This window comes from Pristiophorus japonicus, chromosome 4 (genome assembly GCF_044704955.1).
Source record: "Pristiophorus japonicus isolate sPriJap1 chromosome 4, sPriJap1.hap1, whole genome shotgun sequence".
In the NCBI taxonomy this organism is placed as follows: Eukaryota; Metazoa; Chordata; class Chondrichthyes; family Pristiophoridae; genus Pristiophorus; species Pristiophorus japonicus.
The window spans coordinates 295797960-295870048 of NC_091980.1; the positions used below are offsets into that span (position 1 = coordinate 295797960).

Consider the following 72089-nt stretch of genomic DNA (forward strand, 5'->3'; position numbering starts at 1 on the left):
GGCGCCGTCAAGGACCCGTTAACCTTAATCAGACACTCCGCGGCGGCGTACAAAAGTCGGATCCGGGCGACGAAATGCGTCCCGAACCCGAAAGCGCGCAGAGTTCCGAGCAGATAGTCGTGATCCACCCTGTCGAACGCCTTCTCTTGGTCGAGGGATAGGAAGGCGACCGACAGACCAGCCTCCTGGGAACAATGGATGAGGTCCCGGACCAGATGGATGTTATCGTGGATTGTCCGGCTCGGGACCGTGTATGACTGGTCGGGGTGGATCATGTGGTCCAGCACGGCACCAAGGCGAGCAGACATCGCCCTGGCGAAGATTTTGTAGTCCGTGCTGAGGAGGGAGACCGGGCGCCAGTTCTTAAGGAGGCGGAGATCGCCCTTCTTAGGCAGCAGGACGATGACTGCCCTGCGCCAAGAGAGGGGCATCTCCCCGGTCGCCAGACTTTCCCCCAGGACCCGCGCGTAGTCGCTCCCCAGGACGTCCCAGAACGCCCTGTGGAACTCCACGGTCAGCCCGTCCAGCCCCGGGGATTTTCCCCTCGAGAGCCGGGCGAGGGCACCGGTCAGCTCCGCCAGGCTTAGCGGAGCTTCCAGATTTTCGGCGCCCTCCGGGCTGACCTTCGGCAGGTCCTCCCACAAAACTCTATGCGCTTCCTCGCTGGACGGATCCGGAGAGAACAGAGCCCCGTAATATTCACGGGCCCTGTTGTTGACGCCCTCCGGATCCGAGACGAGAGAGCCGTCGTCGGCCAGCAGCGTCAAGAGCTGCTTACGGACACTCTGCCTTTTTTCCAGCGAGTAGAAGAAGGGGGAGCCGCGGTCCAGATCTCGCAGGAACCGGATCCGCGACCTCACGAACGCGCCTCGGGACCCGACGAGCTGCAGGTCCTTCAGCGCGGCCTTCTTCGCTTCGTACACCGTCCGCAGGGCCGGGTCCTGGACGACTTGACCGAGACGGGCTTCCAGGTCGAGCACCTCTTTTTCTAGGCGCCCGACTCTGGCCGCCCGCCTCTTGGTCGACCCCCTCGCGTACTCTTGACAGAAGACGCGGACGTGAGCCTTGCCCACGTCCCACCATAGCCTCAAGGAGGGGAAGCCCCCCTGCTTCCTTCTCCAGTCGGACCAGAATCGACGGAACGAGTCCTGGAACCGCACGTCCTCCAGCAGCCGGTTGTTAAAGTGCCAGTACGCGGACCCCGTCCTCGCGCGGAGCGAAGCGAGCTCCGCCCACACCAGGTGGTGGTCCGAACACGGCACCGGCCGCATGGAGGCCGCCGGGACGCAGGAAACGTACGCCCGAGACACGTAAAGGCGGTCGACTCTAGACCATCCAACTCCAGGCCTCACCCAAGTAAAGGCGCTGGAGTCGGGGTGGAGATTTCACCAGACGTCCACCAAGTCGAAGGACCCGACCAGGTCCCTCAACTTCTCCATCGCCGTCATGCACTGCGGGGCACCGGAGCGGTCCCTCGCCTCGAGGGTGCAGTTAAAATCCCCCCCGAGGACAATGCAGTCGCCGACGTCGACGGAGCCAAGAAGAGCGGACACCTCTTCAAAGAAGCGCGTTTGCTGCGGGCCGGGCTGAGGGGCGTACACGTTCACGAGATGGAGCGGCACGTCCCCCAGGCGAACCGTTACGTGCAGCAAGCGGCCTGGCACGGGCTCCTCGACCCCCAAGATCTCCGGCTGAAAATGCGGGCCCAGCAAGATGGCCACCCCACTAGAAATGGCGGTGAGGTGGCTCATGCGGACCTCTCCTTGCCATTCCAGGAGCCACGTGGCTTCGTCTCCCGGAACGGTGTGGGTTTCTTGCAGGAAGCACACCGCATATTTCCCCTCCCGCAGGAGCGAAAAATTGTCAAATCTACGGCGTGCCCCTCTGCCGCCGTTGATGTTGAGGCTGGCTATGGTTATCTTCATGGCAAAAGCATAGTGCAACCTCTACCTTAACCTATTGTGGGGGAGGGAGCGGAGTCTTTTGTTGAACTCCGCTCCCTCCGCAGCCCAGCGAGGAGTCCCTCGAGCTCGCGCAGCTCAAGGTGTTGCGCCTTTGTCAAGGGCCCGCCCGCGGCCAAGGTTTTGACGGCGGCGTGGACGGACGCCTTGATCAGCTCTGGCTCGGACCATTTTTCCAGGGCCAGTCGGGCTTGGTCGCGGCGACCCCGGCTCTGGGCCAAAAAGTCCCGGAGTTCCTTTGCAGGAATGAGGATGGTCTCGGCGGCGGCCGCGAGCAGATCCACCGCCTCACTGGCGGTGGTCTCTAGTTCCTCTCCCGCGTCCCCCACCGAGTCCCCGTCCTCCTCCGGGAGGTGGCCGCCAGCAGCCGGCCCATCGACCGCACAAGGCACGGCAAATGAACCAGCCGCTCCAACCGGCCCTGGCTCTGCCCCGATCCCACCCCCAGGATCGTCGGCAGAGGAGTCCCCACTGGGCTCTTTTAAAAATGGTGCTGGGTCGGGAAATGACAGCGGAAGGGGTTCCCCCTCCGCCCCAGGAACCGGGGAACAAGGAGAGACCCGGCCATAGGAAATCCCCAGGCTCTCCAAGTGCTCCAGCTCCACAGCAAGAGGCGAGGGTGGGTGTTCCTCCCCCTCCCCGCTGCCACCCCCCGGCCCAGCATCTACAGTGTCATTAAAACCAATAAATTGTTTTTCTGCCGGGTCGAGCGACTCCCGGGGGAAGTTGGATAATAGCTGGGCGGGCTCAGGTTCGGCCTTTTCGGCCTCGCCCGCCTCGGTCCCCGGGACGCTCGACCCGGCGGCTACGCATTCTTCCACTGGCCCCACGCCCCCCACGACAGGCAGATCTTCCACGCCCTCCCCAGGAGGCAGCGGCTGGGCAGCCTCGACTGCCTCACCCTCCCCGGGGAAAGACTCCTCGCGCCTCCAGCGCAATTTGGGGGCGCTGGTGGGGGACGCGGGACACGCGGCGGGCACCGCCTCCTCCGCGGAGGGATGTTGTTCCCCCTCCGCCTCATTGGGGCGGTGCCTCTTTTTGTTCCTGGGGGCGCGCGGAGTCAGGGAGACCTCCATGTCTGCCGAGGCCTCCCGCTCCGCCCCCCCCTTTTCCTTTTCTTGCCCGCGCCCGGGCCCCTCTGTGGTGTTGTTCAAGGGCTCGGGCACGGGCTCGGGGCACCCCGCGCTCGCCGGTGACGGGGTTGGGCTGAGCGCGGTGGTCAAATTATCTGGCGCACTGAGGGGACCCGCCTCTTGATGTTTTGCCTTCTTCCGCGCCTTCTTTCCGGTCGGACGCTCTCCCTCCCCCCCGCCGGAGGCCCTGAAAACAAAGGCCCCCGACGATGCCCGCGCACCTACGGCTCCCGGCACGCGGACGCAACTAGGGGGAGGGGTGGCGGCGGCGCCAGCCTTGGCCGCCTTCGGTGGTTTGGCGGCCTTGGAGGCGGGGCAGTTCTTGCGAACGTGCCCCACCTCCCTGCAGGCATGGCACCGCACGCCGTCCGACGTCCAGAAGACGCGGTAGGCAGTCCCCTCGTGCACCACATTAAAACTTCCCTCCGTCGTGTCCTCCCGCGCCAGCCGGACAAAGAGCTGGCGGCGGAAGGAGAACACATGGCGCAGGCTGTTCTCCCTGAGGCCGAGCGGTATGGGGCTGATCCCTGACCTTACCTCCCCCAGTTGTTGTAGGTGAGGGAGGAGGAGCTCAGCGGGAACAAAGGGCGGGACGTTCGACACGATGACCCTCTGCGCAGTGGCCTCGAGAGGATCCACCGGCAGGAATGTCCCGCCCACCGTGAGCCCCCTTTCGAGGGCCAGGGACACCGCTCGCTCCGACCCCAGGAAGAACACAGCCTTCCCAGACATCTTGGAGGCCGCGACAATGGCCGAGGGGCCGACTACCCCAGCCATCGCCCGCACGCACTCCTCAATGCTCATTATGGGGTGAGTGTAGCTCTTGACCCCGTGTTTCCTGGTTATAAGTCTGAAAGGTGGCAGGGCAGCGGGTGGCGCAGGAGGTGCCGTGGAAGCGGTTGCCACCTGCGCATACGTCTTCGCTGGCCCTGCCACCGGCGTGGATGGGGTCGCCATCACGGGGTCCCTTTAAGGGCTACACCCACCCCAAAGTCACAGGCCTTAATGGTCTTTAATGGCCTCGTATATTAACTGAGCAGAGGAGCCCTTAACGAGGCACCTCTCCCCTCGTTGGCAATTGGGGAGAGGCCTTGCTCCCTCTGCTCAGTTGTCTCAATTGTTTTTTTTTTTAAATTAGGAGGAAGGGCTCTCAGAGAGAGAGGGGAGAAACAGAGAGTAACGGAGAAAGAGAGGGGGGGTGGGAAGGGGGGGGGTTGAGAGGGCAGGTCTCCCCTCGCAGCTGTGGGTGGGTGCACTCCCCAGATGGCAAAACACACAAGCACAGTCTTTGGGTTGGTTTTCAGGTGGGGGGAGAAGACGTCTTCACCTGGGGCAGCTAGATCCACCAGGCACACACTCCTAACGATGTTAAATAGGGTGATTAAACAATCTTCAGCCTGGTAGCTCCAGCTATCCCAGGCTAGGCAATTGGGGGGGGGGGGGTTCAGTTTTGTGTGGGGCCTAGTTGTAGCAAGGCCGCCACACACACTTCCACACACACACACCCCCCGCGATGTTCCGGCCCTCAGTGGTCTTCTTTCCTCCCCCCACCGATACAACAAAGTCTCTTGGGAAATGCACCCACACCCACCTGTAGAAATAGTAGAGTCTCCCTCCTTCCACACTGGATGTTGTTGGTTTTTCCCCCCTCTCTCCAACTCTTTGCAGAATGGTAAAAAGATGTACAAAGTTTTCTTTCCTCCTCCTCTCCCTCTGGGTAAAAGTTGGTGGTGAAGCCCCTTCCTTCCTTCTCTTCCTGGCTGGTCTCAGGGCTCTCCAGGCAGGAGCTCAAGTTGATAGCAGCTGCTCTCACTGCTACCAGCTCCAACTGAGCAGGACACGCCTCCACTGCTCCACAATTGGTCCTTGTGCATGAAACTCTTTTGAGTTAACCTGCAAAACATAAAACATGTATCCGTGCCACCCGACCTGGATGACACACACAAGACATTTACAAGGCCCTTTTTTGTTTTTTTGGGGGGGTTTTTTTGTGGTTTTTTTTTTTTTTTTTTGGGCACTAAAATCAAATTTTTCCTTTTTCCAGTGCCCCCTATAAAAGGAGAGGGGGACACTAAAAGCACCGGCAATTAAAACAAATTAAACTTTAAAACGTAAAATCAAATTAAAATTTGTTTGCCGGGCGTGATGATGCACTCCAGTCCCTCCGGTGCCCACCTCTCGCGGAAGGCCGCGAGCGTACCGGTGGACACCGCGTGCTCCATCTCCAAGGACACCCTGGACCGGATGTAAGAGCGGAAGAGAGGCAGGCAGTCAGGTTGAACGACCCCCTCGACCGCCCGCTGCCTGGACCGGCTGATGGCACCCTTGGCCGTGCCCAGGAGCAGTCCTACGAGGAGGCCTTCGGATCTACCCGCTCCCCTCCGCACAGGGTGCCCAAAGATCAGGAGAGTGGGACTGAAGTGCAGCCAGAATTTCAGGAGCAGACCCTTCAAATAGTGGAACAGGGGCTGCAACCTTGTGCATTCAATAAAAACATGGAACACGGACTCCTCCAGACCGCAGAAATTGCAGGCGGCCTGGGAGTCCGTGAACCGGCTTAAAAATTTGTTGCACGGCACTGCTCCGTGCACCACCCTCCAGGCCAAGTCCCCGATGAATAGTGGGAGGACCCCTGCGTAGAGTGCCCTCCATCGGGGACCCCCGCCTCCTCCGGACGGCAAGATGGTACGCCATGGCGTGTCCGGACGGCCGGCGAGGATGGCAAAGTTGAGGGTGTGCAGGAGCAGCCCGTACAGGAAACCCCTCCGCGCGGAACTGAAAGGCACGGAGGGGATTTCCCCGAGGCGGCTCAAGTTGTGAGGCGCCGGCCCCCGAGGGAGGTTCCGGGGTTTGGCGCCGATGAGGAATTCCGTCCGGACGGGGTTCAGTTCGGACGGGATCTCCCCACGTGCTTGAGCCTCCTCGATGCACCTAACGGAGTCAGGGCCCAGAGCTGTTTTTAGCGACTCGATGGCATCGGCCGCGTGGCGGACGTTGGCAGAATTTAGGCGCCGCGCCAGCGTGTCTGGCGCCATCCAGCCCGCTCCTCCGCCATCGAGCAGGTCCCTGACCCTGGTCACCTCACCAGCCACAGCCCTCTCTTCCGACCGCCACATAAAACCTCGGCCGTGGAGGTACGGATTCCCGAGCAGCGGTTCCTGCAGGACGGCCACCACTCCAGCCGGCGGAGAGCTGCGCTTGGTGGAGACTTTGTTCCAGACCCTGATGAGTTCCCTGTAAAAGACAGGCAGCTCCCGGAGGGCGGTCCTGGCACCCCCCAAGTTCACAAACAGGAGCTGCGTGTCATAATTGAGGTCGAGCTGCTGGCGGAAGAAATACCTCGCCAGAGCACACCACCTAGGAGGGGGCTCGACGTAAAGGTATCTCTGCAGGGTCTGAAGACGGAAAGTCGCGAGCTGGGCGCTGACGCACACCAACGACTGACCGCCCTCCTCAAGCGGGAGACTCAGGACCGCGGCAGAGACCCAGTGCTTCCTGTTGTTCCAGAAGAAGTCCACCAGCTTCTTCTGTATCTTGGCGACAAACGCAGGGGGAGGGGTCAAAGTGACCAGCCGGTACCACAACATTGCGGCCACCAGCTGGTTTATGACTAGCGCTCGACCCCTGTAGGACAGCACTCGGAGCAGTCCTGTCCAGCGCCCTAGGCGAGCGGCGACCTTGGCCTCCAGCTCCTGCCAGTTCGCCGGCCAGGCTCCCTCGTCGGGGCTAAGGTAGACTCCCAGATAGAGGAGATGGGTCGTGCTCCAGGCAAAAGGCCTGAGCTCCTCCGGCAGGGAGTCCACCCGCCACTGACCCACCAGGAGTCCGGAACATTTCTCCCAGTTGATCCTGGCGGAGGACGCGGCCGAGTAAATCTCCTGGCACTCACGCATCCTCCGCAGGTCAGCGGGATCCTCTACCGCGAGGAGCACGTCATCGGCGTAAGCCGAGAGGACGACCTCCACGCCCGGCCCTTGCAGAGCCAGTCCCGTCAACCTCGTCCGCAAGAGGCGCAGGAAAGGCTCCACGCAAACAGCATATAACTGGCCGGACATGGGGCATCCCTGGCGCACCCCTCTCCTAAAGCGAAGGGGCGCCGTCAAGGACCCGTTAACCTTAATCAGACACTCCACGGCGGCGTACAAAAGTCGGATCCGGGCGACGAAATGCGTCCCGAACCCGAAAGCGCGCAGAGTTCCGAACAGATAGTCGTGATCCACCCTGTCGAACGCCTTCTCTTGGTCGAGGGATAGGAAGGCGACCGACAGACCAGCCTCCTGGGAACAGTGGATGAGGTCCCGGACCAGATGGATGTTATCGTGGATTGTCCGGCCCGGGACCGTGTAGGACTGGTCGGGGTGGATCATGTGGTCCAGCACGGCACCAAGGCGAGCAGACATCGCCCTGGCGAAGATTTTGTAGTCCGTGCTGAGGAGGGAGACCGGGCGCCAGTTCTTAAGGAGGCGGAGATCGCCCTTCTTAGGCAGCAGGACGATGACTGCCCTGCGCCAAGAGAGGGGCATCTCTCCGGTCGCCAGACTTTCCCCCAGGACCCGCGCGTAGTCGCTCCCCAGGACGTCCCAGAACGCCCTGTGGAACTCCACGGTCAGCCCGTCCAGCCCCGGGGATTTTCCCCTCGAGAGCCGGGCGAGGGCACCGGTCAGCTCCGCCAGGCTTAGCGGAGCTTCCAGATTTTCGGCGCCCTCCGGGCTGACCTTCGGCAGGTCCTCCCACAAAACTCTACGCGCTTCCTCGCTGGACGGATCCGGAGAGAACAGAGCCCCGTAATATTCACGGACCCTGTTGTTGACGCCCTCCGGATCCGAGACGAGAGAGCCGTCGTCGGCCAGCAGCGTCAAGAGCTGCTTACGGACACTCTGCCTTTTTTCCAGCGAGTAGAAGAAGGGGGAGCCGCGGTCCAGATCCCGCAGGAACCGGATCCGCGACCTCACGAACGCGCCTCGGGACCCGACGAGCTGCAGGTCCTTCAGCGCGGCCTTCTTCGCTTCGTACACCGTCCGCAGGGCCGGGTCCTGGACGACTTGACCGAGACGGGCTTCCAGGTCGAGCACCTCTTTTTCTAGGCGCCCGACTCTGGCCGCCCGCCTCTTGGTCGACCCCTCGCGTACTCTTGACAGAAGACGCGGACGTGAGCCTTGCCCACGTCCCACCATAGCCTCAAGGAGGGGAAGCCCCCCTGCTTCCTTCTCCAGTCGGACCAGAATCGACGGAACGAGTCCTGGAACCGCACGTCCTCCAGCAGCCGGTTGTTAAAGTGCCAGTACGCGGACCCCGTCCTCGCGCGGAGCGAAGCGAGCTCCGCCCACACCAGGTGGTGGTCCGAACACGGCACCGGCCGCATGGAGGCCGCCGGGACGCAGGAAACGTACGCCCGAGACACGTAAAGGCGGTCGACTCTAGACCATCCTACTCCAGGCCTCACCCAAGTAAAGGCGCTGGAGTCGGGGTGGAGATTTCGCCAGACGTCCACCAAGTCGAAGGACCCGACCAGGTCCCTCAACTTCTCCATCGCCGTCATGCACTGCGGGGCACCGGAGCGGTCCCTCGCCTCGAGGGTGCAGTTAAAATCCCCCCCGAGGACAAGGCAGTCGCCGACGTCGACGGAGCCAAGAAGAGCGGACACCTCTTCAAAGAAGCGCGTTTGCTGCGGGCCGGGCTGAGGGGCGTACACGTTCACGAGATGGAGCGGCACGTCCCCCAGGCGAACCGTTACGTGCAGCAAGCGGCCTGGCACGGGCTCCTCGACCCCCAAGATCTCCGGCTGAAAATGCGGGCCCAGCAAGATGGCCACCCCACTAGAAATGGCGGTGAGGTGGCTCATGCGGACCTCTCCTTGCCATTCCAGGAGCCACGTGGCTTCGTCTCCCGGAACGGTGTGGGTTTCTTGCAGGAAACACACCGCATATTTCCCCTCCCGCAGGAGCGAAAAATTGTCAAATCTACGGCGTGCCTCCCTGCCGCCGTTGATGTTGAGGCTGGCTATGGTTATCTTCATGGCAAAAGCATAGTGCAACCTCTACCTTTACCTATTGTGGGGGAGGGAGCGGAGTCTTTTGTTGAACTCCGCTCGCTCCGCAGCCCAGCGAGGAGTCCCTCGAGCTCGCGCAGCTCAAGGTGCTGCTCCTTTGTCAAGGGCCCGCCCGCGGCCAAAGTTTTAACGGCGGCGCGGACGGACCCCTTGATCAGCTCCGGCTCGGACCATTTTTCCAGGGCCAGTCGGGCTTGGTCGCGGCGACCCCGGCTCTGGGCCAAAAAGTCCCGGAGTTCCTTTGCAGGAATGAGGAGGGCCTCAGCGGCGGCCGCGAGCAGATCCACCGCCTCCCTGGCGGTGGTCTCTAGTTCTTCTCCCGCGTCCCCCACCGAGTCCCCGTCCTCCTCCGGGAGGTGGCCGCCAGCAGCCGGCCCATCGACCGCACAAGGTACAGCAAATGAACCGGCCGCTCCAACCGGCCCTGGCTCTGCCCCGATCCCACCCCCAGGATCGTCGGCAGAGGAGTCCCCACTGGGCTCTTTTAAAAATGGTGCTGGGCCTGGAAATGACAGCGGAAGGGGTTCCCCCTCCGCCCCAGGAACCGGAGAACAAGGAGAAACCCGGCCATAGGAGATCCCCAGTCTCCCCAAGTGCTCCAGCTCCAAAGTAAGAGGCGAGGGTGGGTGTTCCTCCCCCTCCCCGCTGACACCCCCCGGCCCAGCATCTACAGTGTCATTAAAATCACTAAATTGTGTTTCTGCCGGGTCGAGCGACTCCCGGGGGAAGTTGGGTATTGGCTGGGCGGGCTCAGGTTCGGCCTTTTCGGCCTCGCCCGCCTCAGTCCCCGGCGGCTACGCATTCCTCCGCGGTCCCCACGCCCCCCACGACAGGCAGATCTTCCATGCCATCCCCAGGAGGCAGCGGCTGGGCAGCCTCGACTGCCTCACCCTCCCCGGGGACAGACTCTTCGCGCCTGCAGCGCAATTTGGGAGCGCTGGTGGGGGACGCGGGACACGCGGCGGGCACCGACTCCTCCGCGGAGGGATGTTGTTCCCCCTCCGCCTCATCGGAGCCGCGCCTCCTTTTGTTCCTGGGGGCGCGCGGAGGCAGGGAGACCCCCATGTCTGCCGAGGCCTCCCGCTCCGCCCCCCCCTTTTCCTTTTCTTGCCCGCGCCTGGGCCCCTCTGTGGTGTTATTCAAGGGCCCGGGCACGGGCTCGGGGCACCCCGCGCTCGCCGGTGACTGGGTTGGGCTGAGCGCGGTGGTCAAATTGTCTGGCGCACCGACGGGACCCGCCTCTGGATGTTTTGTCTTCTTCCGCGCCTTCCTTCCGGTCGGACGCTCTCCCTCCCCCCCGCCGGAGGCCCTGAAAACAAAGGCCTCCGACGATGCCCGCGCACCCATGGCTCCCGGCACGCGGACGCAGCTAGGGGGAGGGGTGGCGGCGGCGCCAGCCTTGGCCGCCTTCGGTGGTTTGGCGGCCTTGGAGGCGGGGCAGTTCTTGCGAACGTGCCCCACCTCCTTGCAGGCATGGCACCGCACGCCGTCCGACGTCCAGAAGACGCGGTAGGCAGTCCCCTCGTGCACCACATTAAATGATCCCTCCGTCGTCTCCTCCCGCGCCAGCCGGACAAAGAGCTGGCGGCGGAAGGAGAACACGTGGCGCAGGCTGCTCTCCCTGAGGCCGAGCGGTATGGGGTTGATCCCTGACCTTACCTCCCCCAGTTGTTGTAGGTGAGGGAGGAGGAGCTCAGCGGAAACAAAGGGCGGGACGTTTGACACGATGACCCTCTGCGCGGTGGCCTCGAGAGGGTCCACCGGCAGGAACGTCCCGCCCACCGTGAGCCCCTTTTCAAGGGCCAGGGACACCGCCCGCTCCGACCCCAGGAAGAACACGGCCTTCCCAGACATCTTGGAGGCTGCGACAATGGCCGAGGGGCCGACTACCCCAGCCATCGCCCGCACGCACTCCTCGATGCTCATTGTGGGGTGAGTGTAGCTCTTGACCCCGTGTTTCCTGGTTATAAGTGTAAAAGGTGGCAGGGCAGCGGGTGGCGCAGGAGGTGCCGTGGATGTGGACACCGCCTGCGCATACGTCCTTGCTGGCCCTGCCACCGGCGTGGATGGGGTCGCCATCACGGGGTCCCTTTAAGGGCTACACCCACCCCAAAGTCACAGGCCTTAATGGTCTTAATTAGGCCTCGTATATAAACTGAGCAGAGGAGCCCTTAACGAGGCACCTCTCCCCTAGTTGGTAATTGGGGAGGGGCCTTGCTCCCTCTGCTCAGGTGTCTTAAATGGTTTTTTTTTTTTTTATTAATTTGGAAGAAAGAGGCCTGAGAGAGAGAGGGGAGAAACAGAGTAGCAGAGAAAGAGAGAGGGGGGTGGGAAGGCGGGGGGGGCTGCGAGGGCAGGTCTCCCCTCGCAGCTGTGGGTGGGTGCACTCCCCAGATGGCAAAAACACACAAAAAACACAGTCTTTGGATTTGTCTTCAGGTGGGGGGAGAAGACGTCTTCACCTGGGGTAGCTAGAGCCACCAGGCACCCACTCCTAACGATGTTAATGGGGTGATTAAACAATCTTCAGTCTGGTAGCTCCAGCTATCCCAGGCTAGGGAAATGTGGGGGGTGGGGGGGGTTCCAATTGTGGGGGGGGCCTAGTTGTAAGCAAGGCCCCCACACACACTTCCACACACACACACACCCCCCGCGATGTTCCGGCCCTCAGTGGTCTTCTTTCCTCCCCCCACCGAAACAACAAAATCTTTTTGGGAAATGCACCGACACCCACCTGTAGAAAGTGTAGAGTCTCCCTCCTTCCACACTGGATGTTGTTTATCTTTTCCCCCTCTCTCCAACTCCTTGCAGAATGGTAAGATGATGTTAAATGTTTTCTGTTCTCCTCCTCTCCCTCTGGATAAAAGTTGGTGTTGAAGCTCCTTCCTTCCTTCTCTTCCTGGCTGGTCTCAGGGCTCTCCAGGCAGGAGCTCAAGTTGATAGCAGCTGCTCTCACTGCTCACAGCTCCAACTGAGCAGGACACGCCTCCACTGCTCCACAATTGGTCCTTGTGCATGAATCACAAAAAGTTAGTTTGCAGGTGCAGCAGGTAATCAGGAAGGCGAATGGAATGTTGGCCTTCATTGCGAGAGGGATGGAGTACAAAAGCAGGGAGGTCCTGCTGCAACTGTACAGGGTATTGGTGAGGCCGCACCTAGAGTACTGCGTGCAGTTTTGGTCACCTTACTTAAGGAAGGATATACTGGCTTTGGAGGAGGTACAGAGACGATTCACTAGGCTGATTCCGGAGATTAGGAGGTTACTTTATGATGATAGATTGAGTAGACTGGGTCTTTACTTGTTGGAGTTCAGAAGGATGAGGGGTGATCTTATAGAAACATTTAAAATAATGAAAGGGATAGACAAGATAGAGGCGGCGAGGTTGTTTCCACTGGTCGGGGAGACTAGAACTAGGGGGCACAGCCTCAAAATACGGGGGAGCCAATTTAAAACCGAGTTGAGAAGGAATTTCTTCTCCCAGAGGGTTGTGAATCTGTGGAATTCTCTGCCCAAGGAAGCAGTTGAGGCTAGCTCATTGAATGTATTCAAGGCACAGATAGATAGATTTTTAACCAATAAGGGAATTAAGGGTTACGGGGAGAGGGCGGGTAAGTGGAGCTGAGTCCACGGCCAGATCAGCCATGATCTTATTGAATGGCGCAGCACGCTCGAGGGGCTAGATGGCCTATTCCTGTTCCTAATTCTTATGTTCTTATGTTAAGCGTTTTGATGATGTCAATCAGTGTGCAACGCTGCGCTATCGACCCCAGAGGAAAATTTGGCAATACCGCCCATTTTACCGTCCGCCTGGAAACCTGCCCGGAACAAACAGTCGGATCCAGGGGGCACATGGTGCCAACGGTGCCATCTTGAAAATGGAGCAGAAGTTCAGTGCATCAAAGGATTTGGAGAAGGAAGGCTGCATTTTACACAGTGAAGTTTTATGTGAGTTTATAGTTTGTTTTAAAGGATATTTAAGGACATTTTAAAAAATGGGGGCTATACTATGTCAGCCATTATTCCTGGCTGCTTTTTGTATGCAGCGCCGAGCTGGAAGAAGGCTTATTGATGAGCATTTTGAGCGTAATCGAAGAGCTCGCAGACATATGCCAGCTCATAAATGCAGACCTACAGCCTACCAACGGCAACAGGACTGCACTGCCCATCGAGGTGAAGGTGACCGCGGCACTTGCCTTCTATGCCTCCGGTTCCTTTCAGGCATCAACAGGGGACATATGCTCCATCTCGCAGTACACTGCACATTGCTGTATTCGCCAGTTGACTACTGCACTGTATGCACGCAGGATGGACTTCATAAACTTCCCAATGATCAAGGAGGCACAGAATGAGAGGACTATAAGTTTTGGATGAATTGCTAGCTTCCCCAAGGTTCAGGCTGCCATTGACTACGCACATCACCCTGCGAGCACCTTTACACAATCCAGAGGTTTACCAAAACTGAAAGGGATTCCACTCCCTGAACGTACAGATCATCTGTGAACATACTTAGCGCATCACAACAGTCAATGCCTAATATCCAGGGAGCATCCATGATGCTTTCATCTTGCGTGAGAGCAGTGTCTCACACATGTTCCAGCGTCAACCACGAGGCCAGAGCTGGATGCTCGGGGTCAAAGGTTACGGCCTCGCTACCTGGCTCATGATCCCCCTCCGGAACCCTCAGACAGAAGCCGAGCATCGGTACAATGAGAGCCATTAGGCCACACGCAACATCGTCGAAAAAACAATTGGAGCGCTCAAGCAGCGCTTCCGATGCCTAGACCATTCTGCAGGCTGCCTCCAATACTGCCCTCAGCAAGTCACTGAGTTCATTGTGGTGTGCTGCATGCTACACAACTTAGCCATCATGGTGGGACAGGAATTGCCACTGGGGACTGCAGGACCACCACAAGAGAGAGGAACGGATGGGGAGGAGGAGGAGGAGGACAAGGATGAGGATGAGGAGGAGGATGAGGAGCCTGGCGCGGAACCCATGCCACCACCACCACCACAGGGGAGGCCTCGTGGAGCTTTCACTGCTGCAAAAACCCTTACGCCAGCAGCTCATAATTCAACGCTTTGCTTGAAGAGTGAACAGCAGGTTTGATCGTTGCCTGGCCACTCTGTCCCACCATGTTGACTAATCCCCCTCTTATTCTGCAAATGAGACACTAGAGAGGAATAGTTAAGGTGAACAAAAGAATTTATTAAACATTGTAACTTGAATAACATGTATTAAATATTGTAACTTGAATAAAATGTATTAAACATTATTGTGAATTGCGAAACTTTAAAAACTTTTATAAAAAAGCAACAGCAACAAAATAACAACAACCCCTGCACCGAACGTCTTTACCTCCAGCCCCTCCTCCTCCCCCCCGCCTCACCCTAACCCCCCTCCCTTGCGTCATGACCCTACCCAAGCTGGCACCAAGAGTTCGTGCAGCAAGGCGGCCAGAGTGCTGCTGTATTGGGGGGAGAGACAATGGAGACGCCATGTGTGGATCCCCTGGAGAAGCTCGGGGTACAGAAGGCCCAGCTTCTGAGTGGTGAGCCTCATGCTCGGCCTCGCCAGTCACAGATGGTGTGGGTCTGAGTGTGACACTGGAGACTGCAGTGTCACTGATGGAGGCCATCAATTGCGCGTGGGCAGTGACAGCCTCACTGGTTTCGTGGCTCGCACGGACAATCCATCTAGTCCGCGGATAGTGCGACAAGGCTTGCGGGAATCCGGCCCAAGAGCTCCAGGAGCTGTCGGCTGAGCTGGACGCTCTCCCTGGACCATCCCAACATGCCCAGTTGTGCGTCCGCCTGTCTGTCAGCAGACCAGCTTTGCCAACTCACCCTCCGAAGAGACGGCATACGGGATTTAACCCCAGTGGTGCTCTGTTGCACGGGATGAGTCCCAGGAGCCTCGGATGGATTAAAGCCCGAGAATGCTTGTTCCTTGGACAGAGCAAAAAGAGGTGTCAAGTGCACCAGCTGCCCCCCCCTCCCCCCACCACCACCCGGAATAGGTAGGCTCCTCTCATGGAAGTTCCTTGTCCTCGGCCTTACCCTCGTCCCCCTCCTCCAGCCCCATATTATGGACCGAGGTGGAGGCTTCCATTGGAGAATGTGGTGCATGGTACTCCTCATCTGGAAATAGAAAACAACAGACAAGTGGTGAGCAGCAGGGGAGGGGGCAGGGTGACATGAGTAAGGTCACATAGCACAGGCTCATTTGAAGGACCGCTGCTACTCCATTATATGTAGCCCACAGACACTGCATCACATTGCCCCAACCCTAGTCCAAAGACACTACATCACATTGCCCCAACACTAGTCCAGAGACACTACATCACATTACCCCAACCCTAGTCCAGAGACACTGCATCACATTACCCCAACCCTAGCCCAGAGACACTACATCACATTACCCAACCCTAGTCCAGAGACACGGCATCACATTACCCCAACCCGAGTCCAGAGACACGGCATCACATTGCCCCAACCCTAGTCCATAGACACGGCATCACATGACCCCAACCCTAGCCCAGAGACACGACATCACATTGCCCCAACCCTAGTCCAGAGACACAACATCACATTACCCCAACCCTAGTCCAGATACACGGCATCACATGACCCCAACCCTAGTCCAGAGACACGACATCACATTACCCAACCCTAGACCAGAGACACGACATCACATTACCCCAACCCTAGTCCAGAGACACTGCATCACATTACCCCAACCCGAGTCCAGAGACACTACATCACATTACCCCAACCCTAGTCCAGAGACACAACATCACATTACCCCAACCCTAGTCCAGAGACACGACATCACATTACCCAACCCTAGCCCAGAGACACTACATCACATTACCCCAACCCTAGTCCAGAGACACTGCATCACATTACCCCAACCCTAGTCCAGAGACACTACATCACATGACCCCAACCCTAGTCCAAAGACACTACATCACATTGCCCCAACACTAGTCCAGAGACACTACATCACATTACCCCAACCCTAGTCCAGAGACACTGCATCACATTACCCCAACCCGAGCCCAGAGACACTACATCACATTACCCCAACCCTAGTCCAGAGACACTGCATCACATTACCCCAACCCTAGCCCAGAGACACGACATCACATTACCCCAACCCTAGTCCAGAGACACTGCATCACATTACCCCAACCCTAGTCCAGAGACACGACATCACATTACTCCAACCCTAGTCCAGAGACACGACATCACATTACCCCAACCCTAGGCCAGAGACACTACATCACATCGCCCCAACCCCAGTCCAAAGACACGACATTACATTACCCCAACCCTAGTCCAAAGACACGACATCACATTAACCCAACCCTAGTCCAGAGACACGACATCACATTGCCCCAACCCTAGTCCAGAGACACTACATCACATTACCACAACCCTAGTCCAGAGACACTACATCACATTACCCCAACCCTAGTCCAGAGACACTGCATCACATTGCACCAACCCTCGTCCAGAGACACGACATCACATTGCCCCAACCCTAGCCCAGAGACACGACATCACTATTACCACAACCCTAGTCCAGAGACACTGCATTACATTACCCCAACCCTAGTCCAGAGACACTACATCACATTACCCCAACCCTAGCCCAGAGACACTACATCACATTGCCCCAACCCTAGCCCAGAGACACGACATCACTATTACCACAACCCTAGTCCAGAGACACTGCATCACATTGCCCCAACCCTAGTCCAGAGACACTACATCACATTGCCCCAACCCTAGCCCAGAGACACGACATCACTATTACCACAACCCGAGTCCAGAGACACAGCATTACATTACCCCAACCCTAGCCCAGAGACACTACATCACATTACCCCAACCCTAGTCCAGAGACACTGCATTACATTACCCCAACCCTAGTCCAGAGACACGACATCACATTGCCCCAACCCTAGTCCAGAGACACTGCACCACATTACCCCAACCCTAGTCCAGAGACACTACATCACATTACCCCAACCCTAGCCAAGAGACACGACATCACATTGCCCCAACCCTAGCCCAGAGACACTACATCACATAACCCCAACCCTAGCCCAGAGACACTGCATCACATTACCCCAACCCTAGTCCAGAGACACGACATCACATTACCTCAACCCTAGTCCAGAGACACTACATCACATTACCCCAACCCTAGCCCAGAGACACTACATCACATTACCCCAACCCTAGTCCAGAGACACTACATCACATTACCCCAACCCTAGTCCAGAGACACTACATCACATTACCCCAACCCTAGTCCAGAGACACGACATCACATTAGCTCAACCCTAGTCCAGAGGCACGATATCACATTACCCCAACCCTAGTCCAGAGACACGACATCACATTACCCCATCCTAGTCCAGAGACACGACATCACATTACCCCAACCCTAGTCCAGAGACACGACATCACATTGCCCCAACCCTAGTCCAGAGACACTACATCACATTAGCTCAACTCTAGTCCAGAGACACGACATCACATTACCCCAACCCTAGTCCAGAGACACGGCATCACATGACCCCAACCCTAGTCCAGAGACACGACATCACATTACCCAACCCTAGTCCAGAGACACGGCATCACATTACCCCAACCCTAGTCCAGAGACACGGCATCACATTGCCCCAACCCGAGTCCAGAGACACGGCATCACATGACCCAACCTTAATCCAGAGACACGACATCACATTGCCCCAACCCTAGTCCAGAGACACAACATCACAATACCCCAACCCTAGTCCAGAGACACGGCATCACATGACCCCAACCCTAGTCCAGAGACACGACATCACATTACCCAACCCTAGACCAGAGACACGACATCACATTACCCCAACCCTCGTCCAGAGACACGGCATGACATTACCCCAACCCTAGTCCAGAGACACTGCATCACATTACCACAACCCTAGTCCAGAGACACTACATCACATTACCCAACCCTAATCCAGAGACACGACATCACATTACCCCAACCCTAGCCCAGAGACACGGCATCACATTACCCAACCCTAGTCCAGAGACACTACATCACATTACCCAACCCTAGTCCAGAGACACTACATCACATTACCCCAACCCTAGCCCAGAGACACGACATCACATTACCCCAACCCTAGTCCAGAGACACTGCATCACATTGCCCCAACCCTAGTCCAGAGACACTACATCACATTACCACAACCCTAGTCCAGAGACACTACATCACATTACCCCAACCCTAGCCCAGAGACACTACATCACATTACCCCAACCCTAGTCCAGAGACACTACATCACATTACCCCAACCCTAGTCCAGAGACACTGCATCACATTGCACCAACCCTCGTCCAGAGACACGGCATCACATTACCCAACCCTAGTCCAGAGACACTACATCACATTACCCAACCCTAGTCCAGAGACACGACATTACATTACCCCAACCCTAGTCCAAAGACACGACATCACATTACCCCAACCCAAGTCCAGAGACACGACATCACATTGCCCCAACCCTAGTCCAGATACACTACATCACATTACCACAACCCGAGTCCAGAGACACTACATCACATTACCCCAACCCTAGCCCAGAGACACTACATCACATTACCCCAACCCTAGTCCAGAGACACTACATCACATTACCCCAACCCTAGTCCAGAGACACTGCATCACATTGCACCAACCCTCGTCCAGAGACACGACATCACATTGCCCCAACCCTAGCCCAGAGACACGACATCACATTACCCCAACCCTAGTCCAGAGACACTACATCACATTACCCCAACCCTAGTCCAGAGACACTACATCACATTACCCCAACCCTAGTCCAGAGACACGACATCACATTAGCTCAACCCTAGTCCAGAGGCACGATATCACATTACCCCAACCCTAGTCCAGAGACACGACATCACATTACCCCATCCTAGTCCAGAGACACGACATCACATTACCCCAACCCTAGTCCAGAGACACGACATCACATTGCCCCAACCCTAGTCCAGAGACACTACATCACATTAGCTCAACTCTAGTCCAGAGACACGACATCACATTACCCCAACCCTAGTCCAGAGACACGGCATCACATGACCCCAACCCTAGTCCAGAGACACGACATCACATTACCCAACCCTAGTCCAGAGACACGGCATCACATTACCCCAACCCTAGTCCAGAGACACGGCATCACATTGCCCCAACCCGAGTCCAGAGACACGGCATCACATGACCCAACCTTAATCCAGAGACACGACATCACATTGCCCCAACCCTAGTCCAGAGACACAACATCACAATACCCCAACCCTAGTCCAGAGACACGGCATCACATGACCCCAACCCTAGTCCAGAGACACGACATCACATTACCCAACCCTAGACCAGAGACACGACATCACATTACCCCAACCCTCGTCCAGAGACACGGCATGACATTACCCCAACCCTAGTCCAGAGACACTGCATCACATTACCACAACCCTAGTCCAGAGACACTACATCACATTACCCAACCCTAATCCAGAGACACGACATCACATTACCCCAACCCTAGCCCAGAGACACGGCATCACATTACCCAACCCTAGTCCAGAGACACTACATCACATTACCCAACCCTAGTCCAGAGACACTACATCACATTACCCCAACCCTAGCCCAGAGACACGACATCACATTACCCCAACCCTAGTCCAGAGACACTGCATCACATTGCCCCAACCCTAGTCCAGAGACACTACATCACATTACCACAACCCTAGTCCAGAGACACTACATCACATTACCCCAACCCTAGCCCAGAGACACTACATCACATTACCCCAACCCTAGTCCAGAGACACTACATCACATTACCCCAACCCTAGTCCAGAGACACTGCATCACATTGCACCAACCCTCGTCCAGAGACACGGCATCACATTACCCAACCCTAGTCCAGAGACACTACATCACATTACCCAACCCTAGTCCAGAGACACGACATTACATTACCCCAACCCTAGTCCAAAGACACGACATCACATTACCCCAACCCAAGTCCAGAGACACGACATCACATTGCCCCAACCCTAGTCCAGATACACTACATCACATTACCACAACCCGAGTCCAGAGACACTACATCACATTACCCCAACCCTAGCCCAGAGACACTACATCACATTACCCCAACCCTAGTCCAGAGACACTACATCACATTACCCCAACCCTAGTCCAGAGACACTGCATCACATTGCACCAACCCTCGTCCAGAGACACGACATCACATTGCCCCAACCCTAGCCCAGAGACACGACATCACTGTTACCACAACCCTAGTCCAGAGACACTGCATTACATTACCCCAACCCTAGTCCAGAGACACGACATCACATTACCCCAACCCTAGCCCAGAGACACTACATCACATTGCCCCAACCCTAGCCCAGAGACACGACATCACTATTACCACAACCCTAGTCCAGAGACACTGCATCACATTGCCCCAACCCTAGTCCAGAGACACTACATCACATTGCCCCAACCCTAGCCCAAAGACACGACATCACTATTACCACAACCCTAGTCCAGAGACACAGCATTACATTACCCCAACCCTAGCCCAGAGACACTACATCACATTACCCCAACCCTAGTCCAGAGACACTGCATTACATTACCCCAACCCTAGTCCAGAGACACGACATCACATTGCCCCAACCCTAGTCCAGAGACACTACATCACATTACCCCAACCCTAGTCCAGAGACACGACATCACATTACCTCAACCCTAGTCCAGAGACACTACATCACATTACCCCAACCCTAGTCCAGAGACACTGCATCACATTACCCCAACCCTAGCCCAGAGACACTACATCACATTACCCCAACCCTAGTCCAGAGACACTACATCACATTACCCCAACCCTAGTCCAGAGACACTACATCACATTACCCCAACCCTAGTCCAGAGACACGACATCACATTACCCCAACCCTAGTCCAGAGACACTACATCACATTACCCCAACCCTAGTCCAGAGGCACGATATCACATTACCCCAACCCTAGTCCAGAGACACTACATCACATTACCCCAACCCTAGTCCAGAGACACTACATCACATTACCCCAACCCTAGTCCAGAGACACTGCATCACATTACCCCAACCCTAGCCCAGAGACACTACATCACATTACCCCAACCCTAGTCCAGAGACACTACATCACATTACCCCAACCCTAGTCCAGAGACACTACATCACATTACCCCAACCCTAGTCCAGAGACACGACATCACATTACCCCAACCCTAGTCCAGAGACACTACATCACATTACCCCAACCCTAGTCCAGAGGCACGATATCACATTACCCCAACCCTAGTCCAGAGACACTACATCACATTACCCCAACCCTAGTCCAGAGACACTACATCACATTACCCCAACCCTAGTCCAGAGGCACGATATCACATTACCCCAACCCTAGTCCAGAGACACGACATCACATTACCCCATCCTAGTCCAGAGAAACGACATCACATTACCCCAACCCGAGTCCAAAGACTCGACATCACATTGCCCCAACCCTAGTCCAGAGACACTACATCACATTAGCTCAACTCTAGTCCAGAGACACGACATCACATTACCCCAACCCTAGTCCAGAGACACGGCATCACATGACCCCAACCCTAGTCCAGAGACACGACATCACATTACCCAACCCTAGTCCAGAGACACGACATCACATTACCCCAACCCTAGTCCAGAGACACGACATCACATTGCCCCAACCCTAGTCCAGAGACACTACATCACATTAGCTCAACTCTAGTCCAGAGACACGACATCACATTACCCCAACCCTAGTCCAGAGACACGGCATCACATGACCCCAACCCTAGTCCAGAGACACGACATCACATTACCCAACCCTAGTCCAGAGACACGGCATCACATTACCCCAACCCTAGTCCAGAGACACGGCATCACATTGCCCCAACCCGAGTCCAGAGACACGGCATCACATGACCCAACCTTAATCCAGAGACACGACATCACATTGCCCCAACCCTAGTCCAGAGACACAACATCACATTACCCCAACCCTAGTCCAGAGACACGGCATCACATGACCCCAACCCTAGTCCAGAGACACGACATCACATTACCCAACCCTAGACCAGAGACACGACATCACATTACCCCAACCCTCATCCAGAGACACGGCATCACATTACCCCAACCCTAGTCCAGAGACACTGCATCACATAACCCCAACCCTAGTCCAGAGACACGGCATCACATGACCCCAACCCTAGTCCAGAGACACGACATCACATTACCCAACCCTAGTCCAGAGACACGGCATCACATTACCCCAACCCTAGTCCAGAGACACGGCATCACATTGCCCCAACCCCAGTCCATAGACACGGCATCACATGACCCCAACCCTAGTCCAGAGACACTGCATCACATTACCCCAACCCTAGCCCAGAGACACAACATCACATTACCCCAACCCTAGCCCAGAGACACGACATCACATTACCCAACCCTAGTCCAGAGACACTACATCACATTACCCAACCCTAGTCCAGAGACACTACATCACATTACCCCAACCCTAGCCCAGAGACACGACATCACATTACCCCAACCCTAGTCCAGAGACACTGCATCACATTACCCGAACCCTAGTCCAGAGACACTACATCACATTACCCCAACCCTAGTCCAGAGACACAACATCACATTACCCCAACCCTAGTCCAGAGACACTACATCACATTACCCAACCCTAGCCCAGAGACACTACAACACATTACCCAACCCTAGTCCAGAGACACTGCATCACATTACCCCAACCCTAGTCCAGAGACACTACATCACATGACCCCAACCCTAGTCCAAAGACACTACATCACATTGCCCCAACACTAGTCCAGAGACACTACATCACATTACCCCAACCCTAGTCCAGAGACACTGCATCACATTACCCCAACCCTAGCCCAGAGACACTACATCACATTACCCAACCCTAGTCCAGAGACACGGCATCACATTACCCCAACCCGAGTCCAGAGACACGGCATCACATTGCCCCAACCCTAGTCCATAGACACGGCATCACATGACCCCAACCCTAGTCCAGAGACACGACATCACATTGCCCCAACCCTAGTCCAGAGACACAACATCACATTACCCCAACCCTAGTCCAGATACACGGCATCACATGACCCCAACCCTAGTCCAGAGACACGACATCACATTACCCAACCCTAGACCAGAGACACGACATCACATTACCCCAACCCTAGTCCAGAGACACTGCATCACATTACCCCAACCCGAGTCCAGAGACACTACATCACATTACCCCAACCCTAGTCCAGAGACACAAAATCACATTACCCCAACCCTAGTCCAGAGACACTACATCACATTACCCAACCCTAGCCCAGAGACACTACATCACATTACCCCAACCCTAGTCCAGAGACACTGCATCACATTACCCCAACCCTAGCCCAGAGACACGACATCACATTACCCCAACCCTAGTCCAGAGACACTGCATCACATTACCCCAACCCTAGTCCAGAGACACGACATCACATTACTCCAACCCTAGTCCAGAGACACGACATCACATTACCCCAACCCTAGGCCAGAGACACTACATCACATCGCCCCAACCCCAGTCCAAAGACACGACATTACATTACCCCAACCCTAGTCCAAAGACACGACATCACATTACCCCAACCCTAGTCCAGAGACACGACATCACATTGCCCCAACCCTAGTCCAGAGACACTACATCACATTACCACAACCCTAGTCCAGAGACACTACATCACGTTACCCCAACCCTAGTCCAGAGACACTGCATCACATTGCACCAACCCTCGTCCAGAGACACGACATCACATTGCCCCAACCCTAGCCCAGAGACACGACATCACTATTACCACAACCCTAGTCCAGAGACACTGCATTACATTACCCCAACCCTAGTCCAGAGACACTACATCACATTACCCCAACCCTAGCCCAGAGACACGACATCACATTGCCCCAACCCTAGTCCAGAGACACGACATCACTATTACCACAACCCTAGTCCAGAGACACTGCATCACATTGCCCCAACCCTAGTCCAGAGACACTACATCACATTGCCCCAACCCTAGCCCAGAGACACGACATCACTATTACCACAACCCGAGTCCAGAGACACAGCATTACATTACCCCAACCCTAGCCCAGAGACACTACATCACATTACCCCAACCCTAGTCCAGAGACACTGCATTACATTACCCCAACCCTAGTCCAGAGACACGACATCACATTGCCCCAACCCTAGTCCAGAGACACTGCACCACATTACCCCAACCCTAGTCCAGAGACACTACATCACATTACCCCAACCCTAGCCCAGAGACACGACATCACATTGCCCCAACCCTAGCCCAGAGACACTACATCACATAACCCCAACCCGAGCCCAGAGACACTACATCACATTACCCCAACCCTAGTCCAGAGACACGACATCACATTACCTCAACCCTAGTCCAGAGACACTACATCACATTACCCCAACCCTAGTCCAGAGACACTGCATCACATTACCCCAACCCTAGCCCAGAGACACTACATCACATTACCCCAACCCTAGTCCAGAGACACTACATCACATTACCCCAACCCTAGTCCAGAGACACTACATCACATTACCCCAACCCTAGTCCAGAGACACGACATCACATTAGCTCAACCCTAGTCCAGAGGCACGATATCACATTACCCCAACCCTAGTCCAGAGACACGACATCACATTACCCCATCCTAGTCCAGAGACACGACATCACATTACCCCAACCCTAGTCCAGAGACACGACATCACATTGCCCCAACCCTAGTCCAGAGACACTACATCACATTAGCTCAACTCTAGTCCAGAGACACGACATCACATTACCCCAACCCTAGTCCAGAGACACGGCATCACATGACCCCAACCCTAGTCCAGAGACACGACATCACATTACCCAACCCTAGTCCAGAGACACGGCATCACATTACCCCAACCCTAGTCCAGAGACACGGCATCACATTGCCCCAACCCGAGTCCAGAGACACGGCATCACATGACCCAACCTTAATCCAGAGACACGACATCACATTGCCCCAACCCTAGTCCAGAGACACAACATCACATTACCCCAACCCTAGTCCAGAGACACGGCATCACATGACCCCAACCCTAGTCCAGAGACACGACATCACATTACCCAACCCTAGACCAGAGACACGACATCACATTACCCCAACCCTCGTCCAGAGACACGGCATGACATTACCCCAACCCTAGTCCAGAGACACTGCATCACATTACCACAACCCTAGTCCAGAGACACTACATCACATTACCCAACCCTAATCCAGAGACACGACATCACATTACCCCAACCCTAGCCCAGAGACACGGCATCACATTACCCAACCCGAGTCCAGAGACACTACATCACATTACCCAACCCTAGTCCAGAGACACTACATCACATTACCCCAACCCTAGCCCAGAGACACGACATCACATTACCCCAACCCTAGTCCAGAGACACTGCATCACATTGCCCCAACCCTAGTCCAGAGACACTACATCACATTACCACAACCCTAGTCCAGAGACACTACATCACATTACCCCAACCCTAGCCCAGAGACACTACATCACATTACCCCAACCCTAGTCCAGAGACACTACATCACATTACCCCAACCCTAGTCCAGAGACACTGCATCACATTGCACCAACCCTCGTCCAGAGACACGGCATCACATTACCCAACCCTAGTCCAGAGACACTACATCACATTACCCAACCCTAGTCCAGAGACACGACATTACATTACCCCAACCCTAGTCCAAAGACACGACATCACATTACCCCAACCCTAGTCCAGAGACACGACATCACATTGCCCCAACCCTAGTCCAGATACACTACATCACATTACCACAACCCTAGTCCAGAGACACTACATCACATTACCCCAACCCTAGCCCAGAGACACTACATCACATTACCCCAACCCTAGTCCAGAGACACTACATCACATTACCCCAACCCTAGTCCAGAGACACTGCATCACATTGCATCAACCCTCGTCCAGAGACACGACATCACATTGCCCCAACCCGAGCCCAGAGACACGACATCACTGTTACCACAACCCTAGTCCAGAGACACTGCATTACATTACCCCAACCCTAGTCCAGAGACACTACATCACATTACCCCAACCCTAGCCCAGAGACACTACATCACATTGCCCCAACCCTAGCCCAGAGACACGACATCACTATTACCACAACCCTAGTCCAGAGACACTGCATCACATTGCCCCAACCCTAGTCCAGAGACACTACATCACATTGCCCCAACCCTAGCCCAGAGACACGACATCACTATTACCACAACCCTAGTCCAGAGACACAGCATTACATTACCCCAACCCTAGCCCAGAGACACTACATCACATTACCCCAACCCTAGTCCAGAGACACTGCATTACATTACCCCAACCCTAGTCCAGAGACACGACATCACATTGCCCCAACCCTAGTCCAGAGACACTGCACCACATTACCCCAACCCTAGTCCAGAGACACTACATCACATTACCCCAACCCTAGCCCAGAGACACGACATCACATTGCCCCAACCCTAGCCCAGAGACACTACATCACATAACCCCAACCCTAGCCCAGAGACACGCCATCACATTACCCCAACCCTAGTCCAGAGACACGACATCACATTACCTCAACCCTAGTCCAGAGACACTACATCACATTACCCCAACCCTAGTCCAGAGACACTGCATCACATTACCCCAACCCTAGCCCAGAGACACTACATCACATTACCCCAACCCTAGTCCAGAGACACTACATCACATTACCCCAACCCTAGTCCAGAGACACTACATCACATTACCCCAACCCTAGTCCAGAGACACGACATCACATTAGCTCAACCCTAGTCCAGAGGCACGATATCACATTACCCCAACCCTAGTCCAGAGACACGACATCACATTACCCCATCCTAGTCCAGAGAAACGACATCACATTACCCCAACCCTAGTCCAAAGACACGACATCACATTGCCCCAACCCTAGTCCAGAGACACTACATCACATTAGCTCAACTCTAGTCCAGAGACACGACATCACATTACCCCAACCCTAGTCCAGAGACACGGCATCACATGACCCCAACCCTAGTCCAGAGACACGACATCACATTACCCAACCCTAGTCCAGAGACACGACATCACATTACCCCAACCCTAGTCCAGAGACACGACATCACATTGCCCCAACCCTAGTCCAGAGACACTACATCACATTAGCTCAACTCTAGTCCAGAGACACGACATCACATTACCCCAACCCTAGTCCAGAGACACGGCATCACATGACCCCAACCCTAGTCCAGAGACACGACATCACATTACCCAACCCTAGTCCAGAGACACGGCATCACATTACCCCAACCCTAGTCCAGAGACACGGCATCACATTGCCCCAACCCGAGTCCAGAGACACGGCATCACATGACCCAACCTTAATCCAGAGACACGACATCACATTGCCCCAACCCTAGTCCAGAGACACAACATCACATTACCCCAACCCTAGTCCAGAGACACGGCATCACATGACCCCAACCCTAGTCCAGAGACACGACATCACATTACCCAACCCTAGACCAGAGACACGACATCACATTACCCCAACCCTCATCCAGAGACACGGCATCACATTACCCCAACCCTAGTCCAGAGACACTGCATCACATAACCCCAACCCTAGTCCAGAGACACGGCATCACATGACCACAACCCTAGTCCAGAGACACGACATCACATTACCCAACCCTAGTCCAGAGACACGGCATCACATTACCCCAACCCTAGTCCAGAGACACGGCATCACATTGCCCCAACCCCAGTCCATAGACACGGCATCACATGACCCCAACCCTAGTCCAGAGACACTGCATCACATTACCCCAACCCTAGCCCAGAGACACAACATCACATTACCCCAACCCTAGCCCAGAGACACGACATCACATTACCCAACCCTAATCCAGAGACACTACATCACATTACCCAACCCTAGTCCAGAGACACTACATCACATTACCCCAACCCTAGTCCAGAGACACGACATCACATTACCCCAACCCTAGTCCAGAGACACTGCATCACATTACCCGAACCCGAGTCCAGAGACACTACATCACATTACCCCAACCCTAGTCCAGAGACACAACATCACATTACCCCAACCCTAGTCCAGAGACACTACATCACATTACCCAACCCTAGCCCAGAGACACTACAACACATTACCCAACCCTAGTCCAGAGACACTGCATCACATTACCCCAACCCTAGTCCAGAGACACTACATCACATGACCCCAAACCTAGTCCAAAGACACTACATCACATTGCCCCAACACTAGTCCAGAGACACTACATCACATTACCCCAACCCTAGTCCAGAGACACTGCATCACATTACCCCAACCCTAGCCCAGAGACACTACATCACATTACCCAACCCTAGTCCAGAGACACGGCATCACATTACCCCAACCCGAGTCCAGAGACACGGCATCACATTGCCCCAACCCTAGTCCATAGACACGGCATCACATGACCCCAACCCTAGTCCAGAGACACGACATCACATTGCCCCAACCCTAGTCCAGAGACACAACATCACATTACCCCAACCCTAGTCCAGATACACGGCATCACATGACCCCAACCCTAGTCCAGAGACACGACATCACATTACCCAACCCTAGACCAGAGACACGACATCACATTACCCCAACCCTAGTCCAGAGACACTGCATCACATTACCCCAACCCGAGTCCAGAGACACTACATCACATTACCCCAACCCTAGTCCAGAGACACAACATCACATTACCCCAACCCTAGTCCAGAGACACTACATCACATTACCCAACCCTAGCCCAGAGACACTACATCACATTACCCCAACCCTAGTCCAGAGACACTGCATCACATTACCCCAACCCTAGTCCAGAGACACTACATCACATGACCCCAACCCTAGTCCAAAGACACTACATCACATTGCCCCAACACTAGTCCAGAGACACTACATCACATTACCCCAACCCTAGTCCAGAGACACTGCATCACATTACCCCAACCCGAGCCCAGAGACACTACATCACATTACCCCAACCCTAGTCCAGAGACACTGCATCACATTACCCCAACCCTAGCCCAGAGACACGACATCACATTACCCCAACCCTAGTCTAGAGACACTGCATCACATTACCCCAACCCTAGTCCAGAGACACGACATCACATTACTCCAACCCTAGTCCAGAGACACGACATCACATTACCCCAACCCTAGGCCAGAGACACTACATCACATCGCCCCAACCCCAGTCCAAAGACACGACATTACATTACCCCAACCCTAGTCCAAAGACACGACATCACATTACCCCAACCCTAGTCCAGAGACACGACATCACATTGCCCCAACCCTAGTCCAGAGACACTACATCACATTACCACAACCCTAGTCCAGAGACACTACATCACATTACCCCAACCCTAGTCCAGAGACACTGCATCACATTGCACCAACCCTCGTCCAGAGACACGACATCACATTGCCCCAACCCTAGCCCAGAGACACGACATCACTATTACCACAACCCTAGTCCAGAGACACTGCATTACATTACCCCAACCCTAGTCCAGAGACACTACATCACATTACCCCATCACTAGCCCAGAGACACTACATCACATTGCCCCAACCCTAGCCCAGAGACACGACATCACTATTACCACAACCCTAGTCCAGAGACACTGCATCACATTGCCCCAACCCTAGCCCAGAGACACTACATCACATTGCCCCAACCCTAGCCCAGAGACACGACATCACTATTACCACAACCCTAGTCCAGAGACACTACATCACATTACCCCATCACTAGCCCAGAGACACTACATCACATTGCCCCAACCCTAGCCCAGAGACACTACATCACATTACCCCAACCCTAGTCCAGAGACACTGCATTACATTACCCCAACCCTAGTCCAGAGACACGACATCACATTGCCCCAACCCTAGTCCAGAGACACTGCACGACATTACCCCAACCCTAGTCCAGAGACACTACATCACATTACCCCAACCCTAGCCCAGAGACACGACATCACATTGCCCCAACCCTAGCCCAGAGACACTACATCACATAACCCCAACCCTAGCCCAGAGACACTACATCACATTACCCCAACCCTAGTCCAGAGACACGACATCACATTACCTCAACCCTAGTCCAGAGACACTACATCACATTACCCCAACCCTAGTCCAGAGACACTGCATCACATTACCCCAACCCTAGCCCAGAGACACTACATCACATTACCCCAACCCTAGTCCAGAGACACTACATCACATTACCCCAACCCTAGTCCAGAGACACTACATCACATTACCCCAACCCTAGTCCAGAGACACGACATCACATTAGCTCAACCCTAGTCCAGAGGCACGATATCACATTACCCCAACCCTAGTCCAGAGACACGACATCACATTACCCCATCCTAGTCCAGAGACACGACATCACATTACCCCAACCCTAGTCCAGAGACACGACATCACATTGCCCCAACCCTAGTCCAGAGACACTACATCACATTAGCTCAACTCTAGTCCAGAGACACGACATCACATTACCCCAACCCTAGTCCAGAGACATGGCATCACATGACCCCAACCCTAGTCCAGAGACACGACATCACATTACCCAACCCTAGTCCAGAGACACGGCATCACATTACCCCAACCCTAGTCCAGAGACACGGCATCACATTGCCCCAACCCGAGTCCAGAGACACGGCATCACATGACCCAACCTTAATCCAGAGACACGACATCACATTGCCCCAACCCTAGTCCAGAGACACAACATCACATTACCCCAACCCTAGTCCAGAGACACGGCATCACATGACCCCAACCCTAGTCCAGAGACACGACATCACATTACCCAACCCTAGACCAGAGACACGACATCACATTACCCCAACCCTCGTCCAGAGACACGGCATGACATTACCCCAACCCTAGTCCAGAGACACTGCATCACATTACCACAACCCTAGTCCAGAGACACTACATCACATTACCCAACCCTAATCCAGAGACACGACATCACATTACCCCAACCCTAGCCCAGAGACACGGCATCACATTACCCAACCCTAGTCCAGAGACACTACATCACATTACCCAACCCTAGTCCAGAGACACTACATCACATTACCCCAACCCTAGCCCAGAGACACGACATCACATTACCCCAACCCTAGTCCAGAGACACTGCATCACATTGCCCCAACCCTCGTCCAGAGACACGGCATCACATTACCCAACCCTAGTCCAGAGACACTACATCACATTACCACAACCCTAGTCCAGAGACACTACATCACATTACCCCAACCCTAGCCCAGAGACACTACATCACATTACCCCAACCCTAGTCCAGAGACACTACATCACATTACCCCAACCCTAGTCCAGAGACACTGCATCACATTGCACCAACCCTCGTCCAGAGACACGGCATCACATTACCCAACCCTAGTCCAGAGACACTACATCACATTACCCCAACCCTAGTCCAGATACACTACATCACATTACCACAACCCTAGTCCAGAGACACTACATCACATTACCCCAACCCTAGTCCAGAGACACGACATCACATTGCCCCAACCCTAGTCCAGATACACTACATCACATTACCACAACCCTAGTCCAGAGACACTACATCACATTACCCCAACCCTAGCCCAGCGACACTACATCACATTACCCCAACCCTAGTCCAGAGACACTACATCACATTACCCCAACCCTAGTCCAGAGACACTGCATCACATTGCACCAACCCTCGTCCAGAGACACGACATCACATTGCCCCAACCCGAGCCCAGAGACACGACATCACTGTTACCACAACCCTAGTCCAGAGACACTGCATTACATTACCCCAACCCTAGTCCAGAGACACTACATCACATTACCCCAACCCTAGCCCAGAGACACTACATCACATTGCCCCAACCCTAGCCCAGAGACACGACATCACTATTACCACAACCCTAGTCCAGAGACACTGCATCACATTGCCCCAACCCGAGTCCAGAGACACGACATCACATTGCCCCAACCCTAGCCCAGAGACACGACATCACTATTACCACAACCCTAGTCCAGAGACACAGCATTACATTACCCCAACCCTAGCCCAGAGACACTACATCACATTACCCCAACCCTAGTCCAGAGACACTGCATTACATTACCCCAACCCTAGTCCAGAGACACGACATCACATTGCCCCAACCCTAGTCCAGAGACACTGCACCACATTACCCCAACCCTAGTCCAGAGACACTACATCACATTACCCCAACCCTAGCCCAGAGACACGACATCACATTGCCCCAACCCTAGCCCAGAGACACTACATCACATAACCCCAACCCTAGCCCAGAGACACTACATCACATTACCCCAACCCTAGTCCAGAGACACGACATCACATTACCTCAACCCTAGTCCAGAGACACTACATCACATTACCCCAACCCTAGTCCAGAGACACTGCATCACATTACCCCAACCCTAGCCCAGAGACACTACATCACATTACCCCAACCCTAGTCCAGAGACACTACATCACATTACCCCAACCCTAGTCCAGAGACACTACATCACATTACCCCAACCCTAGTCCAGAGACACGACATCACATTAGCTCAACCCTAGTCCAGAGGCACGATATCACATTACCCCAACCCTAGTCCAGAGACACGACATCACATTACCCCATCCTAGTCCAGAGAAACGACATCACATTACCCCAACCCTAGTCCAAAGACACGACATCACATTGCCCCAACCCTAGTCCAGAGACACTACATCACATTACCCCAACCCTAGTCCAGAGACACGGCATCACATGACCCCAACCCTAGTCCAGAGACACGACATCACATTACCCAACCCGAGTCCAGAGACACGACATCACATTACCCCAACCCTAGTCCAGAGACACGACATCACATGACCCCAACCCTAGTCCAGAGACACTGCATCACATTACCCCAACCCTAGTCCAGAGACACGACATCACATTGCCCCAACCCTAGTCCAGAGACACGACATCACATTAGCTCAACTCTAGTCCAGAGACACGACATCACATTACCCCAACCCTAGTCCAGAGACACGGCATCACATGACCCCAACCCTAGTCCAGAGACACGACATCACATTACCCAACCCTAGTCCAGAGACATGGCATCACATTACCCCAACCCTAGTCCAGAGACACGGCATCACATTGCCCCAACCCAAGTCCAGAGACACGGCATCACATGACCCAACCCTAGTCCAGAGACACTACATCACATTGCCCCAACCCTAGCCCAGAGACACGACTTCACATTACCCCAACCCTAGTCCAGAGACACTGCATCACATTGCCCCAACCCTAGTCCAGAGACACTACATCACATTACCACAACCCTAGTCCAGAGACACTACATCACATTACCCCAACCCTAGCCCAGAGACACTACATCACATTACCCCAACCCTAGTCCAGAGACACTACATCACATTACCCCAACCCTAGTCCAGAGACACTGCATCACATTGCACCAACCCTCGTCCAGAGACACGGCATCACATTACCCAACCCTAGTCCAGAGACACTACATCACATTACCCAACCCTAGTCCAGAGACACGACATTACATTACCCCAACCCTAGTCCAAAGACACGACATCACATTACCCCAACCCTAGTCCAGAGACACGACATCACATTGCCCCAACCCTAGTCCAGATACACTACATCACATTACCACAACCCTAGTCCAGAGACACTACATCACATTACCCCAACCCTAGCCCAGAGACACTACATCACATTACCCCAACCCTAGTCCAGAGACACTACATCACATTACCCCAACCCTAGTCCAGAGACACTGCATCACTTTGCACCAACCCTCGTCCAGAGACACGACATCACATTGCCCCAACCCTAGCCCAGAGACACGACCTCACTGTTACCACAACCCTAGTCCAGAGACACTGCATTACATTACCCCAACCCTAGTCCAGAGACACTACATCACATTACCCCAACCCTAGCCCAGAGACACTACATCACATTGCCCCAACCCTAGCCCAGAGACACGACATCACTATTACCACAACCCTAGCCCAGAGACACGGCATCACATTGCCCCAACCCTAGCCCAGAGACACTACATCACATTACCCCAACCCTAGCCCAGAGACACGACATCACATTGCCCCAACCCTAGCCCAGAGACACTACATCACATAACCCCAACCCTAGCCCAGAGACACTACATCACATTACCCCAACCCTAGTCCAGAGACACGACATCACATTACCTCAACCCTAGTCCAGAGACACTACATCACATTACCCCAACCCTAGTCCAGAGACACTGCATCACATTACCCCAACCCTAGCCCAGAGACACTACATCACATTACCCCAACCCTAGTCCAGAGACACTACATCACATTACCCCAACCCTAGTCCAGAGACACTACATCACATTACCCCAACCCTAGTCCAGAGACACGACATCACATTAGCTCAACCCTAGTCCAGAGGCACGATATCACATTACCCCAACCCTAGTCCAGAGACACGACATCACATTACCCCATCCTAGTCCAGAGACACGACATCACATTACCCCAACCCTAGTCCAAAGACACGACATCACATTGCCCCAACCCTAGTCCAGAGACACTACATCACATTAGCTCAACTCTAGTCCAGAGACACGACATCACATTACCCCAACCCTAGTCCAGAGACACGACATCACATTAGCTCAACTCTAGTCCAGAGACACGACATCACATTACCCCAACCCTAGTCCAGAGACACGGCATCACATGACCCCAACCCTAGTCCAGAGACACGACATCACATTACCCAACCCTAGTCCAGAGACACGGCATCACATTACCCCAACCCTAGTCCAGAGACACGGCATCACATTGCCCCAACCCGAGTCCAGAGACACGGCATCACATGACCCAACCCTAATCCAGAGACACGACATCACATTGCCCCAACCCTAGTCCAGAGACACAACATCACATTACCCCAACCCTAGTCCAGAGACACGGCATCACATGACCCCAACCCTAGTCCAGAGACACGACATCACATTACCCAACCCTAGACCAGAGACACGACATCACATTACCCCAACCCTCGTGCAGAGACACGGCATCACATTACCCCAACCCTAGTCCATAGACACTGCATCACATTACCACAACCCTAGTCCAGAGACACTACCTCACATTACCCAACCCTAATCCAGAGACACTACATCACATTACCCCAACCCTAGTCCAGAGACACTACATCACATTACCCCAACCCTAGTCCAGAGACACTGCATCACTTTGCACCAACCCTCGTCCAGAGACACGACATCACATTGCCCCAACCCTAGCCCAGAGACACGACATCACTGTTAGCACAACCCTAGTCCAGAGACACTGCATTACATTACCCCAACCCTAGTCCAGAGACACTACATCACATTACCCCAACCCTAGCCCAGAGACACTACATCACATTGCCCCAACCCTAGCCCAGAGACACGACATCACTATTACCACAACCCTAGTCCAGAGACACTGCATCACATTGCCCCAACCCTAGTCCAGAGACACGACATCACATTGCCCCAACCCTAGCCCAGAGACACTAAATCACATTACCCCAACCCTAGCCCAGAGACACGACATCACATTGCCCCAACCCTAGCCCAGAGACACTACATCACATAACCCCAACCCTAGCCCAGAGACACTACATCACATTACCCCAACCCTAGTCCAGAGACACGACATCACATTAGCTCAACCCTAGTCCAGAGGCACGATATCACATTACCCCAACCCTAGTCCAGAGACACGACATCACATTACCCCATCCTAGTCCAGAGACACGACATCACATTACCCCAACCCTAGTCCAAAGACACGACATCACATTGCCCCAACCCTAGTCCAGAGACACTACATCACATTAGCTCAACTCTAGTCCAGAGACACGACATCACATTACCCCAACCCTAGTCCAGAGACACGGCATCACATGACCCCAACCCTAGTCCAGAGACACGACATCACATTACCCAACCCTAGTCCAGAGACACGGCATCACATTACCCCAACCCTAGTCCAGAGACACGGCATCACATTGCCCCAACCCGAGTCCAGAGACACGGCATCACATGACCCAACCCTAATCCAGAGACACGACATCACATTGCCCCAACCCTAGTCCAGAGACACAACATCACATTACCCCAACCCTAGTCCAGAGACACGGCATCACATGACCCCAACCCTAGTCCAGAGACACGACATCACATTACCCAACCCTAGACCAGAGACACGACATCACATTACCCCAACCCTCGTCCAGAGACACGGCATCACATTACCCCAACCCTAGTCCATAGACACTGCATCACATTACCACAACCCTAGTCCAGAGACACTACCTCACATTACCCAACCCTAATCCAGAGACACGACATCACATTACCCCAACCCTAGCCCAGAGACACGGCATCACATTACCCAACCCTAGTCCAGAGACACTACATGACATTACCCAACCCAAATCCAGAGACACTACATCACATTACCACAACCCTAGTCCAGAGACACGACATCACATTACCCCAACCCTAGCCCAGAGACACGGCATCACATTACCCAACCCTAATCCAGAGACACGACATCACATTACCCCAACCCTAGCCCAGAGACACGACATCACATTACCCCAACCCTAGTCCAGAGACACTGCATCACATTACCCAAACCCTAGTCCAGAGACACTACATCACATTACCCCAATCCTAGTCCAGAGACACAACATCACATTAACCCAACCCTAGTCCAGAGACACTATATCACATTACCCAACCCTAGCCCAGAGACACTACATCACATGACCCCAACCCTAGTCCAGAGACACTGCATCACATTACCCCAACCCTAGTCCAGAGACACTACATCACATTACCCCAACCCGAGTCCAGAGACACTGTATCACATTACCCCAACCCTAGTCCAAAGACACTACATCACATTGCCCCAACCCTAGTCCAGAGACAATACATCACATTACCCCAACCCTAGTCCAGAGACACTGCATCACATTACCCCAACCCTAGCCCAGAGACACTACATCACATTACCCCAACCCTAGTCCAGAGACACTGCATCACATTACCCCAACCCGAGCCCAGAGACACTGCATCACATTACCCCAACCCGAGCCCAGAGACACGACATCACATTACCCCAACCCTAGTCCAGAGACACTGTATCACATTACTCCAACTCTAGTCCAGAGACACGACATCACATTACCCCAACCTTAGTTCAGAGACACTGCATCACATTGCACCAACCCTAGTCCAAAGACACGACATCACATTACCCCAACCCTAGTCCAGAGACACGACATCAAATTGCCCCAACCCTAGTCCAGAGACACTACATCACATTACCCCAACCCTAGCCCAGAGACACTACATCACATTACCCCAACCCTCGTCCAGAGACACGACATCACATTACCCCAACCCTGGTCGAGAGACACTGCATCATATTGCCCCAACCCTAGTCCAGAGACACTACATCACATTGCCCCAACCCTAGCCCAGAGACACGACATCACTATTTCCACAACCCTAGTCCAGAGACACTGCATCACATTGCCCCAACCCTAGTCCAGAGACACTGCATCACATTACCCCAACCCTACTCCAGAGACACTACATCACATTACTCCAACCCTAGTCCAGAGACACGACATCACATTACCCCAACCTTAGTTCAGAGACACTACATCACATTGCACCAACCCTAGTCCAAAGACACGACATCACATTACCCCAACCCTAGTCGAGAGACACTGCATCACATTACCCCAACCCTAGCCCAGAGACACTACATCACATTGCCCCAACCCTAGCCCAGAGACACGACATCACTATTACCACAACCCTAGTCCAGAGACACTGCATCACATTGCCCCAACCCTAGTCCAGAGACACTACAACACATTGCCCCAACCCTAGCCCAGAGACACGACATCACTATTACCACAACCCTAGTCCAGAGACACTGCATTACATTACCCAAACCCGAGCCAGAGACACTACATCACATTACCCCAACCCTAGTCCAGAGACACTGCATTACATTACCCCAACCCTAGTCCAGAGACACGACATCACATTGCCCCAACCCTAGTCCACAGACACTGCACCACATTACCCCAACCCTAGTCCAGAGACACGACATCACATTACCCCAACCCAAGCCCAGAGACACGACATCACATTGCCCCAACCCTAGTCCAGAGAAACTACATCACATTACCCCAACCCTAGCCCAGAGACACGACATCACATTACCCCAACCCTAGTCCAGAGACACTACATCACATTACCTCAACCCTAGTCCAGAGACACTACATCACATTACCCCAACCCTAGTCCAGAGACACTACATCACATTACCCCAACCCTAGCCCAGAGACACTACATCACATTACCCCAACCCTAGTCCAGAGACACTACATCACATTACCCCAACCCTAGTCCAGAGACACTACATCACATTACCCCAACCCTAGCCCAGAGACACTACATCACATTACCCCAACCCTAGCCCAGAGACACGACATCACATTACCCCAACCCTAGTCCAGAGACACGACATCACTATTACCCCAACCCTAGTCCAGAGACACTACATCACATTACCCCAACCCTAGTGCAGAGACAGTACATCACATTACCCCAACCCTAGTCCAGAGACACTGCATCACATTACCCCAACCCTAGTCCAGAGACACTGCATCACATTGCCCTAACCCTAGTCCAGAGACACTGCATCACATTATCCCAACCCTAGTCCAGAGACACTACATCACATTACCCCAACCCTAGCCCAGAGACACTGCATCTCATTACCCCAACCCTAGCCCAGAGACACGACATCACATTACCCCAACCCTAGTCCAGAGACACTGCATCACATGACCCCAACCCTAGTCCAGAGACACTACATCACATTACTCCAACCCTAGTCCAGAGACACGACATCACTATTACCCCAACCCTAGTCCAGAGACACTGCATCACATTACCCCAACCCTAGTCCAGAGACACTACATCACATTACCCCAACCCTGGTCCAGAGACACTACATCACATTGCCCCAACCCTAGCCCAGAGACACGACATCACATTACCCCAACCCTAGTCCAGAGACACTGCATCACATGACCCCAACCCTAGTCCAGAGACACTACATCACATTGCCCCAACCCTAGCCCAGAGACACGACATCACTATTACCCCAACCCTAGTCCAGAGACACGACATCACATTGCCCCAACCCTAGTCCAGATACACTACATCACATTACCACAACCCTAGTCCAGAGACACTACATCACATTACCCCAACCCTGGTCCAGAGACACTACATCACATTACCCCAACCCTAGCCCAGAGACACTACATCACATTACCCCAACCCTAGTCCAGAGACACTACATCACATTACCCCAACCCTAGTCCAGAGACACTACATCACATTACCCCAACCCTAGCCCAGAGACACTACATCACATTACCCCAACCCTAGCCCAGAGACACGACATCACATTACCCCAACCCTAGTCCAGAGACACGACATCACTATTACCCCAACCCTAGTCCAGAGACACTACATCACATTACCCCAACCCTAGCCCAGAGACACTACATCACTATTACCCCAACCCTAGTCCAGAGACACTGCATCATATTGCCCTAACCCTAGTCCAGAGACCTGCATCACATTACCACAACCCTAGTCCAGAGACACTGCATCACATTACCCCAACCCTAGTGCAGAGACACTACATCACATTACCCCAACCCTAGTCCAGAGACACTGCATCACATTACCCCAACCCTAGTCCAGAGACACTGCATCACATTGCCCTAACCCTAGTCCAGAGACACTGCATCACATTATCCCAACCCTAGTCCAGAGACACTACATCACATTACCCCAACCCTAGCCCAGAGACACTGCATCTCATTACCCCAACCCTAGCCCAGAGACACTGCATCACATTACCCCAACCCTAGCCCAGAGACACGACATCACATTACCCCAACCCTAGTCCAGAGACACTGCATCACATGACCCCAACCCTAGTCCAGAGACACTACATCACATTACTCCAACCCTAGTCCAGAGACACGACATCACTATTACCCCAACCCTAGTCCAGAGACACTGCATCACATTACCCCAACCCTAGTCCAGAGACACTACATCACATTACCCCAACCCTGGTCCAGAGACACTACATCACATTGCCCCAACCCTAGCCCAGAGACACGACATCACATTACCCCAACCCTAGTCCAGAGACACTGCATCACATGACCCCAACCCTAGTCCAGAGACACTATATCACATTGCCCCAACCCTAGCCCAGAGACACGACATCACTATTACCCCAATCCTAGTCCAGAGACACTGCATCACTTGCCCCAACCCTACTCCACAGACACTACATCATGTTGCCCCAACCCAGCCCAGGGATTTTGCAGGACTTACCCTCAATATCGAACGTGGACTCAGCGCCTCCACGAACAATTGACCTCCCTGAGGCACCGATCTGGCCACCCGCTCCTCCCTGTCTGTCAGAGGCATGGTCCTGGGTGGATCGCCGCCTGTCCGCTGCTGCTCCCGGTGATTGTGGGACATCTTTCCCTGCAAAGGTGACAATGGGAATGGTTACCAGAGGGACCATCTGCTCTTGTGGCACATGCAGATAGCCATCAAAGCACGTACCATACTGTGTGCATTTAATTCAGTCCTCTGTTTAATGGCCCTGGAAGTTGCACGTGGTTCATGAGGAAGACATCGAAGTTCAGAAAGATGTTTAAGATCTCAGAAAGCAATCTTAATAATGTAAAACGTTCATTGCAAATAAGGTGCAACACTAAGCCTACCTGTACCAACACGTGTCAGATTTATAATTTAAGTAATGAAGGAGTGCATCAATAAAAATATAACTTACTCTGACGACCCTGCAATGGTCATTGAACCTCTTGCGGCATTGGGTGTGGGTCCTTCGGATATCGTCGATATAAGACACCTCCTCAGTGATGCTGGTCCAAATATGCTGACAAACCGCTGGGAGGGCTTTACTTGCACCCCTCCTATTTAAATCCCCCCAACTTGTTTCCACAGCGGTGACAGGGGCCTCGTTGGCCTCATTACTAAACTTCCTCGCTCTCTGCCTGCTCCCATCTCCTTTCATCGTGACTGACTGCAATCTAAAATTGCTTGATTCAGCCCTGGCTGTACTGCGCACGTGCGGGTGCACCCTGACAGTTGACCAGAAGCGCGGGAAGAAGAAAAAAATGGGGGGGGAAAATTCTCCCCCCAAAAAGGTCTGATTTTTTTTTTGATTACAAATTTCGGCTCCAGTGAACAAATTCTGTTGTGCAACGCCAGATTTATCGCTATCGCTTTTCACTGTTTGGCGAATTTTGCGAGGTCCGGCAGTGACGGTACCCCAGCGCTTAAAAAAAAAAATTCTGCCGTGGTTATCACCCAAAAAACGAGCAAAATCGCGAAAAGCCGAATTTCCAGCCCACTCTCTGTGTGTGTCAAAGATTTGGTCGAACACAAAATTCAACCATATTTAGCTTGTCAGATTCGAATTGTCTTACGCAGAGCCAGCAACCTCTGGGTAAACACAGCAGCCACAGATAGCAAGGGAAATGAATGAGCAGATAATCTGCAAAGATGCTGTGTACCCTTCTCTCTGGAAAAGTGGAGGCTGAGGGGTGACCTAATAGGGGTCTTTAAAATGGTGAAAGGGTTCGATAGGGTAGATGTAGAGTGGACGGGTGGAATTGTCATGCTGTCGCGTGTGCGGCATCGGAGGCGAGTCGGGAGTAAAAGTCAGAATAAAACGGCACGGCGGGAACCCCCCACCCTCCCGCCTCCTCGCACCTTTAACCCCGGCGTGTTTGCCAATGTGGCACGGAGCTGATCGGCGGAGGCGGGCGACCTAAGTTAGATCATTATTATTGTCGTCAGACCCTTAGCCGTGTTTTTAACCAAACATGTAGAATTTCACTGCGTGACCACGGGAACCACGCAGCACGGGAACCACGTCTGTCAAGCTGAGGAGAAGCTCAGTGGCTATTGAGCGAGGTCACTACTGCAGAGCATGGAAAGCACAATAAACACTACCGCCTGACACCTGCTTACAACTATTTGAGTAGAAACTTTAAATCAAGTGCCTGGAACAGCTCCACAATTATTTTTGTGAACCTGTAAATCAAGTGCCCCCTTGTTAACGGGGGCGGGGGCACTAAAACCAGCAAATTAAACAAATGAACTTTTAAACTTTAACGATCAATTTAAAATTTGGTTGCCGGGGGTGATGATGTACTCCAGTCCCTCCGGCACCCACCTCTCGTGGAAGGTCGCGAGCGTACCGGTGGACACCGCGTGCTCCATCTCCAGGGACACCCTGGCTCGGATGTAACCGCGGGAGAGAGGCAGGCAGTCGGGCTGAACGACCCCCTCGACCGCCCGCTGCCTGGACCGACTGATGGCCACCTTGGCCATGCCAACACCTGCTTACATTGCTAAGAGAAAGGCTGTTGTAAGGGCAATTTGCACACAGATTTAGGTGTCGACAGTTTTCAAGTCTTTTCTGCAAATTAAGAAGCCACTCTCACTACCTATCACACTATTGACGGATTGCTTCTCTGATCTCTACTGGACTTGCCTTTTATTCCATCAGCTGGGCGCTATTTATACTATCTTACCTCAGTCCTCAGAATCGGATCGCGATGAGCCCCAAACACTAGCAGATGTAGGCACACCAGCTGCAACAGCAGTAACAAGAGCAACCTTCTCCTTAATGACCGGATGTTCAACGGGACAGGACGCAGGGCTGCACCACACCGGAGGCGATACCCCCAACACAGGGTATACAGGCAGAGGATGAGCTTCCTCAACATGACTGAGCAGCAGTGCCGAAGGAGGTTCAGTCTATCGCGCCAGGTCATCGCAAACATTTGCACATTGCTGGAGCAAGACCTGCAGCCCAGAGGTGCGGGTGGAAACACCTCACCAGTGACTGTCAAAGTCACCAGCGCCCTCAGATAGGGAGGGGTGAAGCAATGGAGGGATTTGAAAATAACTATGAGAATTTTGAAATCGAGGCCTTGCTTAACCGGAAACCAATGTAGGTCAGCGAGCACAGGGGTGATGGGTGAGTGGGACTTGGTGCGAGTTAGGAGACTGAAACATCCTTACTACACAGTATAAATGCACACGAGGCCCATGCTTGAGAGAAGGTCAGTCTGTGACCTGTTCTTTATTTCATCGCACTCAAGTGATGAAGGCGGGTGGAGCTTCCCCTTTTATACCTGAAGGTCCAGGTTAGGAGTGTCTCCCAAAAGTTCACCACCTAGTGGTCATTGTACTCACAGTGCACAACTTGTCAGTTTATACATGGGTTACAATGCTGGTTGAATACATGACATCACCTACCCCCCAAAGTCTTATTGGGATCACAGGTTAAGTCTCTCTGGTGGTTTACGCTCCCTTGTAGAGCGCCTGAGTTGGGGCTCCCGTTGTTGGGCGCTGGCCTGAGTGTCTGCTGTTTGCAGTGCCTCAGACCTGTCCAGACTGCCCACAGTGACTGGGTTTGATCCACGTGTTTGCGGCAGATTTGTCCATTGGTAAGTTTAACTACCAGAATCCTATTCCCCTCTTTTGCAATCACGGTGCCTGCGAGCCATTTGGGCCCTGCAGCGTAGTTGAGGACAAAGACAGGGTCATTTACATCAATGCATCGCGCCCTCGCATTCCCGTCATGGTAGTCACATTGTGACTGGCGCCTGCTTTCGATAATTTCTTTCATGGTGGTGTGTATAAGGGATAACCTGGTTTTGAGCGTCCTTTTCATTAGCAGCTCTGCGGGTGGAACCCCTGTGAGCGTGTGTGGTCGGGAGCTGTAGGCCAACAGGAAGCATGATAAGCGGCTTTGTAGGGAACCCCCTTGGATTCTGAGCATTCCCTGTTTGATTATCTGCACTGTTTGTTCTGCCTAGCCATTTGAGGCCGGCTTGAATGGTGCCGTTCTGACATGGTTAATTCCATTGCCTGCCATGAAGTCCTGGAATTCAGTGCTTGTGAAGCACGGGCCATTGTCGCTGACCAAGATATCCAGTAGACCGTGGGCGGCGAACATTGCCCGTAGACTTTCTATCGTGGTAGAGGATGTGCTTGAATTTAAAATATCACACTCGATCCATTTGGAGTAGGCGTGTACTACAACCAAAAACATTTTTCCCATGAAAGGACCTGCGTAGTCTACATGGATGTGTGACCAAGGCTTGGCGGGCCAGGACCAGGGGCTAAGGGGGGGCTTCCCTGGGCGCATTGCCTAGCTGGGCACACGTGTTGCACCTGCAAACGTGTGACCTGGCAATTGCCTTCATCATGACAATGCCCGGGTGCTCATTGTGGAGTTCTCTGATGAACATCTCTCTGCCCATCTGGGGCATGACTACGCGGTTTCCCCACAGTAGGCAATCGGCCTGAATCTGGAATTCATCTCTGCGCCTGTGAAATGGTTTAAATTCCTCAGGGCATGCCCTGTACGTGGCTGCCCAGTCCCCATTCAGGGCACATTTCTTGACTAAAGACAATAGCGGGTCTCTATTTGTCCAGACTTTAATCTGACGGGCTGTCACGGGTGAGCCTTCGCTTCCAAAAGCTTCAACAGCCATGACCATCTCAGCACCATGCTCGGTAGCCCCCTCAGTGGTGGCTAGTGGGAGCCTGCTGAATGCATCGGCGCAGTTTTCGGTGCCCGGTCTGTGCCGAATAGTGTAGCCATAGGCGGCTAACGTGAGTGCCCACCTCTGTATGCGGGCCGATGCGTTTGCATTTATGGCCTCGTTGTCGGCCAAAAGGGACATTAGGGGTTTGTGATCTGTCTCCAGCTCAAATTTCCTGCCAAACAGGTACTGGTACATTTTCTTTACTGCATATAAACATGCAAGCGCCTCCTTTTCTACCATCCCGTAGCCCCTTTCTGCCTGGGACAGACTTCTGGAGGCATAAGCTACCGGCTGTAATTGACCCTTGGCATTGACATGCTGCAACACACACCCGACACCATAGGACGATGCATCGCATGTTAACACAAGTTTCTTACACGGGTCATATAGCGTTAACAGATTGTTGGAACATAACAAATTGCATGCTCTATTAAAAGCCCTTTCCTGGCTGTCACCCCATTCCGTAGCTGTGCGTCAATCGGCGATAATTTTGGCCTCCTGGCCTTGGACGCCCACAACTTTTAGAACTGTTTGATACTCATCAGGGACTGGCTGGCCCCTGTGTCTAGCTCCATTGATACTGGGCTGCCATTGAGGAGCACTTTCATCATTATCGATGGCGTCCTGGTGTATGAACTGTATACGTGCTCCACATGAACTCGCTGAACTTCAGTTTCCAGCGATTTCCCCCAACGTTCATTTCTGCAATTTCTGCAGGTATTTTGCTCATCTCTGCAAACTCCGGCTGAGTGTGTGCCTCCACACCTCCAACATGAGCTGTTGTTGGAAACAAAAGGTCCCTTGCCAGTCGATCGTCTCTGACTGCCTCTGTGACTGTCCTTGAGTGCGCCATTAACAGGTGTTGATGGCCCCATTACTGGCCGCATTGTCCCTTGCAATGGCGTGAATCGCTGTTCAGCTAGCCATTGTCTCTGTCGAACTCCCCCTCTGGGCTCGACTACATGTTGGGGCATGCCTGACTGCCCTTGTCTGCCCGGAGAACTGTGTGCTGCTTTAACAATGTTGATTCTCTGTCCCAACCATTCCTTAACACAGTACCTCTCGTCTGTTCTGCTAATGGCCATGCTCACGTGGTTTAAATCCCAGTTTCTCGTCGCTATTGATACGTCCTTACTATACAGTATAAATGCACATGAGGCCTATGCTTGATAGAAGGTCAGTCTGTGACCTGTTCTTTATTTCATCGCACTCAAGTGATGAAGGTGGGTGGAGCTTCCCCTTTTATACCTGAAGGTCCAGGTTAGGAGTGTCTCCACAAGTTCACCACCTAGTGGTCATTGGTCTCACAGTGTACAACTTGTTAGTTTATACATGGGTTACAATGCTTGTTGAATATGTGACATCCACGGGCAGCTGAATTTTGGATCACCTCTAATTTACCTAGGGTAGAATGTGGGAGGCCAGCCAGGAGTGCGTTGGAATAGTCAAGTCTGGAGGTAACAAAGGCATGGATGCAAGGTGCAAGGTATGTTGTTGTGAGTAATGATGTGCCAGAGTAGGGTTGGGAAGACAAAGTTCTGCATTTTCTGCTTTTATTTCAGATTTCCAGTATCCGCAGGATTTGACATTTTACTTTATTAATCAGTAGGGCTTTCTGACCCTTTAAGATTGTCGTGAAGTCTCCAGGAATTAAAGATTGATGTCCTGCACACTGCTGTGAGCAAACCCGGGAGAATAATCATCGGGGCCTTTAAACCAAGCATTAATCTAGTAACGCTCTTCGAATCGTTTCCAGAGCCTCTATATGCAACCGTATGAGACGACAAAAACAGCGATTTTAACCCTACTCGCTCAGCAGAAACCTGGCAGGCAGTTAGAATCACCCGGGCTCTCACCTGTCTGAAAGCCGCCACGATCGCAACATCTGCAATTTTAACCAGCTTTCCTGATCAGGCAGTAAACACAGGCGCCCGGAGCCGACGGGGTCCTTCTTTACATAGGCATGTTGCAGCCTGATGACATCATTGAGACCCAACTCAGACTTTAGCGGGGAATCCACCTGGAGTTAAAATCAGGGCCATTTACCCTATCAAAAAAAATAGAAAATGCTGGAAACATTCAGCAGATCAGGCAGGTGCATAGCATAGGTGCAGACAAGGCTACAGAGTGGCACACCACAACACATAGTGATACATAACACTCTAACCACATACAGTAATGTGCAATGATACATGGCAACAGGTGATAACATATTGCAATGTACACAAATAAACAAAAACACACAGTAACATAACATACACCACACAGTATAACACAGACGTATAACAAGGAAAACAGGAGATGGTTGTTGGATGTCAATCATCGCAGCCACAAGTCATCACTTCGAGAGTTCCTCAGAGAAGCAGCCTCCAGCAAGCCATCTTCAGCTACTTCATCAATGACCTTCCTTCCCTCATAAGGTCATAAGAGCATAAGAAATAGGAGCAGGAGTAGGCCATTTGGTCCCTCAAGCCTATTCCGCCATTCAATAAGAATATGGCTGATCTGATCATGGACTCAGCTCCACTTCCCTGCCTGCTCCCCATATCCCTTCACTCCCTTATCGCTCAAAAATCTGCCTGTATCCACCTAAATATATTTAATGACCCAGCCTCCACAGCTCTCTGGGGCAGAGAATTCCATAGATTTACAACCCTCTGAGAGAAGAAATTCCCCGTCATCTTAGTTTTAAATGGGCGGCCCCTTATTCTATGACCCCTAGTTTTAGTTTCGCCTATGAGTGGAAATATCCTCTCTGCATCCACCTTGTCGAGCCCCGTCATTATAAGTTTCAATAAGATTACCTCTCATTCTTCTGAACTCCAATGTTTGTAGACGCAACCTACTCGACCTATCCTCATAAGTCAACCCTCTCATCTCCGTAATCAGCCTCGTGAACCTTCTCTGAACAGCCTCCAATGCAAGTATATCCTTCCTTAAATATGGAGACCAAAGAAGTGGGGAAATACACTGATGATTCCACAGTATTCAGCTCCATTCGCAACTCCTCAGATAATGAAGCTCCCCAAGCCAACCTACAGCAGGATCTGAGTAACATCGATGCTTGGGCTGACAAGTGACAGGTAACATCATGCCACGTAAGTACTAGGCAATGAATACGTTGAACAAGAACAGGCACAATCTTCGCCCCACCACCTAACCCTCCCCCCTCCCCCCACATCTTCAATGACATCACCATCATTGAGTTCCCCACTATCAATACCCTAGGGGGTCACCACTGCCCAGAAGCTTAGCTGGAACAGGTGTAACATTGCCTGACTTCGCACCGACCTCAGCTCATCCGCTGCTGAAACCCTTATGCATGTCTTTGTTGCCTCTAGACTTGACTACTCCAACGTTCTCCTGGCCAGCCCTCCATTTTCCACCCTCCATAAACTTGAGGTCATCCAAAACTCTGCTGCCTGTATTCTAACTCGCACCAAGTCCCGTTCACTCTTCAGCCCTGTGCTCGCTGACCTACATTGACTCCCAGTACAGCAATGCCTCGATTTTAAAATTATCATCCTTGTTTTCAAATCCCTCCATGGCCTCGCCCTTCCCTATCTCTGTAACCTCCTCTAGCCCTACAACCCCGTCAAGATATCTGCGCTCTTCTAATTCTGGCCACTTGCCCATCCCTGATTTTAATAGTTCCACCATTGGTGGCTGTGTCTTCAGCTACCTAGGTCCTAAGCTCTGAAATTCCCTCCCTAAACATCTCTGTCTCTCTACCTCTCCTTCAAGATGCTCCTTAAAACCTACCTCTTTGACCAAGCTTTTGGTCACCTGTCCGAATATCTCTTTCTGTGGCTCGGTGTCAAATGTTGTTTGATAACGCTCCTGTGAAGCGCCTTGGGATGTTTTACTATGTTAAAGGCGCTATATAAATGCAAGTTGTTGATGCTTCAAACACTCTAGCTAAAAAGGCAGGGCAGAGGTTGTATGCTCTGTAATGTGTGACTCACTTCCTGAACCCTCAAAACCTTTTCACCGTCTGCATTATAACATTACAACAGTGAGCACACTCCAAAGGTGCTTCTGACGAAGGGTGGTCGACCTGAAGCATTAACTCTGTTTTTCTCTCCACAGATGCTGCCTGAGATATCCAGCATTTTCTGTTTTTATTTCAGATTCCAGCATCCACAGTATTTTGCTTTTTTCCAGAAGTACTTCATTGGCTGTAAAGCGCTTTGAGACATCCGGTGGTCATGAAGGGCTCTATATAAATGCAAGTCTTTCTTTTTTCCTTATCTACAAGGCTCAAGTCAGAAGCGTAGTAGGAATACTGAACACTCGTCTGGATGGGTGCAACACTCAAGAAATGTTATACCATTCAGGAAAGAAAGACTTGCATTTATGTACGCCTTTCATGACCACCAGACGTCTCAAAGCACTTTACAGCCAATGAAATACTTTTGGAGTGTAGTCACTGTTGTAATATGGGAAATGTGCAGCCAATTTGCGCACAGCAAGCTCCCACAAACAGCAGTGTGATAGTGACCAGATAATCTGTTTTTGTTATGTCAATTGAGGGCTAAATATTGGCCAGGACACCGGGGATAACTCCCTTGCTCTTCTTTGAAATAGTGCCAGGGGATCTTTTACGATCACTTGAGGTCAGACAGGACCTCGGTTTAATGTCTCACCCGAAAGACAGCACCTCCGACAGTGCAGCACTCCCTCAGCACTGCACTGGAGTGTCAGTCTAGATTTATGTGCTCAAGTCCCCAGAATGGGAGTTGAACCCACAACCTTCAGACTCAGAGATGAGAGAGAGAGTGCTACCCCACTGAGCCACAGCTGACACTGGAAGGAGTAGCTTGCTCGATCGGTTGTAGTACTTACAATAAGCAACTCACCCAGGTTACTTTAGCAACCCATGCTTCCCCTAGGAAGACCAAAAGCAGCAAGATCATAAAAACGGCATCTTCCCCAAATTTCCCTCCAAGTCACACACCAATTTGCCTGGCTTGAACATATTCACCGTCCTTTCATCATTGCTGGGTCAAAGCCCTGGAATGCCCTACCAATCACTATCTTGGGAGCACCATCACCACACAGACTGCAGTGGTTGAAGGAAAAGACCCACCACCAGCTTCTCAGGTCACCGAGGGGTGGGCAATAAATGCCAACCTTACGAGCAGCGCCCATATCCTAACTGCAATTTTTTTTTTAAGTTATGATATGAAATGGCCTGTTTATGAGGCAAGACTGTATGATGAATATTAATAATGCACAAGTTGTTCTTTGTTTAATGTAGAGTAGCAGTTAATTGAATGGGATTCCAGGATCACCAGCCATGCTGATGCAAAAGCGATTTAAAATATTCTTAGACAAATGAGCTGGATAATTGCAGGCGCATGTGAAGTTTAATTGGCTGCTAGTAATGTGAATGTTGATTAGAACTGAAGGCTCAACGCCCTGTGTTGCTGGGGCCGCCCTGAATCCAGATAAGGCCGTGGAGTCTCTCCTGAGCCAGTCGCTGGCAAACCAATTAACCGTGTCAGTCAGACTGCAATGTGACCCAAAACTTGGGTTTTACACGTTCGTTTGCCCCCGGCGTGTTACAGATATGCTCACAGGGTACGTGCAGGTGGAATAAAATTGACTTTCAAATTGGCTTTTCATTTCAGCCGTCTGGAGATGTGAATATTCATACAACTAATTATCGGCAAGTTGACTCATACCTAAGCCTTGCTTCCCCTCCTCCAATACAAAGTGTGGTACCCAATATAACTTCTCTCCGCCTCGCACCTTCCCCCACGTTCCTTCCCCCCACCCCAAGCCCACCCCTCCCATTGCCCCTAGCAACCTCCATCCAAGAGAGAGAGAGAAATTACTGAGGCATTTCATTCCCACCAACAGGACGCCCATTAAGAATCAAACAAATGATTAGTATTACCCTGCACATCCGTTTGATATTTTTCTCTGAAATCCAGCATTAATTATACAGTGATAATATTGTAGGGATCGGCGTGCAGGATTTATTGATTCAAAAGGAGAGGATCTTCATTCACCATATCATTAACACAAGTGATCCCAACACTATGTTAATTGGCAGGTCTGGGCCGTCCACCTATACGAGTCCTGGCAGTTCGACATATGGCTTGCGTGAGACGCGAGCTTCAGGAAACGCAATGTTAGCAGAGGTCTCACACAATGTAAATGCAGCTGGTGATGCAGACTGGATCTCCACTGACGTTAATTCAGCTCCGCCACACTGTCGGCTCAGTAACTCCAATGGATACGCGGAATGCTGGAAATGTACAACTATTTTAAAAGTAACTTTAAATCAAGTGCCCCCTTTTTTTTTTTGAGGGCACCAAAAACCACAATTTAACAATTGGAAATTAAAGGGAACCTTTTTCAAGTCAGATCAAATTAAAATCGCTGGAAATGTACAGCTAGTCCATCAGCATGAGGAAGGACAGGATAGCATTCTGGTTACACGCTCTTCATTAGAATTCAAAGCTAGAAGATAAGTAAGACCCTTTAGGTGGGCAGGTTGGGTGGTGGGGGGCACGTGGTGAGAACATGGGTAAAAGTCAATTCAGCAACTGCTGCAAGACATGTCTTCAGTCGGATTGGCAACTCTGATTGGATACATTCCGGGAGATTTCATGACATGGCCTCCAACTGCCCCGCCCCCACGCTTCTGCCATTGGCCGTCCAACAGGTCCATCCCCACAGGGCTCCGCCCTCCCATTCTTCATCACCTGATTGGACAACGCTGACTGTCAGTCACACGGCCTTTGTTTCCCGTCTCCAGTACTTTTAGAAACATAGAAAATAGGTGCAGGAGTAGGCCATTCAGCCCTTCGAGCCTGCACCGCCATTCAATGAGTTCATGGCTGAACATGCAACTTCAGTGCCCCATTCCTGCTTTCTCGCCATACCCCTTGATCTCCCTAATAGTAAGGACTACATCTAACTCCTTTTTGAATATATTTAGTGGATTGGCCTCAACAACTTTCTGTGGTAGAGAATTCCACAAGTTCACCACTCTCTGGGTGAAGAAGTTTCTCCTAATAAGTGGAAGTGTTCAAAGAAAATGAAAACAGGACACCATGTTTTGAATGTAATGCCCCTACGGGTTTTTTCTCTCAGGGGTTGATCACAGCAGTGTCCTGAGATTAATCTGCAATTCCCGCAGACTCCTGGCCAATCTGGGAGAGTGAGCAGCCCTCGTCCCCAGCAATACCATCAGCACTCGCTGCTTAAACAATGGGCTAAAACATGGAATAAAGGCCAAATGAATGTTAATGTGTGTCCCAACACACTGTAACGGATTCATTTATGAAATGACTTCTAATTGTGAAACATCCTCTTCATAAACATTCTTCCCTCAACCAATAGCAGGTCTGTGGGTCATTCATCTCATTGTTGTTTGTGGAATCTTGCTGTGTGCAAATTGGCTGTCATAGAAACAGAGAAATCTACAGCGCGGAAGGAGGCCAATTCGGCCCATCATGTCCACGCCGGCCGACAAAGAGCCACATGGCCCTCGGTCAGCAGCCCTGAAGGTTACATATAAACCTATGAACAATGACGGAAAGATAAAGAGCACCTAGCCCAACCAGTCCACCCCACACAACCGCGATACCCCCTGCACCACAACATTCTACACTTCACCCCAACCGGAGCCATGCAATCTCCTGGGAGAGACAGAAAAAGAGATGAAAACTCAGACCAATTGGGGAAAGAAATCTGAGAAAATTCCTCTCCGACCCATCCAGGCAATTGAAACTAGTCCAGGAGATCACTCTGGCCGTATTCAATTCCCTGAAGTACTTACCATTATACCTCCGCCAGCCAACAAGAGGTTATCCAGTCTAATCCCACTTACCTGCTCTAGGTCTGTAACCCTGCAGGCTACGGCACTTCAAGTGCCCATCCAAGCAGCTTTTAAATGTGGTGAGGGTTTCTGCCTCTACCACCCTTCCAGGCAGTGAGTTCCAGACTCCCACGACCCTCTGCATGAAGAAGCCTCCCCTCAAATCATCTCTAAACCTTCCACCAACCACCTTAAATCTATGCCCCCTGGTAATTAACCCCTCCACCAAGGGAAATAGGCCCTTGCTATCCACTATATCCAGGCCCCTCAAATTTTTATACACCTCAATGAGATCTCCTCTTAGCCTCCTCTGTTCCAAGGAGAACAAATTCAGTCTTTCCAATCTGTCCTCATAGCTAAGATTGTCCATTCCAGGCAGCATCCTCGTAAATCTCCTCCGCACCCTCTCCAGTGCAATCACGTCCTTCCTATAATACGGCGACCAGAACTGCACGCAATATTCCAGCTGTGGCCTAACCACAGTATTATACAATTTAAGCATAACCTCCCTGCTCTTGTATTCTACGACTCGGCCAATAAAGGCAAGCATTCCGTATGCCTTCTTAACCATCTTATGGCCTGCTACTTTCAGGGATCTGTGGACAAGCACTCCAAGGTCCCTTTGTTCATCTACACTTCTAAGTGGCCGACTGTTTAATGTGTATACCCTTTCCTTATTAGCCCTCCCCAAGTGCATTACCTCACACTTCTCCTAATTAAATTCCATTTGCCACTGTTCTGCCCACCTGACCAGCAGATTGATACCTTCCTGCAGTCCATGACTTTCCTCTTCATTAGCCAATTTTAGTGTCATCTGCAAACTTCTTAATCATACCCCCTATATTACAATCTAGATCATTAATGTATACCACAAGAAGCAAGGAGCCCAGTACTGAGCCCTGCGGAACCCCGCTGGAAACATCCTTCCAATCACAAAAACATCCATCAACCTTTGCTTCCTACCTCTAAGCCAATTTTGGATCCAACTTGCCACTTTGCCCTGGATCCCATGGGCTTTACCTTCATGACCAGTCTGCCATGTGCGACCTTATTAAAAGCTTTTCTAAAATCCATATCCATAGGCACTACCCTCATCGATCCGCCTGGTTATTTCCTCAAAAAGTTCAATCAGGTTAGTCAAACACGATCTTCCCTTAACAAATCCATGCTGACTGTCCCTGATTAATCCTTGCCTTTCTAAATGTAGATTTATCCTGTCCTTCAGGATTTTTCCAATAAATTTCCCAGTACTGAGGTTAGGCTGACAGGCCTTTAGTTACTCTGTCTATCCCTTTCTCCCTTCTTAAACAGGGGTACCACATTAGCAGTCCTCCAGTACCATGGCTGAATCCAAAGAGGACTGGAAAATGATGGTCAAGGCCTCTGCTATTTCCTCTTTTGCTTCGCTCAACAGCCCGGGGTGCATTTCATCTGGGCCTGGGGACTTATCCACTTTCAAAGCTGCTAAACCCTTTAATACCTCCTCTCTCACTGTTTATTTCATCCAGAATTTCACACTCCTCCTCGATAGCAGTATCTGCATTGCCCCTTTCCTTTGTGAAAACAGACGCAAAGTATTCATTAAGAACCATATCAACATCTTCCGCCTCCACACACAGATTACCTTCATGGTCTCTAATAGGCCCCACCCTTTCTTTAGTTATCCTCTTAATCTTAACATATTTTTAGAACATCTTTGGGTTTTCCTTAATTTTACCTGCCAAGAATTTTTCATGCTTTCTCTTAGCATTGTTAAAATCCTTTTTAATTTTACCTTTGAACTTTCTATATTCCTCCAGAGATTCTACAGTATTTAGCCATCGGTATATGATATAAGCTTCCCTTTTTTTCTTTATCCTTCCCTATAAGTCCCTAGACATCCAGGGGTCTCGAGAATTATTTTTCCCAGCCTTTTTCTTTAAGGGCACATGTTTGGACTGAGCCCTTTGGATCTCCTCCTTGAATGCCTCCCACTGTTCCTGTCATGTATTCAACCAGCATTGTAACCCATGTATAATCTGACCTAAGTTGTACACTGTGAGAACAATGACCACTAGGTGGTGAACTTGTGGGAGACACTCCTAGCCTGGACCTTCAGGTATAAAAGGGGAAGCTCCACCCACTTTCATCACTTGAGTGCTAAGGAATAAAGGACAGGTCACAGACTGACCTTCTCTCAAGCATGGGCCTCGTGTGCATTTATACTGTATAGTAAGGCCGTATCAATGGCGACAAGAAACTGGGATTTAAACCATGTGAGCATGGCCACTAGCAGAACAGACGAGAGGTACTGTGTTAAGGAATGGTTGGGACAGAGATTCAACATTGTTAAAACAGCACACAGTTCTCCAGGCAGACAAGGGCAATCGGGCATGCCCCAACATGTAGTCGAACCCAGAGGGAGAGTTTGACAGAGACAATGGCAAGCTGAACGGCGATTCACACCATTGCAAGATACAATGCGGCCAGTAATGGGGCCATCAACACCTGTTAATGGCGCACTCAAGGACAGTCACGGGCAGTCAGGGACAATTGACTGGCAAGGGACCTTTTGTTTCCAACAACAGCTCATGTTGGAGGTGTGGAGGCACACACTCAGCCAGAGTTTGCAGAGATGAACAAAATACCTGCAGAAATTGCAGAAGTAAACTCTGGGGGAAATCGCTGGAAGCTGAAGCTCAGCGAGTTTATGTGGAGCACGTATACAGTTCATACACCAGGACGCCACTGATAATGATGAAAGTGCTCTCAATGGCATCCCAGTATCAATGGAGCTAGACACGGGGCCAGTCAGTCCCTGATGGGCATCAAACAGTTCGAAAAGTTGTGGCCGTCCAAGGCCAGTAGGCCAAAATTATCGCCGATTGACGCACAGCTACGGACATACACAAAGGAGATCATTCCGGTGCTAGGCAGCACCACGGTAGTCGTGACCCACAAAGATTCGGAAAACAGGTTGCCACCCTGGGTTGTCCCGGGGGACGGTCCCGCACTACTGGGGAGGAGTTGGCTTGCTGTCATGAACTGGAAATGGGGCGATGTCAATGCAATTTCCTCTGTGGAGCGAGTATCATGCTCACAGGTCCTGGACAAATTTGACTCATTATTTCAACCTGGCATTGGCACTTTCATGGGGGCCAAGGTAGTGATTCACATAAATCCGGATGCCAGGCCAGTACACCACAAGGCCAGAGCGGTGCCGTACCTGATGCGGGAAAAGATAGAAGGCAAATTGGACCGCCTGCTGAGGGAAGGCATCATCTCGCCAGTCAAATTCAGTGACTGGGTGAGCCCGATTGTGCCGGTGCTCAAGGCGGATGGGTCGGTCAGGATATGTGATGATTACAAGGCCACCATCAATCGGGTGTCACCCCAAGACCAGTAGCCGCTACCGAGAGCGGAGGACCTCTTTACGACGCTATCCGGTGGCAAACTTTTTTCAAAATTGGACCTGACCTCAGCTTACATGACCCAGGAGCTGGCGAGTGAGTCGAAGAAGCTGACCACCATCACGACATACAAGGGGTTGTTTGAGTACAACAGATGTCCGTTCAGGATTCGCTCGGCCACCGCGATCTTCCAATGAAATATGGAAAGCCTCTTCAAGTCGATTCCAGGGACGGTGGTTTTTCAGGACGACATCCTCATCACAGGTTACGATACTGAAGAACACCTCCACAACCTGGAGGAGGTGCTACGCAGACTGGACCAGGTATGGCTGCGACTGAAAAAGGCGAAGTGCGTCTTCCTAGCTCCAGAGGTAGAATTCCTGGGTATGAGGGTAGCAGCAGATGGGATCAGCCCCACTGCGTCCAAGACGGAAGCGATCCAGAGAGCACCCAGACCCCGTAACACGATGAAGCTGCGTTCGTTCCTGGGGCTCCTGAACTATTTTGGTAACTTTCTTCCCAAATTGAGCACGCTGCTAGAGCTGCTACTCGTGCTCCTACGCAAAGGTCGTGAATGGGTCTGGGGGGACAGCCAGGAAAGGGCTTTTAATAGAACACGCAATTTGTTATGTTCCAACAATCTGTTAACGCTATATGATCCATGTAAGAAGCTTGTGTTAACGTGCGATGCGTCGTTCTTTGGTGTTGGGTGTGTGTTGCAGCATGTCAATGCCAAGGGTCAGTTACAGCTGGTAGCTTATGCCTCCAGAAGTCTGTCCCAGGCAGAAAGGGGCTACGGGATGGTAGAAAAGGAAGCGCTCACATGTATATATGCGGTCAAGAAAATACACCAGTACCTGTTTGGCAGGAAATTTGAGCTGGAGACAGATCACAAACCCCTAACGTCCCTTTTGGCCAACAACGAGGCCATAAATGCAAACGCATCGGCCCGCATACAGAGGTGGGCACTCACGTTAGCCGTCTATGACTACACAATTCGGCACAGACCGGGCACCGAAAACTGCACCGATGCACTCAGCAGGCTCCCACTAGCCACCACTGAGGGGGCTACCAAGCATGCTGCTGAGATGGTCATGGCTGTTGAAGCTTTCGGAAGCGAAGGCTCACCCGTGACAGCCTGTCAGATTAAAGTCTGGACAAATAGAGACCCGCTATTGTCTCTTGTCAAGAAATGTGTCCTGAATGGGGACTGGGCAGCCACGTACAGGGCATGCCCTGAGGAATTTAAACCATTTCACAGGCGCAGGGATGAACTCTCGATTCAGGCCGATTGCCTACTGTGGGGAAACCGCGTAGTCATGCCCCAGATGGGCAGAGAGGTGTTCATCAGAGAACTCCACAATGAGCACCCGGGCATTGTCATGATGAAGGCAATTGCCAGGTCACACGTTTGGTGGCCAGGGATAGACTGGAACTTTGTGTTCGCAGGTGCAACACATGTGCCCAGCTGGGCAATGCACCCAGGGAAGTCCCCCTTAGCCCCTGGCCCACCAAGCCTTGGTCACGCATCCATGTGGACTACGCAGGTCCTTTCATGGGAAAAATGTTTTTGGTTGTAATAGACGCCTACTCCAAATGGATCGGGTGTGATATTTTAAATTCAAGCACATCCTCTGCCACGGTAGAAAGTCTACGGGCAATGTTCGCCGCCCACGGTCTACCGGACATCTTGGTCAGCGACAATGGCCCGTGCTTCACAAGCATTGAATTCCAGGACTTCATGGCAGGCAATGGAATTAACCATGTCAGAAGGGCACCGTTCAAGCCGGCCTCCAACGGCCAGGCAGAACGAGCAGTGCAGATAATCAAACAGGGGATGCTCAGAATTCAAGGGGGTTCCCTACAAAGCCACTTATCACGCCTCCTGTTGGCCTACAGATCCCGACCACACTTGCTCACAGGGGTTCCACCCGCAGAACTGCTAATGAAAAGGATGCTCAAAACCCGGTTATCCCTTATTCACTCCACCATGAAAGAAATTATCGAGAGCAGGTGCCAGTCACAATGTGACTACCATGACGGGAATGCGAGGGCGCGATGTATTGATGTAAATTACCCTGTTTTTGTCCTCAACTACGCTGCAGGGCCCAAATGGCTCACAGGCACTGTGATTGACAAAGAGGGAAATAGGATTCTGGTAGTTAAACTTACCAATGGACAAATCTGCCGCAAACACGTGGATCAAACAAAAAGCAGGTTCAGCAACCCCATAGAAAAAGCAGAGGAAGAACACGATATAGAATTCACTCCACCACAGATGACCGAACACCGGAACCAAGCGGAGGAGAGCCTAGTCACTGTGGGCAGTCTGGACAGGCCTGAGGCACCGCAAACAGCAGACACTCAGGCCAGCGCCCAACAACCGGAGCCCCAACTCAGGCGCTCTACAAGTGAGCGTAAACCACCAGAGAGACTTAACCTGTGATCCCAATAAGACTTTGGGGGGGGAGGTGGTGTCATGTATTCAACCAGCATTGTAACCCATGTATAATCTGACCTAAGTTGTACACTGTGAGAACAATGACCACTAGGTGGTGAACTTGTGGGAGACACTCCTAGCCTGGACCTTCAGATATAAAAGGGGAAGCTCCACCCACTTCCATCACTTGAGTGCTAAGGAATAAAGGACAGGTCACAGACTGACCTTCTCTCAAGCAAGGGCCTCGTGGGCATTTATACTGTATGGTAAGAATGTATCAGTTCCGACACTGATTTACCCACAAGTAGCGGTTTCCAGTCCACTGTGGCCAAATCACTTAACTTAGCAAAGTTGGCCTTTCCCCAATTTGGGACTTTTATTCCTGGTTTATCCTTGTCCTTGTCCATAACTACCTTGAATCTGACTGAATTATGGTCACTTGATCCCAAGTGCTCTCCCACTAATACCCCTTCCACCTGCCTAGCTTCATTCCCCAAAACTAAATCCAAAACCGCCTCCTCTCGTGTTGGGCTTGCTACATACTGACTAAAAGAGTTCTCTTGAATGCATTTTAAGAATTCCACACCATCTATATCCTTCACACTATATTTGTCCCAATCAGTATTAGGATAGTTGAAATCCCTTACTGCCCTATGATTTTTGGACTTCACAGAAATGTGCCTACATATTTGCGTTTCTATCTCCCTCCCACTGTTTGGGGGTCTACAATAAATGCCTTTTTTATTTTTCAGTTCGACCCATATGGCCTAATTTGATGATTCCTCTAACATATCATCCCTCCTCACAGCTGTAATAGTTTGATCAATATCGTGACCCACCCCCCCTTCCCTTTTAACCCCCCTCTCTGTCTTGTCTAAAAATCCTGTAACTAGGAATATTTAGCTGCTAAACCTGCCCCTCTTTCAGCCATGTCTCTGTAATGGCTATAATGTCATACACTCAAGTGTCTACCTGTGCTCTTAGCTCATCCGCCTTATTCACTATACTCCTTGCATTAAAGTATATAACAGTTAGCACAGGAAGACCTCCTTGATTACTACTTACTAACTCTTGTTTCCTCGGTCTTACAGATTCACTTTCTACATTCTTGCTTTCCAATTTCAGCTTTACTTCCTTCCCTATTGAATTTGTTCTCAGGTTCCCATCCCCCTGCCAAGCTAGTTTAAACTCTCCCCAACAGCACGAGCAAATCTCCCAACTAGGATATTGGTCCCGGCACTGTTGAGGTGCAACCTGTCCGGTTTGAACGGGTCCCATCTCCCGCAGAAGCAGTCCCAATGCCTCAGGAATTTAAAGTCCTCCCTCCTACACCAACTCTCCAGTCACATGTTCATCCTCTCTATCCTTCTATTCTTGTCCTCATTAGCACGTGGCACCGGTAGTAACCCGGAGATTACTACCTTTGAGGTCCTGCCCTTTAATTTTTCTCCTAACTCCCTAAATTCTGCCTGCATGACCTTATCCCTCTTTCTACCTGTGTCATTGGTCACGATATGGACCACGACCTCTGGCTGTTTACCATCTCCCCCCAGAAGGCCCTGTGTTCACTCTGTGACATCCTTGACCCTGGCACCAGGGAGGCACCATACCATCCTGGAGTCACATCTACGGCCGAAGAAACGGCTCTCTATTCCCCTAACTATTGAATTCCCTACGACTACAGCTCTCTTGTTTTTCGTCCCCTCCCCTTGTGCAGCTGAGCCACCCGTGGTGCCTTGGACTTGGCTCTGGCTGCACTCCCCAGAAGCACTATCGTCCTCACCGGTGCTCAGAAGAGAATATTGGTTGGAAAACGAGATGGACTCACGGGGAGGCTCCTACATTACCTGCCGAGCATTCTTACTCCGTCTGGTGGTCACCCACTTCCCCTCTACCTGCACGCTTTTAAGCTGCGGGGTGACCACCTCCTGAAACGTGCTATCCACGTAGCTCTCAGACTCATAGATGCACCGTATTGACTCCAGCCGCCGCTCAAGCTCCAAAACCCGGAGCTTGGGTAGTTGAAGCTGGAGACACCTCCTGCACACATGATTATCTAGACCACGCGAAGCGTCCAGGGCTTCCCACATGCCACAGGACATGCACTCCACAGGACTGAACTGCCCTGCCATCCCTCTAATTAGACTTATCTGATTATAAAAGAGAGAGATACTTGCCAACCACTTACCTGCCCGGCCCAGGGCTGTGAGCTCCTCACCAGAACTGAACTCCTCGCCGATCATCGGGCCTTCTCGGACTCCTGACCTCCGAACTCTCTCTCACTGAGCTCTCTTTCTCTCTCTCTCTCACACAGCCCTCTCTGAGCTCTCTCTCTTTCTCTCACACAGCCCTCTCTCTCTCTCTCTCTCTCACACTGAGCTCTCTCTCCCCCTCTCACACTGAGCTCTCTCTCCCTCTCTCACACTGAGCTCTCTCTCTCTTTCTCTCACACTGAGCTCTCTCTCACACTGAGCTCTCTCTCTCCCTCTCTCACACAGCTCTCTCTGAGCTCTCTCTCTCTCTCTTTCTCTCACACAGCCCTCTCTGAGCTCTCTCTCACACTGAGCTCTCTCTCACATTCTCTCACACTGAGCTCTCTCTCTCCCTCTCTCACACAGCTCTCTCTGAGCTCTCTCTCTCTCTCTTTCTCTCACACAGCCCTCTCTGAGCTCTCTCTCACACTGAGCTCTCTCTCTCTTTCTCTCACACAGCCCTCTCTGAGCTCTCTCTCTCTTTCTCTCACACTGAGCTCTCTCTCTCCCTCTCTCTCTCTTTCACACTGAGCTCTCTCTCCCTCTCCCACACAGCTCTCTCTCTCTCACTGAGCTCTCTCTCGCCTTCTCTTTGAGCTTTCTCTCTCTATCTCTCACCCTCACTGAGCTCTCTGTCTCTGAGCTCTCGCTCGCGCTCTCTCTCTGAGCTCTTACTTTCTCTCTCTCTGAGCTTACTCTTTCCCTCTCTCTCTCCCTCTCTCACACAGTTCTCTCTCTCACTCTGAGCTCGCACTCTCTCTCTCTCAGCTCTCTCTCTTTCTCCCTCTCTCACACAGCTCTCACTCTCTTTCTCTCTCTCTCTCAGCTCTCTCACACAACTCTCTCTCTTTCCAAGCTCTCACTCTCTCTCTCTCTCGCACTCTGAGGTACTTCTGAGGGGAGGATAGGGAACTGTTTGAAGGCAAATCCTTCTTAATAGTTCTGATGAAAGATCATTGAGCTGAAACGTTCATTCTGTTTCTCTCTCCACACTATGCTGCCACACAATAAAACCAGCCCGCCTAGGTACATTTTGTCATCTGTAGTTCTAGGAAACAGACCTATCTGCTGCCCTTTTGATCCAAGAGCTTAGCGATGTTAAAAAGGTTCTATGTAAAGTAGCCTTGAGTGTAGAAGATGGGAATCATTAACATAAGAAGCGCTAGTCTCCAAGCATTTCACAGGGCTGAGTTCAAAAGATAAAAAGCTATGAAAGAAGACAGCAGAATAGAAACCCATCGAAGTGTTTATCTGCATTGCCTGCAGAAACTCGGCTGCTTATATCAATCAGAACAAGCACGGCACATCCATTATTAACAAGAGATAGGGGATGAATGAATCCAGCCAGCCTTATCTACCTCCAGCAGGGTGGGTCTCATGTTCCACGTGTGTGGGGGGGGCGGGGGGGGGGGATCAGCTGGCATAAAGTAAATGACATTGAATCGCAAGGTAGCCGCGGTACTGAAAAAGATGGTATAATAATTTTCCGCATTCAGCTGCAATTTCCCTTCACTTCGGGCCCGCTGAGGTTTGCAGGACCTGTAATTAATTGGCTGTAGTGGAAAGCAGCACTGAAAGGGAAGCTGGTTTGTATTTAAATGAAGAAGGGGAGTTGGACGCACACACAGATGCTTTGAGCTGATCGGCCAACTATCAGGCTACAGGGAGTTGGGTGTGCATTGAATAAGACGAAAGATTGGTGAAGTGTCTGAGATTTTAATTGTTAATCTTTCATTTAAAGGAGAACGCACCCCTCCCCACCAAGATTCACTGAAGGAACTGTGAAAGTGATTCTGGATGAAGTCAGCAAGAGGAGAGAGAGACTGTTTAAAGAAAGACTTGCCTTATACAGCACCTTTCATGACCAGTGAAGTGCAGCCACTGCTGTAATGTAGGACATGGAGCAGGCAATTTTGGCACAGCAAGCTCCCACAAACAGTCATCATCAGCATCATAGGCAGTCCCTCGAAGCGAGGATGACTTGCTTCCACGCCAAAAAGGAATGAGTTCACAGGTGTTTCAATGAAGGACCTGGTGGTGGTACACCAGCCACCACACGGGCTTGACAGAGCTAGGCCTTGGTCCAATGGCAAGGATTAACCAGGACGACTGGAGACCAGCTCTGCTGCACGGACCTAGTGCACACACATATCGCAGTGTGGGCTGAGCCCGTGCTGCCGCTGGGCCCTCGCCTCTCCTGGGCCTCAGACTCACGCCTCTCCTGGGCCCCGGTCACTTCCCTTTACAAACCCTTGCTTCTTCACCCCTCCTGCTGTGCCTGCCCGCGCTGCAATCAGCCACCTTGCTTCGCAGCCGTCGCCCTCCTGCAGTGGTATGCCGCCGCACGCTGCTCCCTCTGATGACCCTGGCCCGCTGACAGTACAAACAGTAATGTGATAATGACCAGATAATCTGTTTTTAGTGATGTTGATTGAGGGATAAATAATGGCCTAGGACACCGGGGATAACTCCCCTGCTCTTCTTTGAAATAGTGCCATGGGATCATTTACATCCACCAGAGAGAGCAGACATCTCACCCGAAAGAGGGCGTCTTCCTCAGCACTGCACTGAAGTGGCAGCTTCGATTTATGTGCTCACATCTCTGGCATGGAAGTTGAACCCACAAACTTCTGACTCCGAGGCAAGAGTGCTACCCGCTGAGCCACAGCTGCCCCTGTTGGGCAACAAGTGATGCACACCTGCTCCGACAGGTGTCAAGGCTTCACGCAGAGTGGCCATGGACTGAGCAGTTAGCTCCATGGACATGGCAGTGGCGCCCATCACTCGGCCGGCTGCCCCCTTGGCTTTGAGGGCCAGTGTTGACAGGACATCACATCATGATCTTATTGAATGGTGGAGCAGGTTTCAGGGGGCGTACGGCCTACTTGCTGTTCCCAATTCTTCTTTTCATATGTGCTTATCACTCAAGTATTCTGTTCTCGCGCAGGGCTGTAGGAATGCTGAGAGTGCTGTCCTCTCTCAGATGACAGAATGCGTGCTCTCCCACGACCTACTCCACCAGTGCCCTTGGTAGTGCCACACAGCCACCTGAGCCTGACTGCCCCAGCCACGCCGGGATGCTCCTCATCCACCACCTTCAACATTCACTCCCTCCGCCACCGGCGCACCGTGGCTGCAGTGTGCACCATCTACAAGATGCACTGCAGCAACTCGCCGAGGCTTCTTCGGCAGCACTTCCCAAACCCGCCACCTCTACCACCTAGAAGTACAAGGGCAGCAGGTGCATGGGAACACCTTCACCTGCAAGTTTCCCGCCAAGTCACACACCATCCTGACTTAGAAATTTTGCCGTTCCTTCATCGTCGCTGGGTCAAAATCCTGGAACTCCCTCACAGCACTGTGGGAGTACCTTCACCACATGGACTGCAGCGGTTCAAGAAGGTGACTCACCACCACTTTCTCAAGGGCAATTAGGGATGGGCAATAAATGCTGGCCTTACCAGTGACATCCACATCCCAGGAACTAATAAAAAAAAGATGTCGGTGTTCCTCCAGGTGTAGAGCCTTGGTGACCTCCCTGATTCAGCAGTGAACTGCGAATCGGAAAATTTCACCAATGTCACGTGCTACAGCCTGAAAGGATCCTGTGGCATAAAAATGAAGGACCAGAGTGAGCTGGAGAGCCACAGACAGTGCTGTCCATGCCCTGGAGTTGTAGCTGCAATGGTGACAGCCCCCTTGGTGAAGGCGAGGCACCCAAGATATCGTTCCTCTTTGAAGTTCATGTAGGAGAAGTGCTCCATGAAGCCCCACTGTAGGCATGGCCTCCTGCCTGAGTCAGAAGGTTGTTGGTTCAAGTCCCACTCCAGAGACAGAAAAATCTCGGCTGACATTCCAGTGCAGTGCTGAGGGAGCGCTGCACTGTCGGAGGTGCCGTCTTTCAGATGAAGCGTTAAAGCGAGGCCCTGTCTTCTCTCTCAGGTGGACACTATTTTGAAGAAGAACATGGGGAGTTAGCCCCAGTGTCTTGGCCAATATTTATCCCTCAATCAACCCAGATTATCTGGTCATTATCACATTGCTGTTTGTGGGAGCTTTCTGTGCACCAACACATTTCCTACATTATAACTGTGACTACACTTCAAAAAGTACTTCATTGGCTTTGGGACATCCTGAGGACTTTCTATCTTTTGCATAGCGCAGTCATCCCTCTTCTGAGAGCTGCTCTTGCTCTGTCCTGTCTTCCTTACTGCTCCTCCTCCACCTCCAGCCCCAACAGCAGCCCTACCAGACCACCAGGACTGCAGTGGGACTGTCGTGATGTCAGGCAAAATAGTACAGCACCAACCAAATCTTCAGCTCAGTATTCAGAATTAAGCACCCAGAGTCTGAAAACTGGTCAAACGACAACCAGGAGTTAACCCTCAACCTCAAATGACAAACCGACAACTTTAAATATCGCTGCTGAATGGTCCCTCCCGGTCTGCACCACGAGTTTATCAATTGACAAGTCTGGCACTAGGGCAGACCAGTATCAAGAAAGAATCCTACAACAAGCTAAGCGTTGTGTATCTGTAAAGCATGCACTTCCATGTTCCGCCACCAGGGAGCACATCCCCTGAAGTCCCAAGGGATCCCAGCATCCCTTGGGAGCACTGTATATAAGCCGGCCCCTAAGGCCTGTTCCTCACTCTGGAGTGTCTTAATAAAGACTGAGGTCACTGTTACTTTAACCTCCCTGTGTGCAGTCTCATCTGTGTTAGGAACACAATGACTGGCGATGAGTATACGAAGCCAATGCAAAGATGCAGCAAACTGTGGGCATCCTGGAGAAGTTCTCGGAGGGTGAGGATTGGGAAGTCTATGTCGAATGGCTAGACCAGTACTTTGTAGCCAACGAGCTGGATGGAGAAGGAAGCGCTGCAAAAAGGAGAATGGTCCTCCTCACGGTCTGCGGGGCACCGACCTACAACCTCATGAAAAATCTTCTGGCTCCAGTGAAAGTCATATGAGGAGCTGTGTACACTGGTTCGGGAGCATCTTAACCCAAGGGAGAGCGTGCTGATGGCGAGGTATCGGTTCTACACGTGCCAGCGATCTGAAGGTCAGGAAGTGGCGAGCTATGTCACCGAGCTAAGGCGACTTGCAAGACAATGTGAGTTTGAGGCTACCTGGAGCAAATGCTCAGAGACTTTTTTGTACTTGCCACAAGACCATTGTATGAAAACTTTTGACTGTAGAGACACCGACCCTCAGTAAGGCCATTGCAATAGCACAGGCATTTATGTCCACCAGTGAGAACACCAAACAAATCTCTCAGCGCACAAGTGCTAGCAATGTTCATAAATTAACTGGAACTGTGTTTGCGAGCAGAAATGTACAGGGCAGAAACCACGAGTCTGCAACTACCAGCAGGCCTCAGGTGACCCAGATGAATCAGAGTCCTCAACAAAGGATGAGTGCAAGGCAATTCACACCTTGTTGGCGTTGTGGAGGCTTCCATTCAGCCTATTCATGCCTCTTCAAAGGGTATGTTTGCAAGAGCTGTGGAATAATGGGGCACCTCCAACTTGCTAACCATCACGTGGCAGAGGAAGGTCGGTCCATGGTGGATCAAAGCAATTTCGAGCCTCAGAGAGAGGAGGCAGATGCTGAAGTACACCGGGTGCACACATTTTCGACGAAATGCCCACCTATAATGCTAAATGTAAAATTAAATGGCTTACCCGTAGCCATAGAACTGGACACTGGCGCTAGCCAATCTATCATGTAAAAAGATGTTTGAGAGATTGGGGTGCAACAAGGCATTCAGACCAGCCCTGAGCCCCATCCACACGAAACTGAGAATGTACACCAAAGAGCTTATCACTGGCCTGGGCAGCGCCATGGTCAAGGTCACCTATGAGGGCACGGTGCATGAACTGCCACTCTGGATTGTCACGAGCGATGGCCCCACACTGCTTGGAAGGAGCTGGCTGGGCAAAATCCACTGGAACTGGGATGACATCCGAGCACTATCACATGTCGATGAGGCCTCATGTACCCAGGTTCTTAACAAATTTCCTTCCCTTTTCGAGCCAGGCATTGGAAACTTTTCCGGGGCGAAGGTGCGGATCCACTTGGTCCCAGAGGCACGACCCATTCACCACAAGGCGCGAACGGTACCTCACATGATGAGGGAGAGAGTGGAAATCGAGCTGGACAGGCTGCAACACGAGGGCATCATCTCCCCAGTGGAATTCAGCGAGTGGGCCAGCCCGATTGTTCCAGTACTCAAAAGTGATGGCACGGTCAGGATTTGCGGCGATTATAAAGTAACTATTAATCATTTCTCGCTACAGGACCAATACCCGCTACCTAAGGCAGACGACCTATTTGCGGCGCTGGCAGGAGGCAAGACATTCACCAAGCTTGACCTGACTTCATCCTACATGACGCAGGAGCTGGAGGAGTCTTCGAAGGGCCTCACCTGCATCAACACGCACATGCCTGTTTGGAATTCGGTCAGCTGCAGCGATCTTCCAGAGAAATATGGAGAACCTACTCAAGTCGGTACCACGCACGGTGGTTTTTCAGGATGACATATTGGTCACGGGTCGGGACACCGTTGAGCACCTACAAAACCTGGAGGAGGTCCTCCAGTGACTGGATCACGTAGGGCTGCAGCTGAAGAGGTCGAAATGCGTCTTCATGGCAACAGAAGTGGAGTTTTTGGGGAGAAAGATCACGGCGGATGGCATTCGGCCCACAGACGGCGAGACAGAGGCTATCAGGAACACACCCAGGCCACAGAATGTCACGGAGCTGCAGTCGTTCCTGGGACTCCTCAACTATTTTGGTAACTTCCTACCGGGGTCAAGCACCCTCTTAGAGCCCCTACATGTATTATTGCGTAAAGGTGAGAACTGGGTATGGGGAAAAAAGCAAGTAATTGCTTTTGAGAAAGCCAGAAACATTTTATGCTCCAACAAGCTGCTTGTATTGTATAATCCGTGTAAAAGACTCGTGCTAGCATGTGATGTGTCGTCATACGGAGTCGGGTGTGTATTACAACAAGCTAACATTGCGAGGAAGTTGCAACCTATCGCCTATGCTTCCAGGAGCTTGTCTAAGACCAAGAGGGCCTACAGCATGATTGAGAAAGAGGCATTAGCGTGTGTGTTCGAGGTAAAGAAAATGCATCAGTACCTGTTTGGCCTCAAATTTGAGCTGGAAACCATTCACAAGCCCCTCACATCCCTGTTCGCTAAAAACAAGGGGATAAATATTAATGCCTCAGTTCACATACAGCGTATAACTATACCATCCGCCACAGGCCAGGCACCGAGAACTGTGCGGATGTTCTCAGTCGGCTACCATTGCCCACCATGGGGGTGGAAATGGCGCAGCCTGCAAACTTGTTGATGGTGGCGCAGCCCGCAGACTTGTTGACGGTCATGGAAGCGTTTGAAAGTGATAAATAACCTGTCACGGCCCGACAGATTAGGACTTGGACCAGCCAAGATCCTCTGCTGAACCTAGTAAAAAACTGTGTACTGCATGGGAGCTGGGCCAGCATCCCCGTTGAAAGGCAAGAGCTAATCAAGCCATTCCAGTGGTGAAAGGACGAGCTGTCCATTCAGGCAGACTGCCTGTTGTGGGGTAACCGCATAGTGCTACCCAAAAAGGACAGGGAGACATTCATATCGGATCTCCACATCACACACCCAGGTATAGTAATGATGAAAGCAACAGCTAGATCCCACGTGTGGTGGCCCGGCATCGACTCTGACTTAGAGTTCTGTGTACGGCAATGCAGGGTGTGTGCTCAGTTGAGCAAAGCGCCCAGAGAGGCACCACTAAGTTTGTGGTCCTGGCCCTCCAGACCATGGTCGAGGATCCATGTCGACTACGCGAGCCCATTTCTCGGTAAAATGTTCCTGGTGGTGGTGGATGCTTTTTCAAAATGGATTGAATGTGAAATAATGTCGGGAAGCACCGCCACCGCCACTATTGAAAGCCTGAGGACCATGTTTGCCACCCACGGCCTGCCTGACATACTGGTCAGTGACAACGGGCCATGTTTCACCAGTGCCGAATTTAAAGAATTCATGACCCGCAATGGGACCAAACATGTCACCTCGGCCCCGTTTAAACCAGCCTCCAATGGGAAGGCAGAGCGGGCAGTACAAACAACCAAAAAGAGCCTTAAACGAGTCACAGAAGGCTCACTCCAAACCCGCCTGTCCCGAGTACCGCTCAGCTACCGCACGAGACCCCACTCGTTCACAGGGGTGCCCCCGGCTGAGCTACTCATGAAAAGGACACTTAAAACCAGACTCTCGCTGGTTCACCCCAACCTGCATGATCAGGTAGAGAGCAGTTGGCAGCAATAAAATGTAAATGATGGTCACGCCACTGTGTCACGGGTAATTGATCTGAATGACCCTGTGTATGTGCTAAACTATGGACATGGTTCTAAGTGGATCGCGGGCACGGTGATAGCTAAAGAAGGGAATAGAGTGTTTTTAGTAATACTAGACAATGGACAAATTTGCAGAAAGCACCTGGACCAAACGAGGCTGCGGTTCACAGACTGCCCTGAACAACCCACAGCAGACACCACCTTTTTCAAGCCCACAACACACACCCAAAGGATCAACGACACCACCCCGGACCAGGAAATTGAACTCATCACGCCCAACAGCCCAGCAAGGCCAGGCTCACCCAGCAGCCCTGCAGGGCCAATAATACGCCAGCCCAGCGAGGGCACAGCCAACACACCAGAACAGACATTTGTACCGAGGCGGTCCACCAGGGAAAGAAAGGCTCCCGACCGCCTCACCTTGTAAATAGTTTTCACTTTGACTTTGGGTGGGGAGGAGGAGTGATGTTGGGCATCTGTAAATCATGCACTCCCATGTTCATCCACCAGGGAGCGCATCCCCTGAAGTCCCAAGGGATCCCAGCATCCCTTGGGAGCACTGTATATAAGCCGGCCCCGCAAGCCTGTTCCTCACTCTGGAGTGTCTTAATAAAGACTGATGTCACTGTTACTTTAACCTCCCTGTATGCAGTCTCATCTGTGTTCGGAACCTTCATTTGAATATTTTATGAATTGTTTTAAATAGTTCTGGCTTACGGCCTGGAAGCCTAAGGAGCAGTCTGATCCAATATGGCGGGCAGCGCATTTCCGACTCGCAATGAGCGCGTGCGCCTTGTCCGCCATATAGGAGGCTCAGGAACCCAATTGGCGCCTGAGCAACCAGCGCCATCGAACTTCCAGACCTGTGTCTCTGTCAAAGTCTCTGAAGGTAGCAGGCCAGGTAGATAAGGTGGTTAAGAAGGCCTATGGAATACTTGCCTTTATTAGTCGAGACATAGAATACAAGAGCAAGGAGGTTATGCTTGTACTGTATAAAACACTGGTTAGGCCGCAGCTGGAGTACTGTGTGCAGTTCTGGTCAGAAAAAATGTGATTGCACTGGAAATGGTGCAGAGGAGATTTACAAGAATGTTGCCTGGACTGGAGAATAAATGCTATGAGGAAAGATTGGAGATGCTGGGTCTGTTTTCTTTGGAACAGAGGAGGCTGAGCGGAGACCTGATTGAGTGTATAAAATTATGAGGGGCCTGGATGGAGTGGATAGAAAGGACCTGCTTCCCTTGGCAGAGTGGTCAACAACCAGGGGGCATAGATTTAAAGTAATTGGGGGTAGGTATAGAGGAGATATGAGGGGGAATTTCTTTACCCAGAGGGAGGTGGGGGTCTGGAACTCACTGCCTGAAAGGGTGGTAGATGTAGAAAGCCTCACCATATTTAAAAGATACTTGGATGTGCACTTAAAGTGCCGTAATCTACAGAGCTACGGACTAAGAGCTGGAAAGTGGGATTAGGCTGGATAGCTCTTGGTCGGCCAGCGTGGACACGATGAGCCGAAATGGCCTCCTTCCGTGCCAGAAATTTCTATGATTCTATGAAAATACTGCATAACAAACCACATTAAACGGTTCTTTGACTAATGTCGAGTGCAATTCAAAGCATCACTGATTTCACTGATTCCGCAAAGGAAAGGACCTACAAGGCAAGTTTGATTGCACATGGAATATTTTTCATTCATTGTCTCCTGTAATCACGTTGGCTGTGAATCGCTTGGGGACAGTAATGACATTGATCATTGATGCACCAGCCCCTCTCTTCACACAGCCAGCCGCATCTGAGAAATGATACTGCAGGTTAGCAAATGGAAGGGAGAGCGAGCCCACAACTCCACTCTCAGCTGCCACACAGATACATTTAGTTTTATTTAAACTGAGACATAAATCAAACAATACATAAACAAAAAAAAGCACGTCAATAAAAAGAGGCATTACGATATAGACAGAAGAGTGACAGTCCAGTAAAATAAGATCATAAGAAATAGGAGCAGGAGTAGGCCATACTGCCTCTCGAGCCTGCTCTGCCATTTAATACGATCATGGCTGATCTGATCATGGACTCGGCTCCACTTCCCTGCCCGCTCCCCATAACCCCTTATTCCCCTATCGGTTAAGAAACTGTCTATCTCTGTCTTAAAGTTATTCAATGTCCCAGCTTCCACAGCTCTCTGAGGCAGTGAGTTCCACAGATTTGCAACCCTCTGAGAGAAGAAATTTCTCCTCATCTCAGGTTTAAATGGGTGGCACCTTATTCTAAAATCATGCCCCCTAGTTCTACTCTCCCCCATCAATGGAAACATCCTCTCTGCATCCACCCTGTCAAGCCCCATCATAATCTTATACGTTTCGATAAGATCACCTTGCATTCTTCTGAATTCCAATGAGTAGATGCCCAACCTACTCAG

At 52.0% G+C, this 72089-nt stretch overlaps 1 long non-coding RNA gene across 1 annotated transcript; it reads right to left on the reverse strand.

The window, feature by feature from the left end:
* Positions 1-15193: 15193 nt before the first annotated feature.
* LOC139262387 (uncharacterized) lies at positions 15194-47401 on the reverse strand. The gene is made up of 3 exons (XR_011592963.1): positions 47247-47401; positions 41126-41281; positions 15194-15282 (listed from the first exon to the last, which is right to left on the reverse strand). It is a non-coding gene; the product is annotated as an uncharacterized lncRNA (long non-coding RNA).
* Between the last annotated feature and the right edge of the window lie 24688 nt (positions 47402-72089).